The sequence below is a fragment of the Ptychodera flava genome, chromosome 3 (assembly GCF_041260155.1).
Source record: "Ptychodera flava strain L36383 chromosome 3, AS_Pfla_20210202, whole genome shotgun sequence".
In the NCBI taxonomy this organism is placed as follows: domain Eukaryota; kingdom Metazoa; phylum Hemichordata; class Enteropneusta; family Ptychoderidae; genus Ptychodera; species Ptychodera flava.
In genome coordinates this window covers 15,455,891-15,527,979 of record NC_091930.1, presented here as the reverse complement: position 1 = coordinate 15,527,979, position 72,089 = coordinate 15,455,891, and positions in this window count along the sequence as shown.

Below are 72,089 nucleotides of genomic sequence, written 5' to 3'. Positions count from 1 at the left end.
CTGGGACGGCAAAGCTCCAGTCTCAGAGTTGTAACAGTCAGTTGGATGAATGAACAGTCCTTTGGCTTGCAGGCTTGAAGCTGCACAAAGTCCACAGTATAATCCAGCGTTGACAGTGAAGGTCTTGAAAAGTCTTGAGAATGACTACTGCTGGAGTTTATAGTAACACACAAGAGACACGATCCCAAAAGTCTGACTGGAAGCTGTGCACGTCCCTTTTATAAAGGCATATAAGAACAATCTAGAACTTTTATTGACATGCTAATTACTGTTCTAAAATTATCTCCCTTACACAACTAATCAACTTTCCAGAACATTCCAAACATGACTAATTGAATTCAAGGTTGTGAGGTCATCAAGGGCAGTGACCTTGAGAATGTTCTAGACTAATTGAACTCAGGTCATGATGAGTGTGGGGGGAATGACCTACATAACACACCCCCTCTTCAAAAAAAAGAAAATTTTTCAAAGAAAAATCTTTCTTTTACAAATGTAATCTTGAAAAGGATTTAAGTACTCAAATTTTGTTTTACTCTAAAGTAAAGTTTCTTGAAAGTGAACAACAATAAAATTTCTTGAAAGTGAACAACAATAAACTCTAAATACGAGAGAGACAGTCTGCAATTAAATTGTTCTCTGCCTTTGATATGTCTAATGTCAAGATTAAACTCCTGTAACATTAAACTCCATCTTAGCAATCTCTGATTTTTGCCTTTAAATTTCTGCAGAAAAACAAGAGGTTGTGATCAATATGAACCACTATTGGCTGATTTGAAGAAGTAACATAAACTTCAAAATGCTGTAAAGCTAATATCAAAGATAAACACTCTTTTTCAATTGTAGAGTAGTTTCTCTGGATTTGTTAAATTTGCGTGAAAAATAGCAAACAGGATGATCTATACCATGACTATCCTCTTGCAATAAACAGCACCAGCAGCCGTATCACTAGCATCTACAGCTAATTTGAATGGCAAAGTGAAATCTGGTGCAGACAACACTGGGGCACTTTGCAGTATGGCTTTAAGTGTATCAAATGCCTGTTGGCATTGCTCTGACCAAACAAACTTTACTTTCTTTTTAAGTAAGTTAGTCAAAGGCTCAGTAATTGTGGAGAAATTTGGACAGAATTTTCTGTAGTAACCAGCCATACCGAGAAAGCGCATCAGTTGTCGTTTGCAGTTTGGTATGGGAAAACTTGAAATGGCACTGATTTTGGCATCAACAGGTTTTACCTCACCCTGTCCTACAGTATGTATGTCCGAGGTAAGTTACCTAGCCCAACCAAACTCAGATTTGGCAAGGTTGACAGTCAACATTGCTTCGCTCAGTCTCTCAAAGAACTTCCGCATGAGCTTGATGTGTTCCTCCCAGGTGTCACTATACAGGACTACGTCGTCAACGTAAGCTGCACACCCGTCTAGCCCGGATATGACGTCGTTGATCATCCGTTGGAACGTTGCCGGAGAGTTCTTCATTCCGAATGGCATCACCTTGTACTGGAACAATCCGTCTGGTGTAACAAAGGCGGATATTTCACGAGCACGATCCGTCAGAGGGACTTGCCAAAATCCCTTCAGTAGGTCAAATTTCGTCACATACTTGGCTTTTTTTCCCACTCGGTCGATGCAGTCATCAATCCTCGGGATTGGGAAAGTGTCTGTCTTTGTTAAAGTGTTGACCTTCCTAAAGTCCGTGCACATACGATAACTGTGATCTGATTTGGGAACAAGTATGCACGGCGAACTCCAGTTACTTTTACTGGGTTCAATAAAGTCATTGTCCAGCAGGTATTTGACTCTTCTTCCTGGAGATATTTCGCTTTTGTTGGATTCAGTCTGTATGGATGTTGTTTTACAGGCTTACTGTCCCCAACATCAACGTCGTGATAGATGACGTTTGTCCTCGTTGGAACATCTTGAAACAGGTGTTTATATTCGTGGAGCAGTTCTTTCACCTGTTGTTGTTGTTCTGGCTGGAGGTGTGCCAACTTTGTAGACTCCAGCTTCTCCAGGATTTCTGAGTTCTGAAGCTTGACCGAGCCCAGCTTTGAGTTTAGAGTATTTTCACTCAAGTCAGGTTTCAGTATCACTATCTTCATAATGGTTTGAACTGACTGCACTGACAGGCTGAGTTATAGTAGGATTATCCCTATCCACATATGGCTTAAGCATATTTATGTGACATAGCTGTTTTTGTTTTCGCCTGTCAGGTGTTATTATGATGTAATTTAAATCACTCAATTTCTTATCAATTAGGTATGCCCAAAGTAACGAGCATGGAGTGGTTTGCCAGGAATTGGAAGTAGAACAAGAACTTTTTGACCTGGTTCAAACTTCCGTTTTGAGGTGCTTTTATCATATTTGGTTTTCATTGACTGCTGAGATGACTCAAGATTTTCTCTGGCTAATTCACATGCTTTAGAGAGCTTTGTACGAAAATCTGACAATATTGCAAAATATTCAGACAATCATCATCGTCTGATAGGAATTTCTCTTTAACGAGCTTAAGTGGGCCACGGACTGTATGTCCAAATACAAGCTCAAATGGGCTAAAACCAAGAGACTCTTGAATTGACTCTCTAACAGCAAAGAGCAGAAATGAATTCCTTCATCCCACTGCTTCTCTGTGTCAAAACAGTAGGTCCTAATCATGTTTTATCAAAGTTTGATGAAATCGCTCAAGAGCACCCTGACTTTCTGGATGATAGGCGGATGACCTATACTGTTTAATGCCTAGCTGATCCATTACTTGTTGAAAAATACCAGACATAAAGTTGGAGCCTTGATCGGACTGGACACGTTTAGGGAGGCCAAATAAAGTAAAAATTTGACTAAAGCTTTCACTATAGTCTTTGTCTTTATATTTCTCAGTGGTATGGCTTCTGGGAACCGAGTTGATGTACACATTATTGTCAGCATGTACTCATTTCCTGATCTTGTTTTTGGTAGGGGCCCAACACAGTCTATTAGAATCCTACTAAATGGTTCTTGAAATGCAGGAATTGGCTGTAAAGGGGCCTTTGGAATGGTCTGATTTGGCTTTCCTACCATTTGACATGTGTGACAAGTTTTACAGAAATGTGCTACATCCTGCCTGAGATTAGGCCAATAAAAGTGACTGAGAATTTTATGATAAGTTTTCCTGACTCCTAAGTGACCAGCCCAGGGGGTTTCATGGGCCAGGCGCAATATTTCAGCACGGTAGGGCTTTGGAACCACAATTTGATGTTTTATAGCCCAATCGTCATCAACCAAGACATCTGGAGGTCTCCATTTACGCATGAGAATACCAGATTTTGTATAATAGGAAACAGAGCTATCTGAAGTTTTATCTTCATCATCTACCCTGTGAAACAAAGACAAAATATCTGGGTCTTTGTGTTGTTCTGCAATGAGATTTGATCTAGAAAATGTCTGACTTTGGTCAGCAGAAGTTTTACTGGAAGTTTCAAATCCACGAGGGATAACGGAATGATCCGTGTCAAACACCTGACTGAGAAAGGTGTCATTTAAGTCAACATCTGTGACATTATTCTTGAGAGTATTTTGATTCTCGGAAGTTTTCTTTGACATGGCTCGAGTAATTGCACACGAAGGAAATAAATCGGGTATCTCTTGTTCAATTGGCTCTGGATCCTGATCTAAACTAGGATTATCAGTCACAAGTGGATTAGTAATGACCTTGTCCCCAGCAAGGTCGTTTCCGAGAAGAAGGTGAATCCCTTCAAAAGGCAAAAAAGGCCTAATACCTAAAGTCACAGGTCCAGAAACAAAGTCCGAAGACAAATAGACATTATGGAGAGGAACAGGAATGTAGTCATTGCAATCTACCCCCTTAATAAGAACTTTAGACCTGAAAATGACTTTTCAGAAAACGGCAGGGTATCTGCCAACAAAAGAGACTGGGAAGCCCCGGTATCTCTTAGAATTTTGACAGGGGTAGCAGAAGAAAAATCACTAGAAAGTGATATAAAACCATCATGAATAAATGGTTCGAAAATACCCATAATGCTATCTTGAGAAGAATTGACCTTGACCTCATTAATTGGGGATAAGAGGGGTTTAACCTCAGAAAATGTGTTACACACATTATTAGACTCTAATTGAGTTGATGAAGAAATAAAGCCGGTGGGCTTAGATCCACTTTGACCACTTTGACCTTCACGTTTTCTTTTCAACTTGAAACACTCTGACATTAAATGGCCGTCTTTCTTACAATAATTACAAGAAAGTGTACCGAACTGTTTGTCAGAAGGAGATTGAGACTTGGGATCTGATGATGTGGGAGTGTTACTTGAATTCTGTGAACTGTTGTCATTTGATTTCCTACTCTCCTTTGAAAAATTCTTGGATGAAAAGGACGAGTTAAATTTACCTGCATTGTTTCTGTATGAAAAGGACTGGGATGGTTTGCTGAGAAATGAAGATTTGTGGGTCAATGAATAATCATCGGCCAAACGTGCAGCAACCTCTAATGTATCTGCCTTTTGTTCATTGATAAACATCTTGATGTCACTCCGGATGCACCTTTTAAATTCCTCAATCAAAACAAGTTGTCGTAATTTGTCATAATTCTGACTGACCTTTTCCGAAGAACAGCAACGATCAAACAGTTGTTCTTTTATTCGAGCAAATTCAACATAAGTTTGATCCTTCACCTTCTCACAATCCCTAAATTTCTGACAGTAAGCTTCAGGCACCAACTCATAGCCCTTGAGAATTAATTCCTTCACAGAATCATAATCTGAAGCCTGCTCTACTGACAACTGAATGTAAATTTTCTCTGGCTTTACCCACCAAAGCACTCTGCAAAAGCATAGACCAGGACTCCTTAGGCCAATTCAGACTCTGAGCAATTTTCTCAAAATGGAGAAAATATTTGTCAACATCCTTTTCTTGGAAAGGGGGAACTAACCTGAAATGCTTAGTGATGTCAAAATTGTCTGAAGGGAAGAATTTTCCTGACTTTCTAAGCTCTAAACGTCTCATTTCTAACTGCAGTTGGTGTTCTGCTAATTCTCTTTCCTTTTCTTTTTCCTCTCTTTCTTTCTCCCTTTGTCTTTCTTCCATTTGCAATTCTTTTTCTTTCATTTCCAATTCCCTCTCTTTCTGTCTTTCTTCCATTTGTAATTGCATTTGTATTTTTTCTTTTTCTAATGCCAATTTTTTAAGCTCCAAATCTGCCTGAATTTCTAATTCTAATTTTCTTAGTTCAAAGGTAGACTCGGGCTCATAATGTTTCAAGGTGGATTCCTCAAATTGGCCTAAATTAACTAAATGTTTTGCAATGTGGTACTGTATTTCCCGCTTGCGCATAGATCTTTTGACATCTACTTTAAGGAAATTGGCCAGTGCTATGAGGTTGTCTTTTCTGAGGGAATTAAATGCGTCCTGATCAAGGTCATCCATAAATTCGTCTGGCTTGAATTCCGCCATGATTGAATTTTGCTGAGTTCACAGTATACAGTAGTTTTGAAAAGGCAGACAAAATGTTGTCAAACGGCTCAAAATATTCGTCTCCCGGACGAGCCCCCAATTTTGTTACGTGCAGAGAAAACGAACAAAAGGGTGAACTCAGCAGTTAACGTTTAAACAAAATTTATTACAAAAATAAAACTAATTGCTAAGTCAGGGATAGAGTACAAGCTTTAAAAGTGTACAGACTACTTATCTCAGCTGGGACGGGCAAAGCTCCAGTCTCAGAGTTGTAACAGTCAGTTGGATGAATGAACAGTCCTTTGGCTTGCAGGCTTGAAGCTGCACAAAGTCCACAGTATAAATCCAGCGTTGACAGTGAAGGTCTTGAAAAGTCTTGAGAATGACTACTGCTGGAGTTTATAGTAACACACAAGAGACACGATCCCAAAAGTCTGACTGGAAGCTGTGCACGTCCCTTTTATAAAGGCATATAAGAACAATCTAGAACTTTTATTGACATGCTAATTACTGTTCTAAAATTATCTCCCTTACACAACTAATCAACTTTCCAGAACATTCCAAACATGACTAATTGAATTCAAGGTTGTGAGGTCATCAAGGGCAGTGACCTTGAGAATGTTCTAGACTTTGAACTCAGGTCATGATGAGTGTGGGGGAATGACCTACATAACAATATACTTTTATGAAGTGAAGTTATTAGATGTATAATCTGTGTAATATGGCCATGGAGGCCTTTTCCGTAGATATAACGTTTGAGATAACAAACGGAGCATTATTAACGGCAGAAGAGGCGGATCGGAGCAAAAAAAACTAACGGGCTGTTGGGAGGCCTATAGGAGCTTTAATAGGAAATTCTATAGGAATTTCAATTGCTTTAACTTTTTACTCAATGCAAATCGTACAGATAAATCACTCTGAACGAGGCAGAAAACGAACCTTTGACAAACCAGCAGTTTTTTTTCTAAAGTAAACAATGAAACAGCTTTGTTTCAATGCAAATACTTATTTACAGTTTGTGTCCGCGAAAACTAATAAACACCTATTACCTGGTCATTAGGGCTATAGCGGCCGTTTATTACCCAGAGGGACCGAGTGTTAGCAGAAACACATCGCTATTCCGCGAGGCTGTAAAGACCAGGTATAGGTTTTTATAACACGCCATACACTCATGTTGTATTATATTATGTTTTTTTTATGCATTTTGATATTATGCACCGGAACAATCCACTGTTACATGTTTACTTGGCGAAGTTCACAGCGCTAACAGTGGTACTACTTTCAGCCTATCACTATTCTAACCATACCTAAAAACATGCTTGGTTGCACTTGAATATTAATCGTCGATGAGCTGTTCAAGTTCCTAGGCTGTTGGAATGGAAAATGTTGCACTTTGAGAGACTAGCTCCTCGCTCATCCCTGGCGCAGATCACGTTCTTGGCACCCGCCATTGTTTCAAACAACACTACGATCACTTGGCCGGGCACTTTTCCAAATTTTGTAAAAAAAAAACCCAGTTTTTCAAAATGCCCTCTGACATCACTGTTGTCGATTCAGTGACATTTTCTCGACACATGACGTATTCTTGTTGATCGCGACACGATTTTAGCATGTGGCGTATTAAACTGATTATCGAAGTGCGGGAGCAAACGTTTGCTTGACAATTGACGGTTAAATGACAAAAGGGATTCGGTGTTCAAGCCTTTTGGATAAAATGTTTTCAAGCTCTTAGAATGATACATACGTACCAGAGCTTCCGCTACGATTTTAAAACCTGCGTAAGTCTTTACAAAAACGGTATTATTTGTGTAAATTGCATCAAAAAACGCTTACAACTACATGTATGTACCTATAAATTAGCTACAAATTCTTTGTCGAACGGTATTCATTTCTTTACTTTTAATATCTGCTACTTCCTAACGATTTTTTTGCCTCTTGAACCCAATCATCGCTGCTCTGAAGTCAAATTTGCCAAGTCTTGGCCCTTCCATTGTTATCACCATCATATCATTTATGACATCTCACCCAGAGACATCTTCACCAAGACAATTACGTTTCGAAGTTTTAATCCTGTTTTGGCTACTGAACGCATGTTCACAATGGACAGATAAGACTAGAATCTTGGCTGCATGGCAAATTTTGTGGCGATTGAAACATGGAAATACCACTTCTGCTCGATGGCTTGCTACTGTCGATGGTTTGCTTACTTGGCATCCGTTCTACTTCCATTTTTTTCTGATGATGCAAAGCAACTGTCGATGGTGTTATGTTTTGACATTACCTTGGAAGTACTGGATAAATATTAAACAGCAATTGGAAAAAACTACAGGACCACTCTGACCAAAGTGTAATTTTGTATGCATCGGGTGCAACCGTAAAAAGAACATTTTTAAATAGCGACTTAATTTGTTAAAAGCCTGGAAGGAAACAATCGACGCTTCGTAATTAACACGATGTAGAACAAAATGTTGCAAACCATGAACATTTTTATTTGCGAAAATTTCATGTTTAGTCCTGGATAAATTACGCATTGGATGAAAACCACGATTGCTGTATAGTCAAAAGTAGTTAAACAGTTTAAATTCACTCGGATGGAAATAAATACAGCAATGATCTAAAGTAATGTCATGCAAGTGCAAGCAATAGATCATTATGGGTTTTCTATGATTGTGTCATATGAATGATGAAGATATGACATCAGCAGGATTAGTTTATAACAATTAATATATAATATATATATATATATATATATTATATATATATATATAATATGATAAACATATAGAAAACAGGACTTAGGTGGTGCTCAGTTTCACGCTACATGTGTTCTCTGTAGCGATTATAAGACAAATGGTTCAACTAGATGGCCCAGTGCAAGACGGGCGTAAACCAAATTTTTCAACAAACTGATTTAGAGGGTAGGCATACTGTGATTGCTATGCAAAATGTCAAAATGAATGATATAATTATGATTATCATATACCTACATTCACGTGTCTGTGTAAAGCTATGGAAGAAAGCACCCTCAGATCCATGCATTATTTTACCGGCCCGGTGCCAAAATACGGGCAATCGTGTGCATTTCTGAACTAGCTCGATTCTGGTAACTACGCGCGTTGCTATCCGCAAACGTTCCATTCATACACAAAAGTCAGCGCGAGATTAGGAAAACGTCTGCTCGCTCAGATCGTAGTTGCACGTGGCGACAGCGGAGCGGCGTAGGTGACATCGGCTTTTATTTCTAAGTTCTAGTGAAATCCTGCACTTAGTACGTGCCTGTTCAGTATAAATTACAATGTAATAGTACGGATGTTGCTTTGCGCGCTCTAGAATTCTGAAGGTAAAAAAATGACGTCATTATGTATGTCAATCCTCGATGGGAAGTGGCCATCGTATTAATGAAAAACTGACACAAATGGCGATGAATATTTGATATTTTTTATATATTTTTATCTCCTAAACAATGTTGCATGTTATGTAAACTACATAATTATTCCATAAGTTAGTTCATGTGATCGTGGTAATAATTCCATCTCATTCTAGGTATAATATGCCCACCTCACGTTTTATTTATCAAATTTGTTGTCATGTGACGGTAATCGCCATATTGACTCCTTTTCAAAACAGCAGTTTCCAAAGACGGCACACTGTTACGTAAAAGAATTCAGAGTTCATTGAAATGAAGAATATAATCAATACGACGACCAAAAAACCTTTGTATGTTTTCATTTGCATTAGTTCTTCTACACGAATCCTCTAGTTTTCGTGGTTGGAAGCAATTTACATTACAGAATGATTTTAGTATGCAAAGTTACACAGAAATAAGGATTTCACGTTGAAATGTACTATCTCTTAACATAAATACCGATCAGTTGTTGCGAGATTACGTAACGGAAAATTGCCATTGAGAATCGAAACTGGGCGGTACTCCAACTTAGAGATTGCTGAGAGAAAATGTATTCTTTGTAATGATAATGCCGTTGAAGATGAGTTTCATTTTTTCTTTAACTGTAGTCTTTATGACGATTTTCGAACAAACTTTCCTTACACACCTTAACATTTTCCCTTCAAAGAGAAATTGAGCTATTATTCTCGAGTAAACATGTCAAAAATGTTCAAGGTTACTGTATGAAATGTTCTTTAGAAGGAGGTACACAGTAGCATTTATCTAATGCAAGTTTAGTAAATCCTAAACCGGATTATAGATTGTTGTTCGCACAGTGAACGGTATATAAAATACCTAAATTGACTCATAAGCTGAACACTTGGCAGGGGTTTCAAATTATTTAAGGTTAACAGAATTGTATTTTTCTCTTGGTGTGAAACCGTGTCACTATAATAAATTATCTATCTATCTATCTATCTATCAATCTATCAATCTATCAATCTATCAATCTATCTATCTATCTATCTATCTATCTATCTATCTATCTATCTATCTATCTATCTATCTATCTATCTATCTATCTATCTATCTATCTATCTATCTATCTAATCTATCTATCTATCTATCTATCTATCTATCTATCTATCTATCTATCTATCTATCTATCTATCTATCTATCTACAGACCAAAAATCACACCTTTAAATAGTTCAAACTCGGTTATTGATTAGTTTAATTTTTGTCCAGAAATTTGTTTCCTTTATCTTTGAGATAATGCTTCAGAATATATTTTTGATCCGACTGTATTATGGAAAGTTATGAATCCACGGATGTAAAAAATCATGTATAATGAATTCAAGTTCTTGAAGTCCAAATAGTCCTGTTTCATAAGTCAGGTCTATGACATATGTACCTACATCAGTGATTGGTTCATCTGGTAATTTAAGGTCCATTTGCGTTACGCTAATTGGTAGGACCTGATGTGTTAGGTCTCATTCTATGTTTTATTCATTTTACAGCTCCCTGATTGGTTAATGTGTAGGTCCGGTCGTCCAGTGTTCACTGCCTCATTATGCAATGTTCCACGTGCTTCCTGGCTACCGCTGAATGCCCCACAAACCTTCATGCGTTAAATTTCAATGTTTTTACTTACCCCTGTCCCTTTATGCATTACAGGCATGTTGAACCTCGTTGTTTTCCAATTGTTGGTTACGTACAAAGTTGACGCTTTTCATTTTCATTTTGATTTGACGGGAACATTGGCTGCATCGACAACAAGGGAGGCCTGTGAATGACAAGAGGAAACAATATAGCTTCAGTATATTCAGTAAGCCGTTTACCTTGTTCCTACGATCGAAAATCGTGATCGTGTGAGAATAGTTGTTCGTAGTCAACTGACTGCAGCTGGTGCCAGCCGTCATATATTCTTGTGGGTCAGTCGTTCCCGGTCGTAACCTACACATACCGATCTTTTGACAGACATGTATCAATATCTATCTCGCAAACTCTCGAGAAATGCAAAATGGACTTGATCAAGAAATTTATCAGAGCCATTTATCAGAGTTAACCTGCAAGAATCCACAAACACTCTCTAGAGATTATTCCACCTGGTATAAGATTATGTCCGTTTAGACTGTAGTTTATTCACTGATTTGCGTAATCCTAAAATTACTTATTTTCAAGACCTGAGACCTGCGAAAATTCGTATATATATATATATATATATATATATATATATATATATATATATATATATATATATATATATATATATATATATATATATATTTTAAATTTCTATTCATAATCTATATTCATTCCTAAATTCATACATATAAATGTATATTATATATATATATACATATAAATGTATATTATATATATATATATATATATATATATATATATATATATATATATAAATATATATTATATATATATATATATATATTATATATATATATATATATTATATATATATACATATATATATATATTATATATATATATATATATATATATATATATATATATATATATATATATATATATATATATATATATATATATATATATATACAAAAAATGTATACAATGTGCCCTCCCGGTTATCACCATAATGGCTTTATGGCAACCTCTGAACTTGGGCAGAGAGAGTACAGTTCAAGGAAACACAACACACACGCACACCACACACACACACACACCACACACACACACACACACACACACACACACACACACACACACACACATATATATATATATATATATATATATATATATATATATATATATATATATATATATATATATATAATATATATATATATATATATATATATATATATATATATATCGTTTAAATTTCTACCTCCTATAGTACTATACATCAAAATTCGTGGTTGGAAACAATTTTCATTACAGAATAATTTTAGTATGCAAAGTTACACAGAAATAAGGATTAAATGTTGAAATGTACTATACTAAAAAATTATTGACTATTGAAATATAAGACTGACATATGCAATAGTCATATGCGTAACAATTATTGTGCCTTTTTCTTCATATACTGGATTCGAGCTGCGACCACGTGCAGGCATCATCAAAAAGTATATGGGACATTGCATAATGAGGCAGTGAAGACTGGACGACCGACCATAATACATAACAATGAGACTTAACACATGAGGTTCCTCCAATGACTACTCCGAAAATGGACCTTAGAGAAGCGGATTAACCAATCAGAGCAAACAGTACATGTGTGTAGGACGTGTAATGTAGGTCATTTTGAAACAGGACTAATACAGCAAGGGTCGACGAAGTGACAGACATTTAGTGTGGGGAATCATTGGTCGCGATATTTGTGCTTGCCTTTGAATTTCTTTTGGCCAGCGTAATGTCAATGCTCTATCGATTTTTTCCTCCAAGTTCCACTATTATTCTGATGAATGGCAGGGGGGCTTATTCTTGATTCTAAAAGTCTCCTCACTTCCCTGATTTCACCGCTAGCCATTGTCCACATTTTGTGGTTTCTCAAACCTTCACCCACGCCAAAGCCTTGGAAGGCATGTGGATGCAAGCCGAGCGAACTTGAGAGGTCTTCACATCTTCAGACTTTATTTTAAATTCATCTTTGCGAGTTCATGTTGCGGAGGCATTTTGGCGATAAAGCTAAGGCGTAGATGTCACTTGTTCAACATATTTCAATTCTTCATCTTTTGAGTGAACGATCCCCTTCATCGATTCAACACTGCACATAACACCATAATGTGCCAAATATTTTAGGACGGTATAAAAACTAATATCACACCTAAGTTTACTGCTCAGAGGGCACTGCCGCTGATATGTGGCACTGGGAATGCACAAACCTGACGAAGTTATGACTTCGTGCTAGTGACAATACATGGACCCAAAATCATTATATGGCAGCGAATTTCGTTTGCTGCTGTACTTAATTCACTCTGACGATCGGTGGAATTACTATAATGTAATTTTCGTTGGAATTACTATATGTATTTTTCGTGGCATATCCAACGAATTGTTGCTCACGTTTTCATCTACAATTATATGGCAATTAAATATTGCAGTTCATACATGTAGAGTGGTGAGCGACTTTTATACAAATTGTATGGTGTCAAAAACAGAACACACACCTTCCGTGCTTTTAAAAAGGCAGCAAATGACAAATGATATATCAAACACAAAGTTTTCAACATATAAAAATTCTTAACAAGCGACAGTTTTACTTGTTAACTGCAACAAAAATATGAAAAAAAATATTCAAACAACAAATCTGCACAACAAACACGACAATGCAAAGACAAAATAAGGACAGGCAATAAAGCAATCAATGTAGAGGCATAAATTCAATAAAAGAAGGAAAATGCGTAAAATACTTACAAACCATCACAGTGGACATTATACAGTTAGTGCCATTATTCTTCGGTGGGGCAAGTTGGTAATTACCTACCAATTTAGCTAGGGATATTGCAATATACCAAGGGAACTTCCTAAGCCAAACTCTGTTTTCCTATCTGGAGCAGCAAGATGAAATCTAAACAAACACAGCGGGTAACAAATTTTACAGCCACCAATGGTGATCTGATACCAGGATGAACCAAAATGTACCCCACTGTCCGCTTTATGTTTCAGTAATTTAGCTGGTCAGAAGGAACTTTGGTAGTGATTTTGTATGTGTGGCTCAGTTCATCGTGTAGTATGTTGAACACTGTTCTGATTGCCCGCTGGTCTTTTAGAGTACAAGTATTCTAAAAAAGTATTTTGTCAATATTTTACTGGCTGCTATCATAGGTTTCTTCACCCACAAAAAATTAAGCAACTAGTTGTGCAGGTCATGTCAAACTGAGCGATATTTATCATAGTGTCAACTTCATGTAGCTTTGTACAATTTTGTCATCTTGTCTCGAATTTCGATGGAGCTTTCAAGACAGACTGTAAAGTTGACTTTTATGAGTCGCTGAGTGCTTTTGAATTAGACTCCTGTGAACGACACAGTAATGACCAGCTTTTGAAAGACATTGGGATGATCTCAAACTTTTTCACAAAATACCATCTTCTGTAACGATGTTACTTCATACAGCTTTTTCAAACCTAGTTATCATGACATTTCATAATTAAATTTAATACTGGGACTGAGCTTTCTGACTTGTGCATGGTCGTAGGGGCTTTTGCTCGCGTAGGTGTTGCTGTATACTAAACATAAAATAAAACACTGAAGCAAATGGTAAAATTAATGATATATCAAATTAATTATTACCAAGAAAAATGTGTTACAGTATCTCTTAGTTCAAGACATGAAACTTTCTCTATAAGCATACAATATTGTTCAACTCGACACACTTTTCAAAAGAAAATATCTAAACTGATAACAGGCATTTAGTGTGAGTCAACATCAAAAGACTACATAAACCTGTTGACAGAGTTCCAAGCAGATAATTCAACGATGCTATACAGTCATGAACAAACACAACAGGACTTGTATAGGTTTCCAACTGCTGGTACTCGATGGCTTTAATGTTCAGATACACGGCAATCTTCCTTTGAACTGACAGCAAACTGACTTCTAGGTATCAGCGACTAATATTACTGGATACAGTACTTGAACGAAAGTGTATACTCAGGTAATAAAGTCAACAGCAAGTGAAAGTCTGTTCTGGAAACACTCGACACAGATGTTTCTCAACTTTTTCTTATTTGCATAATGCACATGGCTGAGTTACTCGTTTCTTTGTGTTCGGCAACTTCTCAAAGCAACACAAAACAGAGAAAGTTACTCTCTTCCTAAACGTCTCACAATGTCAAAGACGGCAGCATAGCGTTCGAATTGACGGTATGTTACAAACTGCAACTGTGTTATATCAAGTTCACTTATATTTACCAGACTAAATGACACTTCTTCATGAGTTGCAACACAGCATGAACGGGCGTCAATAGCTCTGTATGGAACAGACTCATCGAAAACGTCCTATGGACCATAAATTGCCAAAACACTGACAAACTTGTTCCAAACTGAAGCATGAATTGCTTTAGTTACATATCTTCATGGCAGTACATCAATTAAGGCCGATGGCTTGGATTAGAGACTGGATGTCTCACTCACTCAGAGCGTACACTGTATGGTGTCACTGCATCTGCCATCTTGTTACTACACACACTGAATGAATACACAGACTAAGTATCAACCACTGGTGGCGCTGTACATGCTATAGAATTTACATGACAAAGGATGCATTACATCATGCTCTACATTATCAACATGACCTTTAGAGCACTGCATGAAGGAATGGTATAAACAGTAAATGATCGCAAATGGTGCATGCTGGCATATTAATTTTTATAAGTTTTGAACAATTTGCAATTAATTGACAATGGCACCGAAGCTGTGTTGTAAAATATGTCCTACAGGATATGAAACTGCTTAAGCTTACATCACTATTCAACATAAAACATCAAAACTCAATCATATATGCGTGTGTAATTATTATCATTATTATTTTATGTTTTAAAAGCGCACTACACTGTGTCGCGGTGCTCTTCACAAGGCTAACATGTATTTCTAAAAGATAAACATAAAAAATAAAATGTTTGTCTGGCAAATAAAAACAAAGTTGCACCTTGTAATATTCCTTTAAAAAGGTATGTCTTCATACTACGCCTACAATAATCGACAGTACAGTTTATTTTAGTATTAAAATGGAAATCATTTAATAAAATCGGTGCTGCGACTGGAAAAGCACGGCAGCCGTAATTTTATAGTTGTTTTGTTTGTGTAACGCCTCAGTAAAACGAATTAGTTCCATGAACGGAGGGAACGATTTGAAACACGGGCGTCCATCAGTGGACGGAGATAGTCTTGGCATTTTCCAGAGATATTTTTTGAATGTCATGTGAATGAGCTTAATTATAATTCTTTGCTAAATTGGTAGCTAATGGATCTTAGACAGGTGTCAATTTCCTAGTACCGGTGACAAGTCTAGCTGCAACTTTCTTTACAGATTGTAACTTTGTACTAGTTGGTAGCGACTGATTCCATTCAGCAAGCTGTTACAGTAGTCTAACCTCTATGTTACAACCGCGTGAACAACTTTCCCGATCGGTTGTCGCAGTGTCTATCAGAGAGCGAAATTTCCCCGTTATATCTAAGGCAAAATACGCCGATTTACATTATGTTGTTGATTTGACTCGTCATAAAACCGTCAGAGTATCTTCCTTGAAACGTGATGAAAAATGAATTACGTCTGTTTTATCATCATTCAGTCCCTGCGTGTTTGATTTCATCTGTCCACGTAAATCATAAAAAAAAATTGTTCTATATCTAATATAGTGTCATCAGGGGTGTTACAGACTGCGTATATTTCCGGAATCATCAGCGTATAAGGTGTAATCTAAATCATGAGATAAAATGATATCGTCGAGCGGTGCTGTATACAGTGTAATATATCATTAGTCCTAACACAGAACACTGTGGAACACCGAATCGAAGAATTTCTTCACATGATGTAGTGTTTCAAATGACAATGCGCCGCAGGCGGTTTGACAGATGTCAATGGATCCACTTAAGAGCTATAACTTGGACAACAAATCGCCGTTCTAATCTGTGTAGGAAAATTCAATGATCTAGAGTGTCAAATGCTGCTGACAAGTCGAGCATTACGAGAAGTTCATCCTTGCGTGAATTTAAAGCTAACATGATATATTTATGTACAGAAGCAAAGCAGTCTTCATGCTATGCCAATCACGATAGGCTGTTTGACATGTTGCATATAAGTGATGCTCCGATAGGTAGGATTTCAGTTGATCGGCTAATATTATTTCTAGACACTTTACAAGTGGTATAGCCACAAACCGATGACATCAAAGTCAACGTACGCAAACACAGACTCCCCGTAATTGCGGCACTGACTAACTAATAAGGTTAAAATAAAATAAATTTGTACTTTCTTCAAATTCCTGTCACAATTTCTGACTGCTTAGTTTTTCGGAACTCCACTTGCTTACGCTCGCTCCATTCCGACATTTTGGTCAACTAACGCAAATTCCTGGCTCCCACTGTACTTCACCGGACACAAAATCAAGCAAATGAAGACCATCACAGACTTTTTTGTTTGGGCTTAGTTAGTTCATGAGATGGCCATATTGACCACTTTTCAATACAGTAGTCGCCAAAGATGGCACACTGTTACGTAACAGAGTTCAGAGTTCATTAAATGCAGATTATAATCAATATGGCGACCAAAGAAACTTTGTATGTTTCATTTGCATTACTTCTAGAGACCAAAAATCGCATCTGTACATAAGTTCAAACTCTGTTATTGACTGGTTTAACTTTTGTCCAGGAATGTGTTTCCTTTATTATGCGATCATGCCTCTGTATAGATTTTTGGCCAGACTGTATTATGGAAATTTATGAATCAACGGATGTAAAAAAACGTCAATAATGAATTCGATTTCCTATTTTGACATGTTCTTGTAGCAATAAAACGGATTGTATACAAAGCATTGTCCGTTCTCATATGTCAACTACAATTTGGTAGAATTTTTAGACAGGCAGTGACAGTGATTTGCAATATATAGTGAGGGGTATTAGGTAAGTTTTGGTTACATTTTATAAAAAAAAACGTGGAAGATATTGACTATTACAATATGTCATCTGAAGGAAGAATAAAACTACTTTCCAATGTTACCCTATAAGCCATGTTCAGTTAAAAAATCAGCTCAGCAGATGACTTCCAAGAGGACACGTTTAACGAAAACGCATTCGATTTCGCAATACTGTGAATTTGCGGTACCCTTCAAAATATGACAAGTGGAGCACCTAAATATTTTTTCTCTCAAAAGTCTATTTCGTACGATTAACATGTCCCTGTATTAAATAAAACAAACATCATACAAAGCATTGCTTTTTGTATTATGCCAAGGTAAAACATTGGTAAAGTTTGAGATAAGCTATAATTTGTTGCTAACTTTTGGTATCGGGTAAGTTTTGGTCCCATTTCATAAAAAAATCTATGGAAGATATTGCATATCTCATATGTCATTTTAAGGAGGAATAAATTTCTATTCTAATGATACCCAACAAGTCAGGTTATGTTTAAAAAAACTTAGAAGATGACTTACAAGTACTACCAGAAAAATTGCACGAGAGTATGCATATGGTGATTTTGCGGTACTCTTCAAAATACGACCGTAACAGTTATTGCATCCCTTTATTTTTTCGTTAAAATTTATTACATATTCTAGGGATCCTAAGGCTTCTATCAATATACATTTGTTATACTAGAGGTGCACATAGACCCCTCCAACCCGATGCCTAACATTTCTTGACTGCTGACACAGTGCAATCCTTTTATAGGATCTAATACCGTGCATTTTATGCATAAGAATTGTGTTTTTGTCTGTATTCACTCGTTTAACAGGTCGGGCGATGAAGGAAAGTTGAACAATAATTGCAAACAACTCTTCCTATAATTTCTAATTGAAAATATGCAACCCCAAATTATTCAACGCATTCTGCAGCTGACATTTCCCAGGTGAGAAATACCATTTTGAAAAACGGCTGCAATGGCAATATTTCAGCAGATTTTCAGCGGCTCGGTATCTGAACTTGTTCAACTAATATTAAGACACATCTGAGCCAAGTTAGGTGCTTTTATCAAAATTGCACAAGGAATTTGCCATACCGCACCACTAGAGGGCAGAAGTGTATTATGAGCCCATGATGACATGATGTCTTAACTCATAGTAAGGTCAAATAATCGGGGATACAACACGCCCGGCTTTGTTTCCCTTGAAAACTCGGGGGTTGTCTGCAGCATCAGGATCGAGAGGGTGATGACCATTATCACCGACAGGCAGATTGGCTTTGTTGTTGAAAACGTAACTCATGGTGGACTCACTGAAGGTGTAAACTCTCATGACATATATACGCGGTTTTGCTGGACTGCAGAGAACATTCTTTGTGCGACCCCGGTAGGCGATGACTCCTTCGTCGATTGCCAGTTCACACTTCTGGCTTTGTTGCTTTCTGCTGATTCCATTCACTCGATCGACGACATTTCCTACTTTCAACATGCTATCCTATCTCTAAATTATTTTTTTTGGCTGTATACATGGCGGTGTGTCAAGCATTGTACGGCTGTGTGCTATAGCAAATATCGCATCAGTAGCTTGAAGTGATAATGAGAAAAAGTTCTCTTGACAAACTTATGACCAAAGCAAACATGGTTCGACCAAGACAGCTGGATTTCATGCTGCCAGCAAATTCCGAACAGCACAATCACTCCAATGAATGCTCTCATTTCGACAACCGCTGTCGGTGTCCAGGCCGATCTTTGACGTTCCTTGCATTTGCCCTTCTCATCAATTGATGCTTCTGGTAATGAACTTTATCAGATCCTGGTCGAATATTTACAAAAAGCTATTTTACCTGTAAAGCATCGTCTGGAAGCGGATTTATTAGCCTTACTCTTGACCAATGAACTCCGGTAAATGATTAAAATTACCAGTTCATTGGTCTGTAAATGGTCTGTTCACGGTACCACCGGCAATACTCGTTTCGCAGTATTCCCTCTATGCTCGTATCTTTTTGCATCGTGGCTTCTCACTGCCTCTTAATATAAAAGTGAGAGAAAGAGATGAGCTTTTCGAACGCATGTTTAACATCAGTGATAACATATGTCGTTCTAAAATTACTAAAGTTGGAGTACAGTGTAAACACTTTGATGTCAAAAGAATGGAGCGTGTTTACCAGGCAGAGAAACAGTAACACTGGCAAAATGCTGATTTGTCTTCTTGACATGCTGCAGTGAATTTACAAAGGAAAAATGAAATCGGAACACCGATAAGACTCCAATTGACCATATCAGTTTTCAAGCTGTTAGTTAACTTTACTTTTCATTTCCATCTTCAGAATGAAGATATACGTCATGTATACGTTACCAGTGCTGGCTGCCATGTTAGTTTCTGTTTTATCCAGTGACGCCTTTAACTTTGACAAGAAACCAAAGGAAGAAGACATCCGCGATTATGATAAATGTCGGGCAGAGGAGAGAGGTTAGTTACATCAGTTTATATCATACAGTATAAGTCGATAATTTGTCAAAGAGAAAAGGGATTCTTCATTTTGAAATAAAATTGTGTCGTTGAAATATTTGATATGTAAAACTATAAACAAAAATGTATAATTTTTTCAACTTCATTTTCATCAATCCAATTTGATGAAAATCTATTCCAAGTCTTTGCACGCCTTTTGTTGACTCACTATTTTAAAGTATGTAATAGGTTTTAGACTGCCTTTGTAAGCCGGAATTAAAGAGCAATTGCTCGATGTTCTCATCCAGCCTTGGATATGTTTCTATGAAGTTCACAAAAAATTAGGTGCTCAAAATTACAACCACTGAACATATGCCCAAAAATAAATTTTCAAAAATTTAGAAGATCTTACTTAAACAAAAATCCTGTCAGTGACACAGTACTCCGATTTGATGTTTCGTGTAAGTGTCCAGTGTGGTTACTATGTTCCCAGTTTTCATGATAGTTTTGGTTATTGATGCCTTTTAGCTCGCCTTATTGTCATTGTAATGTTCTATAGTGTTATCATAGTATTAAACCGGACACACACTAATAGGAACTAAAGGGAAGTATATTTCATCTCATTAACCGAAACGCAGGCCAACACTCAACACTGCTCAAGACGTACCACACAACAAAAAGTACAAAACGGCACCCTCCTGTGTCCAGGGTTGCCTAGTTCTATTTGTGCAGTAGTCCAATGCTCAAAGGTAACTCTCTTCACTCATCCCCATAGAATAGCAAAACAATGCATTTATGTACCGAACGCTATTGAAGTTCAAACAATGTAAACGGTGTTTTATGTTACAATGTTTTATGCCTTGAACATGAAAGCATGCCAAATAATAAATCAGTCACTCTCATTAGCCAGGAGTAGTCCTGGTGCCCCAGAAGAGTTTGCTGTGTGTGATGCGGTCTGTGACTTGTCTTTCTCTCTATCCAGCACTCTCCTCTGACACCCATGATGGTAACTCTGCCTGATGTAGCTAGTCAACATTGGTAATATTTTCCTCAGAGTCTGACAGCATACCAACTTGAACCGGTTCATCAACCTCCTAAGCACTTTCATTACTAGAATCAGAACTACTGTAACTCCCCATCAGATGAGAAGGTTTTGTCACAGTGTCTTTTCAATCGTCCAATTTTGACAATTTTTTGTCTTCCCTGCAAATGGAGTGGCTTGATGCTGTAGATTGTCTCTCCACCTGTACAGTTCCAGCATATGGTCCATGCCATTTGACTTTTAGTAGCTTTTGATGAACATCCACACTTTCTCTCCAACTGTAAAAAGACTTACAACGAACTTTTGACCCTTGTCATTTTTGCATGCCTCCCGTTCCTCCAGTATTTTTTTTTCCGGCAGACTCGTTGACTTCTCTCAGAGTTACAAGTCGCTTTAAGTAACCCTTAACATCTCTCCCTCCCCTAGTGTTACTTGTGGAAGAAAGCAAGTCTGTCTTATTCCCAATGAGGGGTTTCCAGAGTCACACTACTTTCAGCTGTTCGATTGGCTGCCAGACTCATAGCAAAACATTCAGCTGTTGTCTTGTTCATTCGTTCTGCTTTGCCATTTCCTTGGGGATTATATGGAGGACAATTTTATTACATATATCTGCTGTTGTTCTCGGCTATTCTTCTAGCAGTGCAAACGTCGCTACCCATTTGCTGATACAAACTGTCAGTGAAAAGATCAATTAGTTTCCTGTTGGCGTTATTAAGAGATGCCCAAAAAGTCCATATACCTATACATGAGATATTAACGATGAATTGAATGGGTAGCTCAGCATCTGAAGGAAAGTCACAATAGTGTGTGTGTTACACTGCAAGCATACCTCACAAGAATAGAACCATGTGTTGACATCTCTTTTCCATTGGAAACAGACATTCATTGAACCAACAGCGGCCTTTGTTTTAGCTGGCCCAATGTGGCCCATCTCATTATGAAAAACACCGTAAGGAATTATCCTGCTGGTGTCCTTGCAGTATCAATCTGCTGTATGTGTTTTTCTCCCTTTTTGTTGATGTCAGGACCAGCAATTTATCCACCAATTTCATTCAGTTAATTACCTTGTTTGGTGAGGAAGCTTTTCATATTTAGCCATTTTAGGTTTCCTGTGTCTGCTAGTCCACTAACGCATTATTCTAGCTTCTTTATCACAACACTGTAGATCTATCATTTCATCCTTTGACCATATCCCCGACAATGTGATTCAATTTATGGGGGTAGTCGTTCCAATGCATCTGCTACTACCGCAATTTTCCAGGCCTGAGGATGACGGTAAAGTCATAGTTGTACAATGCACAAGTCAACGTGCTAATTTTCCTTTGCTTTTGGCTCCTTTAAGTGTTGCTAATACGTCAGGTGGTTATGGTCTGTTCCGACAGTGAGAATGTGTCTCTTTCAAATACACCCCAATTTTCTCAAGTACCAATACAACAGCCAGGCATTCCTTTTCAGCAACCGAGCAGTTTTTTCCTTGTTTGTTTTTCGGCTCGAGTCAGTGCTCTTGATGCATGCTTAATGACATGGCTATTTTGAGATAGGATGGCACCATGTCCGGTGTCAGCTGCATCAGTTTAAACAATAAATTCTTCCTTGAAACAGGGATATTCAAGTACTGGGAGTGTTGTCAATCTTTCTTTCAGTTCATGAAATGCATGTCGGCAGGAATCAGTCCATTTGAAACTGAAACTGTTTTGAGTTAGTTCATTTAGTGATTATGCAATATGTGCAAATTTGTCTCTAAAACGTCGGCAATATGATTTAATACCCGCAAAACAATGCAACTTAGTGACTGATTTTGGGTTAGGATAGTGAAAATTGTGTTGACGTTACTTGGGTCTGGGTGGACACCGTCTTTACTAACTGTAAAGCCTAGACATTTCCATTGTGGCCGAGCGAACACACTCTTTCCAATGTTCAGCTTCAGATTTGCTTCATGTAGTTCACTGAAGACTATTTTCAAATGTTCCAAGGTATACCAGCAATATTTCCCATTTCAAATTACTTAATACGGGTGTCATTAATCTTTGAAATGTTGCAGGTGCTCCTATCAGTCTAAAGGGCATTATGTTGAATTCAATTAGGCCCTTATGACACGCAAATGATGTCTTGGCTCGATCGGATAAGTTAATTAGCACCTGCTAATAACATTTTGCCAGGTCCAGGGTGGTAAAGAAGGTCGCTTCACCTAGTACTACTAAACTGTCATCCATTGTTGGAATCCAAAATGAATCGCCAACAATTAGTTCATTAAATTACCTGAAATTTACACAAAATTTAGTAATCCATCAAATGTTTTACTAACAGTACTAAAGGTCTTAATGATGGGCTGTGGCTTGGTTTGATTACATCTGCTTAAAGGCCACCGTCAATAAATTCTCAACTTCATGCGACCTATTGAAGGGCACCCGTCGTGGCCCAAGAGCCAGTTGGAATTTCATGCTCTATCATATTTGTCAACCCAAGTTGTTCTTCTACTAAGAAAACATCACTTTTATAATGAATCAGTATATGGAGGTGGTATTAATCACCGCTCCTCAACTTAGTCTCATTTACAATTGATCTGGCCTTTTTATCCACACTCTTCACGCCCTGTTGGTTTCTGTTTTGTCTGCAGATTCTTGTTTCCTTGCATTTGTTACTGTCTGAAACGTTGGAACATTGCTTACATCCGAAGAGGATGTGCTGATCACAGATCCCCCCTATATAGTGCATGGTACCTCTTATGGGTTGATCATATGCATTAGGATTGTGTTATTGTCCCGGACCATACCAAGGACACGTCCACATCCAAATCCTACTTGTTTGCTTCCTTCAGATTAAACTGACTCAACATTGCCGACCCCCCCCCCCGGACTAGATGCATGCTCGAGTGTACCTTAACAAAACACATTTGCCATAGTCAGATGGTAACGGGGCATTTTTTTAATATTCGACAGATCCTAAGCTTCAGACTTGGATGAAATTCTGGTTTATTTTCTTATTTTCTCTCGCTGTTGTTAAACGGGAAGATACAGGACCGTGGGCGCACAATAGGGGGATTACTGTAATACAGCCTTTTGCATGCACTGGGCGAGAGCTTTTGAATTCCCATAGCATTGCTTTGACCGTACAAGAAATGTCAATAATCAAGATCGACACTTACGTCTGGTCGTGATATATTCAAAGAGGAGTCAATGGTCTCACAGGGAACATGTTTTGTAACATATGCGTCCCCACTCTCCCACAAAAAAACGCAATATTTTTTCAGTTTATCTTCAACTTAAGTTTAGTCGCTATATATTCACACACATCATGTGCAATATTAAATTACAATGAACGCCTGAAACATGTCAAAATCATGGGATTCTCGGACCAAACACGGCACATCTGATCAGTAGCGTGGCTTTTTGACATTTGCATAGATTTACGATAATCCTGCTTTTACAGGGAAGTGCCTGTTTAATTGTCATACCACTGAACCTGGATTCTGAGTCATAGTATACATTCTTCATAGTGGACAATGAAATTGGTACTAAAGGAAAAGATCAATTCCAATAAAAGCAGGACATGCGACGGATTCCCACTATCACTCATCTCAGTTTTCCACGTTTGTCGGTCGGCAGCTGTCAGCTTGAGCAGTTATAGCCTGAACTACCCTGAGTTGGCATATGATTATTACTGTGTTGATGAATGCACGGATCGTATAGCCTAGGGAGCCGTATATGAATGTAAAATACCTATTTACATAATAAAATCATATTTTATTATAAGTTTGTGGGATGACAGACCAGGAAAATCGACCGTTAGCTACTCAGACAAATTTTCATCACACCCTGACTCGATCTCTGCCAAAACAGGAACTGCTCTGGATGTGACCGTGTCTAGCGATCGTCTGATGCAATCATCGTAGTAACTTGATCTTCCCCAAATGCAAAATGCGTTAGACTCGATCTCTCACTTCACACACACATACACAAAAGTACATCGTACTCACCGATATTTTACGAGTGATTTTTTCATAATTCATATAAACCGTGTAATAAAGTGTTGCAATGCGGGTAAATGTTAAGTCTGTTTCTTGTCAAGTTTTGCTGTCCTCTGCCAAAGACATTCACACATTGTGCTCTCACCAGCACACTTATCTATACCATGGATGACACAATGGTAACTAGCAAGTGAGGCAAAAGTTGATTGTCTCATGGAAACGATTAGGACGAGTTCCATGGCCTACTACCCGTCCTAAACGTTGACACATCACATATCCACGTCTTCCATCCGGATTCAACCCTTTAGATGACCAACTCTTTCAACATTCGTAGGAATGAGACATGGTGCCTTCGGAGTAGTTGCTGTTGGGGACATTGCCATGATGAGAGATTACCTATCAGCTGTTTAACTTCTTGTGTGCAAAACATGGGCTGTCATCTGAATCTCGATCCACTTTGTCCGTATCAATGAAACTGATACCATGTTGTGGAAAGCGTTTACGAGTGCCTTGTCCAGCTCGTGATAAAACACAGCTCTATGCCACCGTGGTGATGATCAACCCAGCGTGTAGTAAGCCAGCTGTTGATCAGTCAAGTCCACACCTCTGAAGAACTGCTTGTACATTGCAGCAAAGTTTGGGCATATTACTGCATTTCGTTCAAAAGCACCATTTCTTTTATCTTTACATCAGCACCTTGGTAGCTGTCTGTTCGGTCTACGTGCACTGACTGCTCTACTCATAACAACAATAAACTGATGCTGTGTAATTTATTATTGTCCAACTTCACAAGCAGTGAGCAAGTCACATCAAGCACCAAGGTCTGTACCATTTGCCTATTGGGGATTATACTGTGGTGGTAAAACTGTTCCCTGAGTTTCACTTATTAGTGTATCACAACAACACTTATTCTGGCACCAGTGAATAGTTACGGGGTACAGTTTTCAAACAATATTCCCATCTATCGCTCAATACCACTTGGCATTGATCTTATTTCTTGGCTATTACTGTGACATACCACCTTGAATTTGATCGCAATTCAGCCTTGTTTTCTTTCACAATGACATTTAGGTGCACATTCAAAGAAGGTCCTTTTCAGTATGAAAAACTCTACTTGCCTGGCCAACCATAAAGCTAAGGTTAGTGATGCGTTTTAGACTTCCAACTCATCACTGAGGATGACTTTTCTGATCCTGGTAAAGAGTGCCGGAGCAACAAAAAATTGAAATAAAGTGTCCCCTATCCTCTCTTTATAGACTCTTGTCTCACCACATGCACTGGTGCATTTTCATTAATCTTGCAAATAACTTTGCTAGGATCTTCTTCCAATCTATCAGAAAACTTAGTCTTTCCACTGATATTGACATATCTCTCATATACTCTATTGCCTACTTCCAGAACTGCATCTCTTACCTTCTAGACGTCATTAGATCTGTTTTCTTAGAGTTCTCTTCTCGGACTATTTTGACACAGCATCATAAGCATATTCCATACACTTATGAAGAATATCAGCATACGCTGTGTGTATCTGGGGACAGTTCTCTCCAAGCTCTATCAGAGGTACGCGTCCTTTGATACTTCTTTTTGGCATCGCCCACACATCAAATAAGGAGAGAAACCTGCACTGTCATTTCTCGTGAAGCTATACACATGCACTAAAGGTGCTACATAAGACTTCCAGTTTTTCTTGCTCTCATTATCTAAGTGCTTTACAAATTAAGGAGACATCAGTTAGATCTCTCGCACTGACTAATACCCTATGTTGGTAAGGTGTAGTTATTGATTTAAGTATGTAAGTTAATGCAACAGAGTTCTCTAATAAGTCCAAATTTGGATTAACTACCTTCATCAGAATGCCACCTCTTGAGAAATCATTATATACCATGAGGCTTTCAAACAAAACCTTAGCATTTTTGCCGAACTGATTTCTGGTAGGAATGCACTGGGGGAAATCCTTGATATACAACAAATGCCACATATATTGATTCTGTCCATATGTCAAATACGTTAAATATGCACGTACGTATACTATGAAATGCGTAAGTACAATGTACACTCGGTGTGCAAAGATCTGCATTATGTATACTCTTGATCTCCACAGATATATGCTACGCATATCAACGTATTGAAATGTTCCATGTACAAAGATATACGTTATGTGTGCAATTGATGTTGTGTTCCATATACGTTAATATACATAAATATGCTAAGCGCCTATCAAGCATTTTGTCCAATGATGGCTGTGCCATGGCATATCTTGTGAAGTGGTCAGTGACTATCAGGAAATCCTTAATGCCACCTTTAGATTTTTCCATGCAGAGAATGTCCTTGCATGCAAGCTCCACGGATCGAGTTATTCTGATATTAACAAACAGCTCACAAGTTTTAGTACAAGACTCGTTATTGTCGTACTGCATCTATCACACGTCTTTCGTTTGTCACTGGCATCATTACTCATAAAGGCCAAGTAGAATTTTTCAAGCTAAATATTTAGCCAATGCCCTTACCCCAAATTACCTGCTATACCATGTGTACCTACTTGTGCTGCCTCTGTGTATTCCCAGCTCAAGATTCACCAAACATTCTCAGATTTTGGAAGGAATTCCAACTAGCGAATATACCGTACGCCTGAATCTCTACCAGAACAAACAGACATATGGACAGACTGTGAACAACTGCTTCTAGAAAACGTACTGCATGCACGTGAACGAGCACAAAACGGACTCTATAAGAATGCAGGTAGTCAGAATCTACTAATGTATCGTTCATTTGATGTGCAAGATTTGTCGAATCTGACATGTTCCAGTTCTGCGTTGAGCTGATGTCAAGCCACTAACAAGAAAAGGCATTCTATAGACACTTAGCTCATAATACGAGTCCATTGGTCTTTTGTGCCCACTTGTTCTGGGAGACAGACATATGCTGCAAGAACTATCCGAGGATGATGTCGACTTGGACGATCCATTTCTAGAAAAAAAAAACATGATAGGGTGGAAAGAAGGAGAATAGAACTACTTCTGTCAAACTTAAAGTTACCAAGATGTTACAAACTTACACTTTTGTAAATTTAAGAACGCAGAATTGCATTATCTCTCCAATGTCGGACACTATTTCAATGGTCAATGTAGTTACATGGACATAGTGAGAAATATGTAGGAAAAGGTAAAATACAACCGACTATTATGAGGATCGAGCTAATGAACAAATATCGAGTAGGGGTACCAAAATAATATTTCGCATTTAAAAGTGGCAAACTATGGTAATTTCGTCAATGGACAGACCAAGGCACTAGGTGCAGTGAAGCAAATATGAGTTTGGTGTAATGTTCTAAGCTGCGCAGTCAAAGAAAAATGTTAGAGATATTACATCCAAGGTACATAGATTTTAAATTATGCATACGTATAAGAAAATACGATTTGATTTGATTTGCCCATCAGTGTAGGCCAAATTTTAGTTCATTAGTCAGCTTTTTGTTTGCTTGATCATCCCCGAATGAACTATTATCTTACAAACTGGCAGTAACCTAGGCGTCCAACTTGCTGATATCAAGGAGTATGTTTCGTGTTCTATTTGCGAACGATGTTGTGTTTTAGTCGCACACTTCTTTGCTTACATCGTCTTTTTAATTTCTCAGTATTAAGCCATGAACCATGAAAATTGATGACGAATCTAGCAAAGAAGAAAAATGTGGCATTTATTGTTTTTGGGATTTTGCTAACGTAAAGGATTTGTAGTTGAATGGTTGTATTCAGGAACCTTTGATTTGTGTCGAAATAATGAATTGAAGATGAAAATCATTTATTATTGCATGACCTGCTTATAAGGAACAAGGGATGCATCTATTTGCGGCAGCTGAAAAACACTCTGGTAACAACATTATAATAATCGTCACTGACAGTACTCTTTATCACTTTTTTGCGATATTTATGCAGTATCTTCCTTAAGACGTTTTTCCTTGTATTTTCAGAGTGATATCAGAGACATTGTATTTTTTTTCTAAGTTGTTGTAACCCTCTGCCTCCCTGCCATAGTATGATGTGTGGTAAGAAAGTATTTATGCCGTGCAACAAATAAGTAACTTTTGGACAATATGGTGCCAAATTTTATCGCCCACAGCACAACGATGTCTTGAATATTGAAAATAACTCAAAATAGGAATTTAGGGAAATGCTTGATTTACAGCAATATATACACATATACTGATTCTGTACATGTGTCAAAAACGTCAAGCATACACGTACGTATACTAATAAAATGCAAACTACAGTGTACATTTGGTGTGTAAACATCAGCATTAGGCCTATGTATACTCTTGATCTGCATAGATATTCGCTATGCATATCAACGTATTGAAATGTTTCATATACAAGATATATGTTACGTATAAAAGTAATACTGTGTTCAATATACGTCAATATATGTCAATATAACGAACGCCTATCCAGCATTTTGTCCAGTGTATTATATGTTATTTACTGTTATTCAATCACGAGTAAGATCAAAATCTACAGGGGTTGCGTCTATGTAACGTAAACGATGTGTGGGACTGACAGAACTTGAACAAGTTTTGTTTTTCTCTAGATGGACAGTTCTTGGTTAAGGACTTGCATTACTGAATACATACCAAAAATGAAAGTCAGTCGCTTTACACTGACTGGTTTTATGATAGTTGATTACACTTCAGTCGAAAGGCTCCCCATTTCGGGCAATAATAGCGCCCCAACTTTCTTGCCATACACACCTCGAGTACGACGTAAAGAGAGTCAAATCCGCCTTCCGCGTAATGTTGGATATTTCGCCGAATTGCCTTGCTGCCAACTTAAATATTGATGAAAGTGTTGCAGAATTCATTACCCTTTGCATTATGCTATATCGGTAAGGATTTCACGAAGAAATACAAAAATTCCTAAAGCGATATTAGTCGTATGCAAGATAGGTGAAAACACAACTAATAGCACAAACGATCGTTAATGAATTAAAATAAGAGGGAAACTTAAAAAAAATAAAACGATAGAGTTTTAGTTAAGCCTCGTGAAATTCGTATTGTAAAATTTTATAAGAAATAACGGCGAAATGAAAACGTTAAACCAACGGTTATTTTCAGGTGTGATTCATTTTACGATGTGGTGAATAAGCTCGAGCTTCATTACAAAACAATGGCGTCTAATGTACAAAACAGATTGCACACTTCTCGCAGGTTCAAATTCCTCGATACCTAACCAATGACGGTCAAAATTTACACGGTGACCCATTGATTGACATACACAATCCCGATGATTTTAGGTTTTTGCATTGTTTTTATTCCGATCACTTAAATATACTTCTTCCCTCAATTAAATGGCTATTTGACGTATTTTAATCAGTAAGCGTCTCTTAAGTTGTACAGACCAAATAATTGTTAGGTTGTTGTAATTTTAATGAATATTAACTACGAAAATTGCAGTAAATTGAAAAACTTACAGAACGGACGCGAACGGGCGCAAAGTCTCCGCTGTAATCGTGTAGTGAACGACGTTATCTATCTTTCATCGTTCTTATATTGGAATTGATACGTTGTTGTTTTGATGACTCGCATATCGTTCTAGCTCACAATGGCGCCAAACTTGGGCAAAGTGCGCCAAAACATGCTGAAACAAAAAGTATCACCAACACTGTAGATAATGTCGTCGATTTCATTCCTGTAAAAATCAAAAGAATACGATGATTTTATTGTAGGTCAATATACAATTAGGAGTTATTATGAAAATATACATGACATGACCTGAACACTTGAGCCGCACGCGTGTAGATTTCGATCGAGATTCTATTGAAAATAAATTAATACAATGTCCGCTGTCGCCGCTGTCAGGAATGAAATTTGCTTTTTTTGCGAACACTTCCCCTCGGGCATCCTTTCGGACTGCAGTGTTAATTTTATACTTCTCTTATAATATGTTACAAAGAAGGGTTTTAAAATGTTTGCTGGTATTTTACATTTGGGAGAATTCATTTATTTACATTTAAACAGAAATAGTATTTCTAAGCTAAACAAAGATTGCGCAGAAAAATCCAGGAGAATTCACAGTGCCAAACAAACAGTGACTTCGATCGTGTTTGGTTACAGGGAGCGTGTTGGTCATTGGAACCGAATGGATTCCGAGCAAGACAAATCTCGAAGTTGCCTTGATTAGCAGAGAAATTGCTACAACATTTGCGAGTCAAAAATTCAAAGTTTATTGTGTCGTTTACAAAGCCTCGGCAGAGGACCAAACTGATGCGTTTAACAATGGAGTCACTCTGATCACCAAGATGAACAAGTGAGAGTCAGAAGAGGAATAACATATCATGAAAGTCTAATGTATACAGATTTCTATTATCCTAAAATTACAAAATTGGAGAATGTAAAGTTTATAATAGGTCACGCGGTCCAAATAAATGGAACTATCGACGAAGCAACCTATATTCGAGATAGATATTTTATAAATGCAGCCGTTCTTCCAATTTTCTTCTACGTACCAGAAGACGAAGACCTACCGCCTTCAGAGTTGGCAAAACAACAAAAACAAATGGAGGACTGTGCCAAATCAGCTGATCTTGTCCTATTACCTGGTACTAAATATTCGATTACTTTAAAAGCAAACTACGAGGATACCCATGTATTAATCTTCATCTCTATCTACCACACCCAAAGACAGATATAGTTGCACCACCTATAAAAGACTTGGAATTTCAAGCATTCTTCGAAATTTTAACTTTCCATGTAGACATGGAAATAACGGAAGACAATTTCAAAGTTTTGAAATGTCTGCAGAATCATTGGTGATCTATATCGAGGACTAAGTAAAAGGAAAATCAAATAAGATGGAAATTACTTGGCGTGTCAAATGAAATTAAAGATTCCTTTCGTGCATTTTTAAATAATAGAACAAACAACAAAAAGTGCGCATTATTAGTTACCCTCCAAGTTCCCTGAATGATATTCTTCACTATCTCAAACAATGTCATTTATTACTTTACACGGGGAAAATGCTTTTGGAATGCCTGCTCTTCTAGCAGCCAATATTGGCACTCCATTTATTACATCAGACGCAACAGGATTTGCCGAATTTTTAATAAAAGAATCTCATGCGTCATCTGTAAATTACATAGTCGAGAATGACAAGAAACATTTTGTAGAACAAATCCGTGATTTATTGAAGTCATATCCAGAAACACAAAAACTCAGCAAGAAAAACAAAGGTTATTCTGGAGAGCAGTGCTCAAAACGGGACCATTGCAAAGACAAAAAGGGATTGCTAACATTCTTATGTGCATTTTATAAGGACAATGCATGCAAACAATGTTGTCATTAGATCATGTGTATAAGCATATAGACAAGCTCGGATATCTGCATTTAGCTGACGCTCGGATATTTGCATTTAGCTGATGGATATTTAGAGGTTATTACCCAATGTCGCCTGTTCCTGTGTCGTATCAGCATGACTAGTGTCATTTGTGCTGCGTCAGACACGAGACGACGTCTGACGCAGAATAAATGACACGAATGCTGATACGACACAAGGAACATGCGATATTGGGTAAAAACCGATTTATCATATACCCATGCCCATAATTTTAGGGAATTTTTACTAATAGAACGAAAAACCTTAAATTTTGAGGCTTTACTTTATTACGCCTTGCGCATAAATATCAGAATGTTTATGTGAACAGGCTTCATTCATAAAGTATACGACGAAGATGTCAACAATCACGCGCGACATCGCTGCAAGTCGTCCATATCTCAATGAAACCCAAGAAGAAAGACACCGGGATACAAAAATCGTCATACAGCAGGAATATCTTGAGGTGCAATATGCTATTACAACTGTACCCGATCAAAAATGCTCAGCTTTTTTAATCTAATCCTGATTTCGATCGCGGGTCAAAGTATCAGCTTTTAAATCTATCCTGATTTCGATCGTCGTACGGCACGGAGCTCGCGCGGAGAGGACGCCATTTTGTTAGTTTACCCTTCGAGTTGCCATGTCAACAGTCGTCGCGCGCGCGACATCGCTGTCACGCCACGCGCTCACTACCTGTTCGGTGGAGACCGTGCACAGTGCCGGCGCCGTGCGAACGGCAGAATGTTTGCTAGAACTTGACCAAAATAATACCATGGGAAAAAATTTCGAGACTCAACGTGATATTCCCGTATTTTGCAACCAGAAATACTAGTGTTCCTCGAAGCCCTTCAAGTTTTTACGTCGGCGACATCGCTTCGCAGGCGGGGAGCGGCAGCCATTTTGTTGTTTACGTTGTTTACCAACAAACTGCTAATGTAGTTCGGGAAAGCTCTAAAACTGATGACGTTCATCGTGCATATCTCGACGTTTACCGTGAAATATCACGGCTGATATTTTACGGCGAACGTCACTAGGATGTAGCAATATGGGCTTGGGTATATGATAATATTCTAAAGAATGACTAGTCAAAGCTACTGATATGATCCGCCATGCAAGTAATTGGTCAAATAAAATAATCCTACAATACGTTTATCCTGCTGTGTGTTTTTTTCGTTTTTTAAAATCATCGATGTAAATAAGTAAAATTGAATGGTAACAGTTTAAAAACAAATGAAAGGGAAACCTAATTTCAGCGAATTTCACCTTTTATCCCTTCTAAAATCACCCTTAATAAATTGCAGCTAAAATTTGCAACATAATTGTACGCGCTGACGACTACGGCGCGACGAAAAGAAAAGTTGAAGTAAACGACATTAATGATAATGAGTTCGGATTCCCTGGGCGCAAAAGGGCTGGTGGGAGGAGCCTGTGTGACGTCATCAGCGATAGAGAGCTTGCAGCTTAGAGGAGTACTGTTCAGCGCGTTCGTAAGACGACATTTTCTAGAGTCCGGACAGCGATATTTGAAATTGAGTATTACTTTTCCCCCGACTGAAATCAAACCATACCAATTTGAGCAAGGATATGTAATAATGGGAAAAATCTCCACACATCGTTCATTTCTTGGTTGTTTGCGTTTTGTGTATGATTCCGTGTAGGGAGTCACTGTGCTTGTATAGACCCCAAACTGGATTGGAGACACCAAGTAACTCTGCGATCCTTCAACGCTACGTTTCTAAAACAGAGTTTTCTTCATCAGTCGCTTAAAATTAATTTTTGGTTTGTGAATGATACGGAATGATTGACTGATTTTATGTGTTACCATGTAAGTCGAGCTTGGCCAGATCTTTGAGGCTGCGAAATCTCCGATATAATATATCGGAAAATATTTATCCGCGATTTGACAAATCTATAGTCTCGTCTATTTTTCGAAGTTGGGGTCGAACTGAGAAAGTCGGGCTTACTCAGATCTGTTAAGTGATGAAATCTCCGATATATTGGATATTTGCCAGCGATTTGAAAAATCTAGTATCGTCTATTGTTGTAAAGAATGTATTTCGTACAAGACCAGCCAAAACTCCCGATGATGTCCGATCGATCCTCTGTCCAAGTCCCGATCGTCAAGTAAAAATGTATTACATGTAGTAAAGAATGTATTTCGTGCAAGGCCTTCCCAAACTCCTGATGATATCCGATCGGCCCTCTCGACGAAGTCCCGATAGCCGTGTGTATGAAAGTTTTGTGTGGACATTTAATGAAAAAAATGCTTTAAATGTAAAAACTGTATTTCGTGCATGAATAAATCTAATAATGTAAAACATGCAGGATTCTTGACTACCGGCCATGGATGCTATTTTTGAACTAAGAGTCGGACAGAGGTGGTCAGATCTGTTAGGTGGTGAAATCTCCGATATACATCGGATATTTACCCACGATTTGACAAAGTATCGTCCAGTATCAGAGTTAAAGTCCGAAATCGCCGATATTTATCGGGTTAATATCGGTGATTTCGCAGACCTGGCGTGCCGACACACAGTGCAAGTAAATCTAGTATCGTCTGGTATCGATATTAGAGTCCCGCAATCATTGCCGATATTTATCGGGTAATGAATATCGGCGATTTCTCAGACCCGGCGTGGCGAGACACAATAGGCAAGAAGTCATTCTAGTATCTTGTAGTATCAATATTACCAAGTATAGTCCTGAAATTGCCTATATTTATCGGGTATATATCGGTGATTTCGCAGACCCAGGCTGTCAAGATAAGAGAGCCTTTGTGCGTAGTTTCGTCTTCGGATATTAGAGTCCCAAAATCGCCAATATTAATATTTATCTGGTTAAAACCGGCGATAGTAGGCTGACTCAGCATGTCAAGATAGGAATACATTGTGTACTATCGTCTTGTAGTGTCTTAGAGTCCCGAAATCCCTTATAAAACAATCATTTTCGAAAGGTGCCGAGCATAACTTTGTATATTTGACAATTTTGGAAAACAGTAAAAAACTAACTCCGTTTATGTTCTTCCTTGAGTCATTTTTGCATCCAACTGCACAACAGTTAATCATTTTTCATGCTACTGAGCATTAAAATGCTGTATCGTGCAAAAATGCACTACTACAGTCATAGACTACAATGCATTGGTAAGCTATCACACACGTTCGTGGATCGCCTATGACGTCATGCACGTTCCTCGCATTAGCCCTTTCGCGCCCATAGGATTTCGAGCTCATTTTCATAAATGTCGTCTACTTCAACGTCTCTTCGTCACGCCGTAGTCGTCTGTTGCGTGCGATTATGTTGCAAATTTTAGCTGCATTTTATTCAAGGGTGATTTAAGAAGGGATAAAAGGTGAAATTATGTTTCCCTTTAAGGTAATATTTAGCTACTTTCCCGTTTAAATCATAATGCGATAAGAATCATTTCGTTGAAAGGGATTGGCATCTTCTTTGCCGTTGGTGTGCAGTACTTTAATCTTCTAGTGGACAGTGAACAATTGCTAGAGATATTTTGTTTTATTTCAACTTTCACGTAAATGACAAAACATGACTAAATTAAATTCAACACAACTGAAACTAATTTTGGATAATTGGAAAGTGAAGTAATGTCGGTTTAATCTGCAAATGTAAGCATATCTACCTTTATTTTTAAGTTATACACTTGCTTTTATATGTAATTTGTAATATTGGAACATTCAGCCATAAGCCACCTAACACTTTTGAGAATTTTGAACAATATGATGATCGAATTCTCTCAAATTAATTCCAATCGCGTTATTCATTTATTGCTTTTTGGCTGGTTTCTTTTGTGCATTGCAGGGCCATTATACAATTCATATTTACATGACGACAGATTATAACAATTCACTATGCTGATGAGTAGTGTAATAAACACACAGGATGTGCAGTCCGATACGTTGGTGTACAACTTTGTTGTGCGAAAGATAGACGTCATCAAATTACCCATGTTAAGGAAAGACACTTACAGAGCAGAATTGTGGAGAAAATCTTATATCCCACACCTTTTCCCATTCTCCTTATCTTCAATAAGCATCTCTATCCATTAAAAACGAAATTATTATTATCAGTAGAATGAACTTCGGCCTTTGTTTGAGAAAAAAACTTCAAATAAGCCCCTAAATATTCGTCCATGTGTTTGAGCTGGTAATTAGAGGTTATTACCCAATATCGCCTGTTCCTGTGTCGTATCAGCATGAGTGTCATTTGTGCTGCGTCAGACACGAGACGAAGTCGAGTGTCTGACGCAGCACAAATGACACGAATGCTGATACGACACAAGGAACAGGCGATATTGGGTAATAACCGATTTATCATATACCCATGCCCATAATTTTAGGGAATTTTTACTAATAGAACGAAAAACCTTTAATTTTGAGGCTTTACTTTATTACGCCTTGCGCATAAATATCAGAATGTTTATGTGAACAGGCTTCATTCATAAAGTATACGACGAAGATGTCAACATCACGCACGACATCGCTGCAAGTCGTCCATATCTCAATGAAACCCAAGAAGAAAGACACCGGGATACAAAAATCGTCATACAGAAGGAACATTTTGAGGTGCAATATGCTATTACAACTGTAACCGATCAAAAACTGCTCAGCTTTAAATCTATCCTGATTTCGATCGTCGTACGGCACGGAGCTCGCGCGGAGAGGGGACGCCATTTTGTTAGTTTACCTTTAGAGTTGCCATGTCAACAGTGTCGTCGCACGCGCGACATCGCTGTCACGCCACGCGCTCACTACCTGTTCGGTGGAGACCGTGCACAGTGCCGGCGCCGTGCGAACGGCAGAATGTTTGCTAGAACTTGACCAAAAAAATACCATGGGAAAACATTTCAAGACTCAACGTGATATTTCCGTATTTTGCAACCAGAAATACCCGTGTTCCTCGAAGCCCTTCAAGTTTTTACGTCGGCGACATCGCTTCGCAGGCGGGGAGCGGCAGCCATTTTGTTGTTTACGTTGTTTACCAACAAACTGCTAATGTAGTTCGGGAAACTCTAAAACTGATGACGTTCATCGTGCATATCTCGACGTTTACCGTGAAATATCACGGCTGATATTTTACGTTGAACGTCACTAGGATGTAGCAATATGGGCATGGGTATATGATAAAGCCCGTATATTTAAACAAATACCTGAATATTTTGAGAAGCAACTAACTCGCAGATGGTTGCTAAAAGTAGGTTTGAGTGTCAGGCCCGGCTGGTTGAACAGATGTTTTAGGGCCCTCGCCATCCCGAGCCAGTTGATTTTCGGTCCGACATAAAGACATGAATACCATTCCTAATTTAGACTCTTAATTGCATGATCCTTTGCTTACGTTTACTATATCAGTGACAGAGGTTAAGTCCGAACTATTTGCCCTGAATGAATATAAAGCTATGGGTGTTTGCTTTGGATAGTTATAAAATGTGCTGATTCTCTTTACAATCTTCAAACTTTTATATTTTATCGGTCCGTCCATGACAGAGTTTTCCGTGAAAGTGAAAGAACACTTCAGTTGTACCTGTACACAAGAATTGTACCAAAAGACAGATTAAACGTTATCGCCCAGTGTCCCTCTTATCAATTGTTTCAAAATTGTGTAAGGAATTATATCTAAGCGAGTTTTTAACCTTGTAAAGTGTGTTTTATTTGAAGAACAAGATCATCTATGTAGGAATAGATAAAGTTCGAATGGCATGAGTAGAAATAGATGGGGATGGCACTAGACACCAAGTTATCTATCGAACTACTTTTTTCAATTACCAAGAATGCTCTACTTGACATGCTAATAGGTTTTGGAAAATATTGCTGGTGGATTCCCTGATCATGGTTTACAAACGTTCGTCAGAACTAAAATAAATATGCCTTGGTTGTTTGAATTTTATTCACCGTTGTTTTGTTAAATTTTGTCTTATGTTGTAAGGGAGCCGTCATTATTTACGGCCTGGGGGGTCGGAGGAATTGCTTTAGAAACTCCAAATTACGAGTAACGCCCCTGCCAACAATGACGTGTTTGAGTAACCCACCTCTCTGCTACAGAAATTTAGAGTGACCCCCCTAAAAAAATTGGGAAAGTTAAATATCTATACAGTCGGAACGCAAGTGGCGTCGTTGAGGGCGTCGATCAGGAGACATGACGTCACTATTTTCAAAATGGCTGCTGAATTTCAAAGGTTGCCGAGTCTGATCGAAAATGCGTCAATTTTCTGATTTAATTGACATTTATATTCAAACATCGCTGGTGTTGACAAGGATATACCCTACCCGCCATCTCAGTGGAATGCCATGTCTGTTGTTGGATCAGATGACATTGTAGACATTTTTCCACGCATCGACCTTTGCATAAACAACGGAGGATAATCGCGATTTTCAAGATTAGTGACGGTTTTTTTTCACGAAGTACCGAAGGTAGCAAGAGAAGTCAATCTTATCTGTGAAGGTAATTTATTTGAGCATATGGTAGCGAAGTATGAACACTGTTGGACTGTTTATATCAAAATGCTGCAGTTTACTGTGAACCATACTGAAGCCAGTTTTACAATGCATAGGCTATGGCACATAGCTACATGTACAATAGACTGGCCATAGAATGAGGCAAAACTAACTTGAAGTGTTATTGAACATTGCAATGCTTGGGAAATAAATACTTGAATTTCATCTTACTGGGTATGAACTCTCTTTTGTAGCAGTAATGATCGTGAAACACTATAGGCTGTTTGTTGATGTATAGCAGCTTGTGTATACTGTAGAGGATAAAAGTAGTAATCAATTTGGAAATATGTTAATGAAAAAATGATGTCAGGAAAGTTGTACTTTGACTGCAGAAATGGTAGGATGTGCAATCAAACACAGAGTGTTGTATCATTACTTTCATCAGATTCATCAGATTGGCAACCATGATCAATGTCTAAATCAGATTCAACCATATTATCAATTGCATGTAAGGCCTCCATGTCTTCAATAAGAGATTCAGTGTCCTCATCAATACAGACTTCCTCACTATTTATTAGGTATTCCTCGTGATTGTTATAATCCTCTTCTGCCTCATCCAAAACAGTCAAATATTCAGGTGATTGCATATTGGCAGTATTTGCCTGCTGTGGTATATTAACACATTGTAGGCACTGACAACCAGGACCACAAACATTTCCCAGCTTTAGGCATTTACAACATTTGTTAGCACATTTTGATTTTTTGCACTTGCACCCCTTTGTCCAAAATTCAACTGTTTTCTTGACTTTTTCAAAGTTTTCATGGGAATCCCGGATGACATTTATCAGTCTATTCTGTACCTTCCAACCAAATACATCTATTTGCGGTACACTTGCATCAGCATTTTTAGCATTAGTCCACAGACCAGTTACCCAACATGTTCTGTACCAGTGGAATTTCAAGGCATCATTTGATGGTAAAAAGCCAACTTCACTGTCAATTCTATCCCATATTTTATTTCTTATGTCATCAAGCCATATCTGGTGTATCTTGAGGCTTGGTATGGATGTTTCATTGATGAAAGACTGAAAATGTTCTTTTGGGCCTTGATATTCTGGGAAAGCCGACGAGTGTTTATGATAGTATACACAGCCTATCAATCGGTAAAATGCCAAAAGGCCTTTTTCTTTATCATCTCCACCAGTGTTTTCCAACATACCAGTAATATGCTCATTTTCTGTTCCAGTTATAAATTTAGCATTTATGAAAAATGTGAAATGTTTTTTTACCACAACCAGGAAATATGAAATGTAGTCACATCCACTGCAGATGAACAAGGTTTGAAAGATTTTGCCAATTTTGGTTGGCAATATATAGGTCAAATCAAGGTCATGTTTTATGCAATCTAAGAGAGAAGACATAGAGAGGTACACATTATCAAATGGAGCTGCTCGCAACTGTACTAAGACTGTCTTATCACTTCCCTCTAAGAGGGGCAATCCAATATGATATATATCTGTGTCAGGTGAATAGATGAGGACATTCTTAAGATTTGTTTGCAGAGAATGGTACCACACCCTTGAATCACTCTCTTCATGGTTTGAAGTATACTTTGGGATGATAGATATGGCACCATGTGCATTAACTTGCCTGGCTTTGTCAATGTATTCATCATCAAACCCACCTGCGGTAACAAATATCTGATTTTCTGATAGATATTGTTTGGATAGGGTCAATAGGGCATTGCACAGCAAGTTGACAAATAATCTTTTATGCATACGTACACCTAAAAACGTTCTCCAATTTGTAGGCAGGCCCTGATGTAGTGTAAGTTTGTCAAAGAGTACATCTTCTGACTTCCCAACATCCCGCCGTGCCCTTTCAATGTCCTTAGGACTTGCACCATGTCGTTGTGGGTGATCAAATACAACATGAACCTCACTAGCATAAATTTACAGAAATATGGCTTAATCCATCTTCTACACAGAAAAGATATGTAATCCTCAATGTTTTATGGTATGAGAGAGGTGTGGTATTAATTATAAAACATACCCTCAAGTATCATACATTCTGGATCAAAAGTTTGTGGAAGTTTTGAATAAAAGACAGATGTATATCTGCTTTTAGTATTTTACCAACACTTGATTTGTTTCCCTTTTCAGGTAGTCCATCAACAGTTGCCCTTGGAAGTTCAATAAACTGACTTAGATCATCTATAGGGATACCTGTTGTCTTTGAATATGCTATTTTTTTTCTTAAAATGGAATTCACTAATTTTTGGTCTTTTGCTTGCAGCTTTTGTTTGACAGCAATTGGTTGTTTTGTTGAGAATGTTTTCAGGTTTTTCATACGACGCGGAGGTAATTTGAATTGTGATTGAAAAGTATTATGCATGATATGTAATCTTGCATTGACTTTTCTCCCACTGATCTGAATGTTAACAAATCCTCCACATCTTTACCTTCGAGAGTCTTATTGGAAAACAGATGACTGAGACTGTCAGATGCCCCACATGTATTATCAAATAGTACACTAGATGTTGACAACTTCTCCATGTATAATCTGACATTCATTTCAACATGTTTGTTTTCAGAGTTTGACATGTAAAGAGATGATTGGCCACCCTCATCCAATAATTGTTTCCTAATATTTTTGTGCAGCAAAGCTCGGTGTGGGAGATAAAATGTGAGCCTAGATAGTGCTTCTTTTGTAGTAGAATGCATGGCTTCCTTTACATCTTTGTTGATGCACATTTCATGGCATTCATCCAAAGCCACACATTTCCATTTTCTACCTGAAAGACTTGCTGCAAAGCCTCCATTATGGAGATGATTGACAACAGAAACAGGAAAGCATTTTAAATCTGCTAGGTGCTGTGGTATAAGCCTCAAATACTTTAATCTGTCAAAACGTGTGAAATAATGGTGTCCTTTCCTTCAAAGCTGCATTTCTCATTTGAAATTTCTGTTCCTTATAGATATATGAAGTGCAATATATGCCATCATATCTCTGTGTCTAAAGTCATGCCAAATTTTCCAGGTACTGTTTTTGGTCATCATTTTCTCTATAAATTGGCAAAACTCTGTCTATAAACCATTTATATTTTCTCTTAATTTTTTCTTATTTCAGTGAAACATGTTGTGCTGTCAAGTAGGTCAAAGTGGTCTGGCTCACTCTGCATACTGCTGATACATGTCTCATATAGTTCTTTCTCAGACATTGAGCATGATACTTCTCGTCCTTCACAGTCAACAGACCTGTTTTCATGAATTTGTCTATTTCTAGTCTATATAGTGATTCCCATACTTGGATCAAGAATCTGTGAGTTCTATCAAAATTGGTTGCGAGCATCACTGACGAACCTGTTTTTTCAAAGTGAAATAAGTTGACAAGGTCTTTTAGTCCTGCATCGAGATAGATTTTCATAAAGACTGCTTGAAAATTTTTCAAAATATGCCAGTCTCCAGGATAAGGTAAAAGCTATGCCAACTCAAGACCATACAGTTTTTTTTTAACTTGAGGAGGTAATCATACGTCTTACCATCTCCGACAACAACTAAATAAATTAATGTATTTACCAACCCCAAACTGTATATATATTTTATTTAGCACAGCTTTCATTGTTTCGATGTTGTCAGCAGGCATGTCAAGAACATAAAGATAAACTACATTTGAATCTTCTGTTTCATCACTGGCAAACATTGACAATCTATCCTTCAAAGTGGGTATATAGATTTCTATATTTTCATCTTTAAGGAGGTACGCTACCATTCCAAAAAATGTTGGGACATTCTTGAAGTTGACTTTTCTGAAATAATCTTTATGTGTACATTGCAAAGATATGAAAAAAATATGGGGTACCCATGCAAAATTTTTGAAAAAACACATGCCAAAATTGACAGAAAACCACTAAATCTCCCATTTTGCGAAATTTGCACTTACCAGCAGAATCTTTATTTTATCGCAAACGATTAACAGATCCCAGTGTGCATACCACATTTTTGCATTGCCAGGACAGCTGAATTAGGACAATCAACAAAAATTTGTGATGTCTTGTCTTAAAAATTAAATATTAGACCCTAAATTTATCATTTAACTGTAAAATTAGTCTTTTTTAAAAATAAAAACTGCATGTAAATGCACAAAATAATATTCAAAATGTTAAAAAGTACAGCAATATCTATCAAACAGACAGTGTTCTTTGATTTATAAGCAAAAAAAGTTGGGGTCACCACGCAAATTTTCTTACTAAACAGCAAAAAGTGACGAAAAAAGGTGAATTTTGTTAGACCTGAGATTTGACCCTCTAGCTTACTGATATTATGTCAGAGCTACAATTGTTAATTATTCTCTACTGATCTTTCAAAATAAAATAACTGTCGATTTTTCAGTGCAAAAATATAATTTCGGTTGTTTTGATTCATAAAACTTCTGAAAGAAATATTATAAGGTCACTAGTATGATTTTTGGCCATTTTGTCCAGTTATTAACGCTCACCAGGTTAGGTAGTCTAAAAGGAACATGTACATCTTCTGGACAAAAGAGGGCGCTCTCCTATATAGAATGGTAGCGTACTACCTTAAGGGCCTTTTTTTCCAGGATGAACAGAAATCAATCAGAATGTAGTTTAATCTTCTCTATTCTCTCTTCAGGAGATATTTGAAAATCTGTCAAAGCAATGTTTGAAACATTTATGTGATGGCCACTTTCATCATACATACCTGACAATACACTGTAGTAGTTTTCAATCAAAATTGGTGCAATGGTGCGATTAGATGATTTTACTACATGTTTGTTTCTTTTCAATGTAAATGATGGGCAAAGAATCTCTTGAAAGGAGACATCACTTTCAACAGAAAGGTTCATCTCAGTGTTTGTCATCATAGTATAAACTTTCATTTAATAATAGTCCATACACCTCTGCTCCATCCTGTTGCAGTACTAACAGATTTACTATATTAGCATCTGAATAAGCCTCAGACCAATATGTACACACTTCAACATATTGATCATTTACCTTGTTATATATTACAACAGGTAAGGCTATGCAGTAAGACAGGGCTAACAATTCTCAGATCTGGCACACCACAACTAGCACCATTTCTGATTTCATCACATCTACGATCAAAGTCCAGGTACTTATCTTGAGAGTTGTCTTTGAGTAAGAAATATTCATACGCACAAGTGTCAAGCTGCTCAACAATTTCTTTATTTTGTTCTAGGCAGTCAGCTATTTCATTCCTTATTTTCAGCATTAACTTGTTTTCAAGAGTTTGTAGCTGCAGGGATGTTGGTTTGCCTGACTCATCATGGATACAGTGCCTTAAGGAGTATGTGGTATGTGTTGCTATGGCTCGGCAAAGTGAATTGTCATGGCTGATGGAAACAGGTTTCAGATATTCTCCTTTGGTTGTTTTTAGTGACTGTCTGCAAAAGGGGGCTAGGTCTTGCTCTGTGAGAGTGAGTGAAGGTTTACTCTCAACAGCTTGGACTGAAGTCCCATTAAATCCCCTTCCGAGTTGACTTGATTTAACTGTCGCGTATGAACTTAGTTTATCTACATTGTCAATGGATACAATGCTAAAACACTGATTGCTGACCTTGGGCCCTTCTTGCATGGTTTTCTCACAAATTCCAGCTTTATACCGCTGAAGACTGTCCTTGGATGAAACCGCACCAAATTTGTGAATGATTTTTAAACACTCAGATGACGAGTTGGAAATTTTGTCCACAACATCAGCTAAAGTAATGTGCAAGGGGAAATTAGACTCTGAATTGTATTAATTAACAATACATGACACAATGAACAATCTCCTCATAAGACGGGCAAAATGATATTTTTGTGTTTTGTCTTTTGTATTTTCCATATAACATTCCTGTCATTCAAAAGTGTCAATTTCTTTCTGTTTAAAATCAGCCTGTTCATTATTTGTCATTGTGAATTTTACAATGAAATTCCAGACATAGCAATCAATTTTCTGTGAAATAAATTCACTGTAATTAATATTAGTAAGATCTACCCCATCTGGTTCTTGCATAAATGACTTTGCCATATTGATCACTTTTGATTTCAAAAATTCACTTGTTAATCGCAGATGTGAGTAAATATCATGGCTTGACATTGAAGCAACTAATGAGTCGAGTTGTTCAGTGTATTTAGAGATTTCACTTGTTTTTCACTCTCTTTCAGCTTATTATCAGAAGCATACAGGGTGAAAAGTAAACAGTCTTCAAGGGATGATCCACATCTCCTCAATAGTGTCCCAAGTTTTTTGTACACAGGGTTAGTGTACGATACCAGACAATTTGCAAATACACTCTGAAGTTTTACCATCAGCCATTTCTGATTTTTTTTCGTTTCCATGAAAGGTTTATCAGACCTTTCATATTTTGCAGAGTCCTTTCTTAGGGTATCCAAATAAACCTGATACACAGATGAAAGCAATACCCCCTGTCTTCTTCAAATTCCTTACAAAGGAATAAAATTGCAGCAGCGGTAGCATGATCCTCAACTGAGTTAACATTAATGCAAGTGACATCCCTGTAGTGTTGACACAGAGATCTCATGTATTCTTTGGAAGCCACTTATCATTGCTGACATCAAACTCTGATCTAACAAACTTTGAAAATGCTATGTTGCAAGACCCACAGACACTGCTTTCTTTGTCAAAGCGGTCAGTTTCTATTTTCATATGATTGATGTATTTTGTAGCTAGCTCTGTATCTGTTATTTTGTATTATAACTTTCTTTGTTCAGCGGATATTGTCAGTGAACAAATACCACATACTACAGAAATGTTGCTTTCACAAAATTATTTAATTCGCAATAATGTTGGTGACATAAAGGCATACTTTCTGGTAGCCCATCAAAAGTAGAAGCCCTTTTAATGTACAAAAATAATTGTTCATATGTTGCTATATTACAACCACTGTGGTCTGCTGCAGCTCTGCATAAATTGTAATTTGACAGAACACACAAAGTTGACGGACACTGCTTTTTGTGTTTTGGTTCAGATTGGTTATCTGTACATGTGAATCGTCTTTTAATTTTCCTATCACAACTGCTACAAATGCAGTCAGTTGCAGATATTATGTCGCCATCTTTTGTTTTAAAATTCTCTGTAATATACTTGGCCACTGCTTCATTGTCTTGACGGCATAAGTGATAATATCTAGTTTTTGATACTCCTCCACAAATAATACATGGACCACATGACTTTTCAGGATGTACCATATCAGATTACTTTTACCTCGAGCTCCACCACGTCCACTCACATTTAGGGTTATGTTAGTGTGTAAACTGTGGTCTATAGTGGACATATTCTGAGGTTTACCACTATGCATCAATTTATATTCACTTTGTGGAATGTTCATCATTTCATAAAGAAATTTATGGATATCGTCAGGACTAACTAACTTATAGGAGAGTCATACATTAGAGTTGACTGATCAGGCAAAGTAATGGAAAATTGATACATTTGTGGGAGATGGATATATGGCAGACTGGCCAAGTAGACTGATGTCACATAAGTCAGGAAGATATTGCCAAACGAAAGCTTTATGCTTTCATTACATGGTTTGTCTCTATATGTTGCGATCTTGGAATACTTCTTATCATGTTGTATAAACTGGTCAACTGTATTGTTGTACAGATCAATAAGATGTGAATTTTTCATGCCAAATGAAAGTCCCCTACAACAAGCTCTCCTACAAAAATAATAGACATAATCTGTTTACGAATATTGCCATTTGTCTGTGCAGTACACCATTTTGATAATTTGACTCAAATTTCTTGTCGATATGCACAGACAGCTTTTTAATTTTGGCATGCAGTCTCTTTTGCCAACGAAACAAGCCAACAACATCACACTTAAAATTGTGCTTTCTAAGGCCACATGACTTCTCATGATCAAATTCATCGAAAATGTCAGATCTCTGTGGAACAAATAAAATACGTGTTTCCCACACCAGACAATTGATAATTGAAATGCTGACAACATAGACCTCAATCCATGACGACAACTCCAAACTGTAGCTCTGACTGACAACGTGACTAATGATAGCAGACTGAAATTTAACAGGATGACAAATAAAGTAAGAATTCTAAAGGCCAATTACCAAACAGAATAACTGAAGGCTGATCAACACAGTGTCATATTCTCCAACAGCACTGTTAACACTATTGTTGGATGTCACACTCTGAGTTGTTTTCTTTTTGCTGGCAACACTTGATCCGACTTTACTTATCAATTCCAACACCATAACCAAATAAAATGGAATATACAGAAAGGTTAAAGAAGTGAGAATAGGAACTATAGTAAAAATAACAATACAACTTGCTAATTGATATGGTAGAGAATACACCAAAGCAACATTGACTGGGATTCTGTATGGATCTGCATGCTCATCATCATTCAGTAAATTTACCCCCAGTTTATGACAAAAGTCATTGTCTTCATCAATCCCAATTTCACTACACAAACAATGGACAACATCAATTGATCTGAACAACTTGTACTGTAATTTCACTGAAACCAGGTGCGCTGATATGCTTTCTGGGTGGAAATCATACCCGATTGTACCGTACTGAATATATTGATGAGCTGGTAGAAGACTTTCAGTTACAGGGGGCATTGTTGTTCCAATCAAAACAAATGCACTTATGAAAAGTACAGTCTGCCCAAAGAGGTGAATGTTACTACTACTACAAGTCTTCCCCATTTTTCTACCTGCCATGCCTGTATGCTGGCTTGACATATTTCATATAAAACTACAGTTAATGCTATGATACTGAAGTGGAAAGAAATCAAAGAATACGCCTCACAACGGCAGTTTGAAATCTTAAAACTTCAAATATCCTCTGCCCAGATGTTCAAGGTCAGTGACCTCTGGAAGATCCAGACACTGGGACCAGAAAACGCAACCCCCAGAATTCTGAATAAAATCGCCAAACCAAACAATAAACAAGAAGATATACCAACAATATCTGGCACAGAAACCAGAAACAAGGACACTGCCAATTCCGACGGCCAAACTCAATGACTAGACAAAGTGACACCGCCCGTGTAAATTACAGCAAAGGCTGGTGCTGAAGTCGTCACCGCACCGGTCAGTAGCCGCCACAAATGAGACCCGGAAAACGCCAGTGTGAAAATAAGAACCAGTAACTAACGATCAGAAGAGAAGTATAGAAATTGCGTGATAATGAAACACAAACAGTTTGCGAATTCTACAGGGAAAATCCACTCATAATTCTAGTGCTAGTAGCGGAGCTACGCACAGATTCTGCCAACGCCAATACGTCTAGCGCGTAAATGACGAGGTTTCGCAAATTGCGAAACAGAGGCGCTTTTCGCAAAGACCTCTGGGGGTAGCAGAACGAAAGTTTCTGAATTAAAAATTCAGGTATTAAAATGTACGATCGTGACTTCAAAATAAAAAATAAGTTTTCTATAAATCTGCTGCAGTTATGAAAATGGCAAAAAAATGAGTTTTCTCCTTTACTACTGATCATTCTCGTCTGAAAATCACAATAACGTGTAATGAGATTTTAGTTTCAACTTGAAACCACCAGTATTATGATATATATATATATATATATATATATATATATATATATATATATATATATATATATATATATATATATATATATATATATATATATATAATATATATATATATATATATATATATATATATATATATATATATATATATATATATATATATATATATATATTATATGTGTGTGTACATATACCGGGTATGAACAGACATATCTCAAGCATACATATTGCTGTTTTTTACTATTATTGTTGTATTTGTTCATGACTTCACTTAATGCTTCAGTACATATCAACAAAATTGAGTAGCCCCCCTCTTGTTCTCCACGTTTGAGCAACCCCCTTGTAGCTTTCGATTTTTTGAGTAACCCCCTCAAATTCCTCCGACCCCCCCCCCACGCCATAAATAATGACGGCTCCCTAAAATTAAGATTTGATGATTATTCATATAATAATCATTGTGTTCGACTTGTTTTACAATGCTGTTTCAAGGGCACACATGTTTTGACCTTGTTTACAAAAATCATTACTGCCCTTCTTCATTAGCAACCTATTTTAAATTTACACATTCTAGGGCAAATGTGTAGAAAATGGCATTTCATGAACGTGGTGAAAGAGTGAGATTTACCAGTAATGCAATTTAAATCTGATTCCAAGGCTATATAAAGGATTTAACCAATGCCTGCAAAATTAAATGTTTCTGCTTTGAATTTTTATAGAAAAGCTAAAAGCCTTAAGGTTTTATTTTTAGTTTGTCCTAATTGTGCTTCATTTGTTTTAACTAGCTTTCTTTTCAAATGACGCACAACAAGGACAATTTCTAATTTTATTGGAAAAGCTAAAAGATTTAAGTTTTTATTTTTATTTTTTGTCCTAGTTGTGTGTCATTTTTTTTACCTAGCTTTCTTGTTATGTAACCCACATTTTATATTTACGAAAATTCTCCTGTTAGTGTGGATGGTTTTAAACCCTATCGTGTCGGTGTTGGAACGCGAAATAAATCTATGAATGCATAAACCGTGATGTAAGGCTGCACCCTTGGTGACCACATCAATGGCGCATCAGTAGCCCTGCGCTCGGATCCTAATTTCACCGTATTTGCTAATCGCCAAGTAGGCAACGGCATTAAAGAACATATGACGTCATTTTCTTTCATAATTTTATTAATTATACAATGCGTACATTTTAAGAGAATTTTCGCCAGTTTCCTTTTGCATTAGTGCAACCCAACTCATCTCTTCTGTATCGCATACCATTTGTCTTGAATGGCGTTCCTGATTTCAGCTTTAGCCTAGTATTTTATCGTTTTGTCAAGTTTATTGTCAAGTAGGCAGTCGCTTTTAACAGTGTGTGGGGGATTTTATTTATCATCTTACATATTATTAACGCTGTGTGTATTTCATTCGGTACGTGATCACTGTTCAGGTTACCGCTGTTAAACAAAGAACGCCGTTTGCTGATTTTGGTTGAAACAACTTTTTCATGGAGGTCAATGTGCATGATGTTAATATAGTTGAAACCGTAATTGTAAAAATATTTCTAATATCCAAGATAAGACAAGAGAGCAAATTTAGTGTTTTAAAGAGACACAAGAACATTTTATTAGTGTCATAAAATCAGAACATCCCCTTCCTCAATTGTTAAATATGGCAAAGGAAAAATGCAATGTGGGCGTGTCCCTGAACTCTATCCAGTCGACTTTTTCGTCATTCTAATGTTTGCCCAATACCTTATCTTATAACGGGAAGTAAGTATTTCACACCTTTGTAAGCTTGCCACGGGGAGTAACTTCTAGGCTTTCCGCATACATAATTAGCATCATACTAAGGGTTCAGGTTAACGCTCGCAACGCTCTAAAAAGGATAAAAAGTTGAATGTGGCATAAAATTGTATTAAAACGATTCACCATGCTTGCGAGTAATGTCTGTTTAACAAGCCAAAGCTGCAAGTTTTGCCGATTGATCAAAGCGAGCAACACTTCCTGGTTCAAACAGAGGCAATCAGAAAGCAATGCCCATCAGAGTGTGTATTGGCTACAGTCACATGTGGTTCCATACATGGCCGCTGCTGTGTGGTATGCATTATGTATACCACAAAGCAGCCATCGTGCATTGTATTACAAGTGACTGTGGTAGTGACGCATTGCATGTGTTCACTTTGTATATTTCCACATGGGCATGAACTTCTCGGGATAGAATTCGAAGTCCACAATGAATTTACACCAGGACAAATCCCCAAGTTTAATAAAGGAGACGGCGCTTGCAGCATTGGGTCGAACAATATCCTCCAAGGGGACTAGCGCTAGCGGAAGAGTCTACTGGTGAGAAATGGAAGGCTAACATGCGTAGGTTGCACTGATCACGGGGTTTACTTTGTTGTGTTAGCAGATACTAGGTAGAGATAAGGTGGCGTGGGACCGCTATTTGATGTAAAATGAAGAGCATTGTGATGTCACAATGCAGTGACAATGACCCAGCTGAGGGCGTGGCCTAAGTGTCACAAAATGAACCTGATAGAAACAGTACATAGAATATCAAGAAAGTTAATACTCGCGCATGCATACTTTTATGTTGCCATTCTGTTACAAGAGTAAGAATATTTCACCCTGGAATCCATTTAGTCTACAGAACCGGTTTGATTTCGTCTGGCCTTCGATTGCTAATAGCAGATGAAGCTCTAAATTAGGGATTCTATGGTAGACTTCGCATTTTTTTTAGCTCAGCCAGGAACATATTCATGACATAATAATCAGGGCAATACATTATAGGGTTTGGAAGCATACTATGATCAACTTAATGTTACTGGAGCGTCAGCCTACAAAGACATGTAGTCTCCTTCATAAGATGCAAGGGTGGAATGAACAAAACTGATGCCGAAAGCCAAAAAAAATTCAGAGAGAAAAATGTTCAGGAGCATGTGTAGATTCAAACAAATTATGGAAAAGAAGGTGTAAAAATGAACAAAGTCAGGTCAAGAGTTTAAGTATAAAAACACAATGAATGACAATCGGTGTACTGAAAGCCGACAGTCATTTGTAATGTAAAAAAACCGTATGTAGTCCCAAGTCTCATGTTAACACAGTCAAGAGATGGTCAATGATATATTGAAAAGCGCTATTCTGATCACGAGAAAATTCTAAACTTTCCGTCGGTAGTCTAATTACAGTTCTACAATCTATCTTCACTTGTAGTAAACATGATCTTCCAGAATGATCTAGACTGTACTCGACTAGTTAGATTGGTCCTGGGAAAAATTACATACATAAGAGTATTAATGTATTTCTGGACTTCAACATCCTCGATATAAGCATCCTTTGATGCGATAATTCTGGTCATTTCCAATCCATTAGGACACTAACAATAGTGGTGCCACGAAAATACCATTACGGGATCAACGGCATGATGTAACTCATTAAAGCAGATAAAGCCATCCAGTAACTATTTAGCATTATATTACAATCATCCATCACAGTGAGCTGTTTAATATAGTTACTCCTTGCTATCCCTGCGCCTTCATAAGGGTATGTTATTATAAAACATTCCAGATACAAGCCTCCGTTGATGAGTCAAAGGCGTGAAGGAGTGGAAGAAGTGCTAAATTGTCAGGATGTTCAGTTGGCCTACTCTCCTTTCATCAATTTTTTCCTCGCCATTTGCAACAAACGTGCTTAAGTAATACAGAGAGAAATAAGTTTGAGAAGAAAGGTGGATTAACTGTGGGTTACAAGTGCAATTAAAATGTCGATTAGAAAAACATAGGCTTCTTCAGAATTGGAAAAAAAATCCAACGAGCAAACATTCGTATATTACAAAAGAAATATCAATATCCTGACGAGTGTTCTGAGAAAGGCCGAAAAGACGTACTATGCAGATTTACTTGCAGAATGTAAAAACTGTCAAAATGTAAAAATGATTAAAATTCTTGGAGAAACAACAGAAAACGTTAAAATAAATCTCGCACCAACGGTTACTGATAAATGGTGACCCTTCCAATACATTATTAATAGTGCTTTAAAAAAGCTGAGTCTTTAAATCGCAATTGAAACTATCAAGAGAGCTAACATTTCGGATTTCAGGAGGCAATGAGTTCCATAGAGAAGGTGGGCCGACAAAGAAAGCTCTCTGCCAAAATGCCTTGTCGAACACTCCACGCGGCGGCACTAAACGTAATGATTTGCTCGATCTGAGATTTCTGGAAGGGGTTTACATCCGATCAGATCCGTAAGATAAAGTGGAGCAACACGATGAACTATTTTTAAAGGTCGTTAACAAGATTTTGAATTCAATTCAAGCTTTAACGGCAGCCAGTGTAGATAAATGACTGCAGGTGTGACACGATCGAATTTTCGAGTCCGCAAGATAAGGCGAGCTGCAGTATTCTGAAATGATGAAGGCGTCCGAGCTGAAACTTCCCAACACCGTACAAAATACTGTTGCAGTAATCCAGCAAGAAGTGACAAATGCATGGACCATCCTTTCTGCGGTGGGTCTGTCAAGCAATTGACGGATCTTGCCAATTCAACGAAGTGCATAAAATCCATTCTTACAAATGTGATTGATATGGTTTGACATCGAGGTGTCCTGAGTAAGTTTCACACCGAGATTGCGAACTGTAGCAGAAGGGGCACTATCCGACTCGCCAATCCTTAGACTTGAGAGTTTCAGTCTGCATCGGATCTCAGGAAGGACGAAAAATGAACAACCTCTTTCTTCTTATCATCAAGGATAAGCATATTTGATTTCAGCCAGCTGCAGATTTCGTTGGCGCATACCTTGACAGAAACTCCAGAAACTTCATCGGGTCTCCTACATACAACATAAATCTGTGTATTATCCGCATATATCATAGGATTAAAACTGTGCTGGACGATGATATCTTCGATTTTTGCTGTATACAGAGTAAAAAGAATCCAGCCCAGAACCGAGCCCCGAGGAACACAATACTTCATGTGTGTACTTAACTAATTTTGTAGAGCCAACTTTGACACACTGATTGCGATGGTTGAGATGAGACTTGTACCACAATTGCGCCGGATAACACGGCCAGTGCTATCTCTAATAGTACACTGGAAAATTCGGAACAAGAGTTGGCTCAATTTGTAAGTGATTTTCCTCGTTCACAGTTCTATGTCTGTGGGGATTTTAACGCCCGTTCAGCGAACGAGGCGGACTGTACAAATGATAGTGTGATAAAATATGTGTGCTACGGCGATTCAGAAATCGCTATTCCAGAACGTATTAATAGTGACAAAGTGTGTAATTATCGCTGGAAGGAATTTCTTGATTTCTGTAAAACAACAGATTTACGCATTGTAAATGGTCGGCTATGTAAAAAAAACGGGCAGTTGAGCTTTTGCTTTTATTAGTAATATTGGATCCAGTGTTATTGATTATCTCCTTACCCATTCACGTAATTTTCCGAGTATTGTCCAGTTTTATATCGATGCTAGAATACAGTCTGATCATCAATCCTTAGTATTCGATGTTAGTTTACAACTTCCCAAAAAACTACAAGAAATGTTAATTTTAGAATTATTGGAAATGAGATGTGTACAAGTGAACGTGACATGTCTTTTGTCAAGTATGTATGGGACAATGATGAACAGATTGGTTTTCTGAATTATTGGGATTCTCCTGAATGCACAGAACACGCGGAGGAATTTCAAGCTTTCGTCGATAATTTGAATGTTGATCAAGCTGCAGACTACGTTTTGAATATGTTAACATCTGCTGCCTGTCGAATGAAACACACTTGTACACTTGATCCAGTGTCTGGATACAGACTGCGTTGCGTTGAAAACTCTTAGTAAGATAATGAATGTAAAAAATCAAACGTATTGTAAATTTGAAGCTAAACAGATACAGAAACAATAGAACCCGTCAAAATTTAGAAGAGTTAAAAGAATGTAAACGTGAATATAAAGAGTTGTTGACATACAAAAAGAAAGAGAAGCGTACTCACAATTTAGACAAGTTGGTTTTTGCCGCCAACCAACGTAACTGAAGGTACTTTTGGTCGCTTCTAAAAGGAATGTCATTCCTTTATCTTCTAACATAGTTAGAGATCAGTGGTTTAATTACTTTTGTAACCTTTTGAATACACCAGGTCTTGAAAATGTGGATTTTTTTATACTTTTATGTTGAAATCAAAGACTTTTTCAAAACTTTTCTAATAGAAGGTAATAATGGAGCAACTGATACCGACTCTTTGAACGCAGCGATTACCTTAGAGGATATAGACAAGTGTATGAATAAACTCAAGGCTGGTAAATCTCCCGGAATAGATGGGATTTCTCCAGATTTCTATAAAAAGTGCCCACCAATAGTTCGAGAAATGATTTGTAAACATTTCAATCTGGTTTTAAATACGGGGAATTTCCCTTCTGAATGGACACAGGGTGTAATTTATAAAAAAGGGTGACACAGAATTTGTCAATAACTATAGAGGAATCACTTTGTTGCCAATTATTGGCAAGATATTTTGTAGCATTCTAGACAACAGATTGCATAGTTGGTTGGATAATAACCATCCGATTGTGGACGAACAGGCAGGCTTCCGAAGGTCATATTGTACTTCAGATAATCTCTTTATACTGCAAACAATTATTTCTAAATATCTAGCACACAAAAAGGTGAGGTTATATGTAGCTTTCATCGATTTCGAAAAAGCGTTGGATAGAATTGATCACTTGTCTATGTTTTATATATTGCTTAAATCAGGTGTAAACGTTAATATGTACAAGGTAATTTTTTAATGTACCAACATGTTAAAGCCAGTGTACGAACACCGAATGGAATTACAGACTTTTTTCTTGTAAATTTTGTGTCCAACAAGGATCTGTATTGTCTCCGCTATTGTTCACTATGTTCGTGAGCGATGTAGGAGAAACCTTGGGAAACACTCGGCATTTTTCTGGCGTTGACATCGGTTTCCTTAAAATCATTTATTTACTGTTTGCAAATGACCTGACCCTTATTAGTAGCACGAGAATCGGTTTGCAACGCTTGTTAAATCAACTTTATGAATATTGTAGTCAGTGGAAGTTAAATGTAATATTAGTAAAACGGAAATCATTGTATTAAAAAAAGGTGGTACTTTGAAAAAACTATGAAAAATGGTTTTCCAAATCGGCAACGTTGATGGTAACTTCCTTCCAAAAGTATTTAGGCGTGGTTTTCTCCTGGACTGGGAAATGGTTTCATTCCCAGAAGTGTTTTAGAGAACAGTCTAATAGAGCCCTTTTCAGTTTGAAGAGCTGCTTGCTTAAATTTGGCATTCTTCTGTTAAAATTGCTTTGGATATTTTTGTCTCCGCTATTGTTCACTATGTTCGTAAGCGATGTAGGAGAAACCTTGGAAAAACCTTGATTGTAAAATTCTTCCAATCCTTCTTTATGGTGCAGAAATTTGGGATTGCATCCTGCTAAGGATACAGAAAAAATTCATCACAACATGTTACGTTTTCTTTTAAAGCTATATTCTAACACTCCAGTTATAGCCATGAGAGGTGAATTGGATAGAGTATCTCTAGAGATGCCACGGCATTGTAAAACTTTAAAATATTGGCTAGGAATTTTGAAAATGGAAAAAATAGATTTAACATACAAATGTTACGAATACCAGGTCAACAACATTAATCTAAGTAAGTATGATATGTGGGCTTAGAGCGTTAGATACTTACTTGGTTTTGGTAAAGTGTGGGACCATCAAGGGGATGGAGATGAAGCAGTATTTTTAAAAATATTTAAACAAAGATGTATTGATATCGGTATGCAGTTATGGTCTGATGATATCAGTGAATCACGGAAACTAGATACTTATGCTTCATTTAAAAAATATCTTATTTTAGAACAATTATTTACTTTGTATAGAAAAGCCTGTTTTTATATTAGCTCTTTGTAAATTTAGAACTTCTGCACATACTTTAAAGGTCAAAATTGGCCGTTGGAATAATGTTTCAAGAGCTGACAGACAATACGAAATATGCAATCTGAATGTTGTTGAAGATGAATGTCATTTTCTCCTTGTTTGCCCAACGAAGAGACCTGCGATGTAAATTTTATTTTATTTTTTTTTATTAAACCTCGTTTAACGAGGGTAGCCTGGTAAAGCTCAATAAAGATGCTTATCTTCCCTAGGGCCCTTTATTGCTCCCTATTATTATAATTCACCGCTTTTATACAAATTTAAGATGCTTCTATCTTCCATAAATGCCACAACTTTAAGAAAACTAGGAAATTACATTTTGTCTGCCACTCAGCTCCGTGATGGTATTTTAAATAACCAAAGATACAACTTGTAAATCTTGTTTGCTTATCATATATGGACTGTAAAACTACTTTGTGAATTGCTAGCGATCCGTATTTTATATACTGCTCTTGATTTTGTACTTTTTGGCCGGACGCCAGTAGTACTGAAATAAATCTATCTATCTAACTGGATTACATGTTGTGCGCTGAAGATTATTGCACATGTTTTCCAATGAACAAATGTACTGCTATTTGTTTCACACTCAAGAGGTGGGTACTATCTTGATCTATGCATAGACCCTCGAGAAAAACGGGACAGGCAACTGCTGAGGTTTCTTTGTGCGATCAATCTTGGAATACATTAAAGTTTATTTGCAAAGCGGTCCCCGACAACAATACTTCGTACTTAACTCTGAATCTCATTAACGATCAAACTGACGTTCTGAATATGTACACTTTGCTCCTGCATGGCACGTTCCGAGTAATGACACAGAGAATTTTGAGGGGTTTTTTGATACTAGTCATGGTAAATGTTCTGGTAACGATGAAGATTACATTTTGGATTCTAGCCGAAGCCAACGGGAAAAACCAGACGATAAAAACAGTGTACATTTAGCCATAGACGCTACAGAAAGCTCTTGCTAGGTATCGACATCTTAGGTTTACATTCCCTACTATAAAAATCTCCGATAACAACAAACATTTACAAGTTAGACAGGTCTACACTTCCCCAGTCCTGCGAAACGAAAATCTGACCTTTATTTCATCTGTCACGCAACATTTGACGAAAATCAGGGTACACAAAAAATGACTACTCCATCGGAGCTCAAATACACGACCTCTAACATTTTGGTACTGTTTTAGCCTAAAGAAACACCAAAGTTCGGATAAGCTACACATGTCTACATCCGCAAAGTACTAGAAAATACATTTGTAACACTGACTTTCGCTGTCAGGAGAAACTTTGCGATAAATCGGGACTCTCCAACGGTTGGTGGAGTCAGAAGCGGTAAGGTAGACATGCATTTACACAAAGCTGAACGCTGTCCTCGCAAATTTGGCCGTTCACAGTTTTCAAAAAACAACATTTCAGTAGTTAACATACATACTTTACCGAATCATGGAGCACTCCTAGCTCCCACAGAAAATATTCCGACCATAGGGTTAAAAAACTGCAAAAACAAGGGAAGATTCGGAGATACACAGACGATTGCGGAATGTAAACAACTCTGTGATGTCAACTGCTGTCAAGTCTGGAACTGCAGCGGTAAGTGTTTCGGATTTCTATTCGAAACTTTGTCACTTTACAGCAACATACTAACTCCCTGCAGACTTTTAGTTGCATCGAATCTCGCTACCAATATATAAAAGTACCTTAAAACCATTTTGACGAATTCTTCTCAAAATAGTTGTAACACTTTTCTTTCTAAAAATGGACTTGCGGGTAATCCGAAATAACTGGTAATCCGAAAACATTATTACCGTATACCCGCACGCACGTGTCTATGAACCGGACGTTGTGCAGTCAATCGGGCCCAGCTTCATTCCGTCCCCGACCCATTAACACCTCTTAATTATTCCAAGTAGGATCGCATGCTGCTGATCCCATAGACCATTTGTTCTCTATCGCAGTTGCCTGTCCCATTTTTCTCGAGGGTCTATGATTTATGTAACTTAGCTACACCACATAAAGATGACTTTATTATTATTATTATCTTTATTAATCCTCGTTGGGAAATTGGATTGCTCGCCACATAAATAAAACAGAAGCAAGTCACCACAAATGAAAACCACTTAGAAACATAGCACTAAAAATACAGACAGAAAGAAAGACAGGTAGACATAAAAGCATGCACATATATACATCTCTGCATGTTAAAAAGATGTGCGAATGGTCATGTGCGCGGTCCTTAGTTTCTATGAAAAAATTCTGAATTATAGACCGAAATTGCTCTCGGAACAAAAGACATTTTGTAACGCTTTGTGTTTGTTCGTGGTATTCTCAGTCGTCCACTCCTGTCAATACGTTCATTGTCAAAGTCATTGTACAAGGGATGAGTCGTGTCAGATAATATCTGTCTCACTTTATCAGTAAGTCGTCTGCTATACAGGTCTTGAATGGATGCCTGGTTTTCCCCTATAATTCTACTGGCTTTCTTAACGATTTTCTCCAACCTGCCCTTGTCATGAACAGAAATCACATCACCCCAGCAGACAATGCCAAAAGACAGAATACTCAAAACTGAAGCATTGTAAAACATGGAAAGGAGTTTTCGATTAACATCAAATGATCTTAATTTACGAAGGCAGTACATGCGACTATTAGTTTTCTTTATGATAAAATCCACGTTATCACAAAACTTCAGTTTGTCATCTAGTCTTGTACCAAGATATGTATATGTACTAGTTCTCTCAACCTCGGCCCCGTCTATTAAAATGGGGTCAGGTTTTTTCGCATTTCTTCTAAAGTCAATGTGCATTTCCTTGGTCTTCTTTACATTAAGATGCAGGTAATTTTCTTTACAATACTGTACAAAGCGACCAATTTCATCAATATACTGAGAATGATTGTCCTGGCTAATTTTGCCTACCAAACTTGTGTCATCTGCAAACTTGACAAGTGGACAGGTCTCAGAGCAACTACGACAGTCAGTCTGCCGTGTATAAGGTAAAAAGAAATGGGGCTAGAACAGTACCTTGGGGTGCACCTGTGTTAGAACTAATGATGTTTGATTTGATGTCTCCTAATCGAACATATTGTGACCTGTTTGTGAGATAATTAAAGATCCAGGCGATCATGTTTGTGGGGACCTTCATTCTCCGTAATTTGTGAACTAAAAGATGTGGCTGAATGGTATTGAATGCACTTGAGAAATCAAAGAACATAACACGAACAGATTTACCGGCCTGATCAAGGTGTAAAAAATATTGTAAAGAACCAATAAAATTGCATCATCAGTACTCCTGTTCTGCCTGTACGCAAATTGATATGGATCAATAAATTCTTTAACAAGAGTATTAAGTTGGGTAAGAACAATAATAATAATAATAATATTTATTTCTTATAGAGCGCATTACATTTTAAAAATCTCAATGCGCTTTACACAACACTAAAAAAAAGGTAAAATTATAAATAAAAATTACGAGAAAACACCAATAAAATGCAAGGAGATAAAATTTTAAAAAATGTCTAGGAATAAAATGAGCTAAAAAGATAAGTTTTAACTGACTTCTAAAATTGTAACAAGAATTAGCAAGCCTTATCACAAATGGTAAAGCATTTCACAAATGGGGAGCACATACAGAAAAGGCTCTATTGCCATAAAAGCCGTGTTGCAACAGGCTGATGCAAAATGATCGCACCACTAGACTGGGACCTAAGTGTACGACCAGTATGACGTACTGTAAGCATTTCTGCTAGATAGTCAGGGGCTTGGCCTGTAAGAATTTTATAAGTGAAACAAAGAATTTTAAAATCAATTCGTTTCTGGACTGGAAGCCAATGTAAATTTTGCAGTACTGGTGTTATGTGGTCCCTTTTCTTCTTTCTGCTAACAAGCCGAGCGGCTGAATTTTGAATAGCCTGAAGTTTACGTATTTCAAAGTTCGGAAGACCAAAAAGAAGACTGTTGCAATAATCTAAACGTGATGTAATGAAGGCATGAACAAGTTTCTCCGTGGTACGTTGGTCAGAAGATCACGAATCTTTCCTAACCTCCAAATCGCATGTGATGCTGATCTACAAAATTTTGTAACATGGTCTGACATGGTGCAGGCAGAGTCCATTGTAACACCTAGATTGCGAACTGATTCAGATGGATATACACTGACATCACCAATCCGAAAATTACAACGAGGGACAGTTCCCACAATCCCAAATTTCGAGGAAAAATGTACAACCTCTGTCTTACCGTCATTGAGTGCAAGCATATTGACCCTCATCCATCCCCGAATCTCGTCTAAACATGACTCGATCGTGGCAATGGGAACCTGGTTACCATCGCACGTAATATAGGATTGGGTGTCGTCAGCATACATCATGGAATCCAAACCATATTTGTTAATAATGTCCTCCAGGGGTGCCACATAGAGACTAAAGATGCGCTCGCAAACTTTCATAAGCGCTGACGTCAGAGGAACAGGACGAAGGTCATTCATAGTTGAAACAACCGATTTCTTAGGCACTGGAATTATACATGACCGTTTCCATATTTCAGGAAGAGAATTACTTTTGAAACAGATATTGAAAATGATGGAAAATATGTTGGCAAGTTGATTTGCACATATTTTAAGTACTCGTGGATATATTCTATCGGGACTGGATGCTTTTGTGGTGTTCACATTATTAAATAATTTGTTCACCTCCTCCTCATTTGTCGAGAAGAACTGACCATCATCATTGCAGCCAAGGTGGTTTCGTATTTGTATGTGTTCACTGGAAAAATCATGACAGTCGAACCTATTATAGAATAAATTGAGTTTGCTTGCATAAGTATTGTTATTCTGTGGACACAGATTGGTACTGTTGTTCGCATTGTTATTTCCACTCATAAGTGTAAGACCATGCCAAGTACGTTTCATATTGCCAATACAGTTCTCTTCAATTTTTTTCCTTGTATGCTCGTTTTTCCTTTGGATGATATTTTTCAGTTTCTTTTGAACTACTTTGAGTTTATCTCTATTTTTCCTGGCATGGAGTAGTCGCTTTCTGTTGACCAAACACTTTACGTCTTTCGAGATCCACGGTTTATAGAGTCCACGCAGAAATTAATGTAATCGCCGACTGTCACTACTAAGTTGTCTATGGATGTTGAAGAATCTAAAAATACGTTCCAGTTTGTACATTCCAGGGAGGCCTTCAATCAATCGATAGATTCTGGAGACCAACGCTTCACTGTGATAGTTTCTGGCGGTTCTCTTTGAACTACAGGACGGTATTTGGGCAAGAAATAAACAAGATTGTGGTCGGATCTACCTAGCGGGGGAAGCTGTACAGACGAATAGGCATCCTGCACCTTTGAGTAGCAAAGGTCAATTATTCTGTCATTCCGGGTAAAGCACGACACATGTTGTTCATAGCTGGTACTAGTTTCTACAACGAGCAATGGTTGAAATCACCGTTGACAATATGACGTGCATCTGGAGCTGCGGTGTCAATGGCGTGTATTGTGCTACACAGTTCATCAGCAGCTGCCTTAGCATTAGCACTTGGTGGAATGTAAACCATTGTAATTATCACATGCGAAAATTCGCGTGGTAGATAGTAAGGTTTGAGATTGACAACTGAAGTTTCTAAGGTTGGAGTACACGACCGCGATTTCACAGTTACATTGTTCGATGACAGCATATTTCCTTCACATAAACACAAACTCCACCTCCTCTCTTTTTCCCCAAATCCCGTGTCCGGTCACCTCTAGCCAGCTAAAATCCATCAATCTGGACGTGATCATCTGATATTTCGTCATCCAGCCATGTTTCTGTAGACATTTTGGTATTTCACGCATGAGCTTGCCCATCTTGTTTTTTAGAGATTGACCATTTTAAATGATAAGAGAGGGAATAAACTGTTTATACTGCCTCTTTTTGTTACTAAATTTCATACATCCCGTTTTACCTCTTTTCCGTCGTTTCATTTTTTTCGGAACATCATTCACAAATTCCAATCTCGATAAATCGGTACAGCTGGTCAGTCCTGCACGAATAGCAAGTAGTTCAGTCGTGCTGTATTGAATGCGTTCGCTGAGTGACCTTGAAAAATCTTCAAAAGCAACGACTAGTTGCGATGAAAGTAGTGATGCGACGAGCTGAACACTAACCAGTAACTTGACGAAGGTCATGATGTACATATTCTCTTTCAAATATGCTACGTAAATAAGTCTAAACCCATCAGGCTTATTGAATGGCGCATGAGGTTTATATGTTTAATTTTGTCATTCACACTTTACATTCAATTTCAAAGATACGTTGATGTTTTAATTATCTCCCTGAAACCGATTACTTCTCTTCAAAGAAGTAATAACATTCACGTTACTTTATGTATGCAATAGGTTGCCTGAAATTCAAATATCCAAGGAAATACCCACAGTGGACAAGATCGGCAGGTAAGTTAATAATTTACTGAAAATTATTGTTTTACCTCTGGTTGTTTTTGCACGAAGAAACTGAATTACAAGTAACGCAGTTGTATCATTGTAACTTATTGGAAATTTATATTGAAAGTATAATGGTCTCTGAATTACATAATGTTAAAAAATAAAGTGTATCCCATTATCATATGAAACAAGTTATGCGCTTTGCATAGCAACCAAATGACCATACTGGGTCACATTTTTGTTTCAAGGCGAAATTAGAATTCAAGTGGATGTGCACAATATTCAGTATGTCGACGAGGTTCAGCTAGATGAACTTGACCTATGCGATGTCTTCCTGAGTGTGGATTCTTTTGATGACATTCAAAATGTTGTGACCTATCTTATGAATGACATAAGGGAATTACGTACAAGCAAATGGTTAAGGAGTGTTTGGTATTACTGGTTACCATTGAACTCACATCAAAGGAAGCTGTAAATAAAATGTGGGATGCTTATACAAATGGACTACTACGTAAACTATTCCAAGATGATATAGTCACATCAAGTACGACAAAGAGACTCAATGCGAAGTCAATAGAACTTGACGTCACAATACCAACATGGCAATTTAAGAGGTGTATCTTAGAATTTAAAATGAAAGATTTAATACAGGGTGAGTATCCGTGTAAAAAAGGGGTTTAAATTATATTTTGTCTACATCTCAGTGAATATGCAAGATTGCATTGTCAACTCTTGGAAGTTCAACAAACTGTAAGAATAAAGGAACCAGAAAGACACATTGACCGAACAGAAAACAACTTAATCACCTTTGGCAGGAGAAATATCTCTAAAGACAGATAAAAAATTAACTTGAATATTGTCTGAACGAAGATGTTTATTTTTCTTTCTGACCATACCAACTCTCAAAATCAACAATCTTTATTTAAAGTTCGAACAAATTAAGACTTCGTCCTGAGGGTGGCCTGTGTATGATTTCCTTTATAGGGATAAATTCAGGAGTGATCTATACAATTTTTTGGAAAGGGAACTTAACTTTGATATACCTTGACAACAGCAATCTTTCTCACCTAATGAGTACTAATCCTTTATTTCATATGATAGAAATTTGTAAGTCTTAAAGTGCCAATGACAAATGAACAAAGAAGTAAATATTGATGTATAAAATGGACTTGCATAATCCTATATTTTTACAATCATGGGATAGTAAAGCAACCAGTGTTACTGTCATGGACCATTGGCATTGTTTGTTTTAAGCAATTATCAACAGGAGTCAAATTATTTCCTTGAAATCTTCTCATATAACAATGGCGTGAGGGGAAAAATGAAGCCTTTTATGGTTTAATTCATCATTGGTCGATCCAACGAGCAAACATTTCATACTTTAAAGATGCACCCACAAAACTACAGAGAACAGAATGTGCTATGGTCTGATATTGTTTGTGGAAGGTGTGCAATCTATATACAATGTATTTTTGATAGTGCCATATTTTCAAAAGGTATCATTGGTGTGCAGGTTGTGTTCAGTTCGTTACACCACAATGAAGATGTTTGAAATGTTTCAGAAAGGTATTGATACTTTAAAGTGTTTCTTTATTGCTCGCATTTTCAGACGGTGCTTCACATGCTAGATCGAATAAAGTACTATTCACTGAGAGTGGAGATGAAGATATAATACATTCGTTAATGGCTGTAGGAACCATTATCTTCACGTTTTCTTTGATCGGCATGTCATTGGTAGGTATCTTTTGTTTCTTCTGTTGCCAAGGCGCGTTTTAAGATGTTTAATATGCAGCACAAGAGGTTAGAAAAGCATGTAAATGACTATTTAATATCAACAACTCCAAGGTCGCTACATAATGTTATCGGTGCATATGTTAAAATATACTGAGGATGAGCTGCACAGAGTCAAGCTAATAACAAAACACTTATTAATACTAAAAATAGCGTCAATGACACTAGGATCACATTTGATTCGATGTGGCAGGCCAGGGTGACTGTACATACAACATTTAATATCCATTGCATGGTTTGTAACAATTTGAACATACTCAACAACGTTTACCGCTGGGAACATGCATGTCAAGTTTCAAAGGAATCTGGCAAGCAATTTCAGAGAAAACAATTTCTCGACCAAACATGGGGAAAATTGCCAAATATACAAATATTAAATCACCACAATTAAAGACACTCGACTAAAATGTTGTCCCGGGTTAATGCATACAAAGTTTCAAAGCAATTAGAAAAAAATAATTATAAGAAATGATTTTTTGATCTAAAATGTGAAACATTGCTCCCAAAATACAAATATGAACATTTTTCGAATATTTTGCCATATCTGATAGACGTCAGCCCTACATGGCAGTTTTACCCGACACAGATTTAGACGTGGTGGGTATGGCCGATTAGGGCTGCAGAACAATGCAGGTAACGGCTACGAGCCATATAAAAGCAACGAGTCTGGATCGAGACAGATTCCCAGTACATGTATATGGAACCAATAATCAGTCTCACAAGCATGAAGAAATTTGTTGACGTCCTTAAGGTGAAGTACTACGAATTACGTCAAAATTAAGTTGTGGTGTCATTTTCTTGAAACTTTGCACAAATATTCTTGGAAGTTGTGCAAGTGCAAAATGAAATAAAAATGGGGGTCACCACGCTTGTTTCCATGGAAACGGACATTAAAATGGCGTCGTTAGAAATAAATAAAAATGATATAATTCACTTAAACTAAAGAAAGCAATTATAAAACGCTTAGCAAATGAGTTAATTTTAATAAATACCAAGACTTAAGATCCATATTTATTGAATGTATAGTTTTCATGATGTTTGTGAAGAAATTTTAACATAAGTATCGATTACAAAACGACAATATCGAAATTATGTCACTATATAATTTTCGAACTTTTCTTCCTGTCGCTTTGAATGGTGTCATTTTGACCAAACTTGGCGAATAAACTCCTGACATAATACCATTTAGTTTACACTTTTAATAAAAGGGTGTCACCACGCTACTTTTACAATATCTCCAGGTGAATGGGTAATTTGCGCCATATAAATGGGAGAGAAATGTTAATTTTTCGCTCATATTGAATAAAAAACCAGCTTCCAAGGGGGTCAAAATATGACAAGGTTATAGGTCACATGTATTTCTAAGACACTGGGTCAAAAATTTAGGTAAAAGCGCAATTTCAACAATGACAGGTGATGTTAAAAACATGCGCTACAAATTAACCCATTTGCGGCAGGCTGGAGTTAAATCTGCGCAGAAACGTTCTAAAGCGTGTGGGCGTCCGAATTCGTCGCCCTTCACCTTAAGTAAGGTCTTAGGATGTTTCAATTTTCTAGGTTAGATAGATAATATGCATCCTCAAGTTTTTCATGTGCAATATCATGTATTATAATCCTTGCATCCCCCGCATGCAATTTAAAAAAACAAAAGCTTGTGGTTTTTTTCTCATGTCCGACGATCTTTCTGTCAATATTATTTTGGAGAAGGAAGTCGTAAGTTGATCGCTAATACCAAATATTGAAGTCTGTATTCATTACAAATTTATATATAGAAATTGCACATGAACATCTCATCTACATCTAAAAGCAGAAGAAATTGATATTTCATCTGACTTTAAAGTGACAAAGTCGTCCATTTTTTTTATTAATTTCATAGTTTCATATGAGACACTATTTATATTGTTTGACATGTTGAAATATACTTAATGAATAGGTGACCATGCATATATTCGACACATGTTTTAGACACGATAAATATATCCATCGTGAGAAGCAATAAATAGTCATGACCATTAATTCGCCTTTTCACTGCTGTGAGTACCCGCATGTGAAAAAACACAGACACTGACACATCATGCATATAACTATATGGTTCCAGATATGGAACGCAGTTTTTGAGATTCCCCTACTATCGATGCTGATATCTGCAGTTACACTTTGATTGTCAGCTTTGCCGGCAGAACTTGATGACAATCCTGTTCTTCGATATACTGTCCTTTGCTGCAAAAAAAGCACAATTTTCGAAAGGGAATTCCAAATGCCTACAAGCTGCAACAATCGCGGAGCCGTTTGCCGACGACAGTACCTATTCAGATTCTCTCGCACTAGTGACGTTTGCCTAAATGACGAACGTTTTCGTGTCTCACAACTCCATGTAGACTAGCTCATGGACTGTGGCATAGAAATATCAAAACGGAGTAAAATGACTGAATAAGACTTCAGCAGACTGTCACGTTAGTGTTAAGGAGATCATGAGATTGAAGCAATATACTTTCAGATGTAGCGCTAGGATTTCAAAGTTGTTAGTCACAGATTCCTTGGGTAGCGAATTAGTCATACATTTTGTTAGCCACACACAACTTTCTTTAGCGACACAAAACTTTTGCACAATGAAATCAAAACAAAAATATTTAAGGTTCCATTGTTTTTAAAGTGCCATGCACATCCAATCCCCCCTACCCCCCCCCCCCCCCTCCAGCCAAGGATTTTGGACCCAACTGCTCACATGTTACACTTTTTATACTGGTGCAGTTCACTTTCTGCGATAAGAAATCCTAAAAACCCATATGATTCAAGTACAACCAGGGAGGTAACTATTGTGCAACGCATACACACGATTACAGAGCGTCGTGTCTCCATTGTTTGAAGTGCAACTACGTTTAGAATGAAATTGAAGAGTTGGAGACAAAAACAGTTTACTACTTTTTATCGATTAAATTTGGTGTTCGGACCAACTGATTTGATTCATGTACGTACAGCATATGCTTTCGATAACTCGCCCTGATTCATCGTGCCTCGTAGACGTACGAGCGCTAAACTGTTTTCAAAGTTGGATCACGTATTTTGACAAGCACACCACAAAATTGGTCTTTTAAGTAGAACGAAACCACAAAGTATTGAGAGAAACGTTTCATGCCCTGATTATTTTAGTTACAATATGCAGCGTTTTCCATGGATTTCGAAATCAAAATATACGGTTTCCAGTAATCTTGCGGAGATTCAACAGACACAGGTCGTGCATAGGAAATGTGTCACCAGGTCAGCAGTACAAACACGTCAGTTTGTAAATAAACTTGGTCGACCGTCATGGCGGTCTTGCTACGGCTGAAGGAAGGCCACGGTATCGAGAGTTTACATTAGTTTATCGATTGTAAGTCACTTGGATTTCAACAAAGTACACTTCAGTTTAACAAAAATCTTACAAATTTCTTCATCATGCATATTGTTGGCTAAGAAAAACTCAACAATGGGCTCCATCTTGAGCGTTCAGCATCAAACAATGCGGCCATAGTCCAACGCTACGTTCAATCGCAACATACCTTCCTGATAGCAATCAACTTGGTTGGTAAATCACTCCTTTATTCCATAAAACATTCCAAAAAGTGGTAAATCTGCCAAATCTATCACTCAGAAAGCAATAGCTGCACACGATATAACCGTCTTCTGTGTCCGAGTCGCGGACAAGCTTTCACAAGGTAAGGTCTGGGGCCGCAGACCTGATTAAATATTTATGTAAACCGCAGACCCCTTCTCTGAAAGTTCGCATAAATTACTGGAACTTTTTATTGTTAGGCTTGATGATGTCATTATTGTAGTCCTAATAATAATAATAGTAATAATAATAATAGTAATAGTAATAATAATAATAATAATAATAATAATAATAATAATAATCATTATTATTATTATTATTATTATTATTATTATTATTATTATTATTATTATCATTATTTATTTATTTACCAATTTTTTGTGACCATCTGGTCAAATGGGAATGGTTTACATAACTAAGAATACTTATAAAAATTTCATTTACAAAGAATTGAAAAAAGGGTCGATTGGCAATAAAAATAACCCCGCCCTTAAAACACTTAAAATCCCTTAAAACACAAATGTAATGTTAAAAGACATGACCGGACCAAGAAACAAACTCTAAAAAGTAGACACTAGCACCCCTATACCAGAGATTAACACTGTACACAATGGGACTGTTGTCCTTACGCTTTGTTCTGCTTTTGAAAGTTACCCTCTGAGTACGACGTGTTTGGTATTTGTGACAAGGATATCAGAAATAAAAATGCAGTCTGTGATTCGACTTTAGAAAGTTTGAAGCAAAGTTTTGCATAAATGCTGACGTCTGGTATCCAAAGTATTTAGGTTTAACAAATCAAGTGCCTCACTGTAGGGAATAAAAGAGTATATGATTCCAAATGCTCTTTTCTGCACGTTTTTAATTACAGACCTGAGTTCATCATTTAGACTCCCTGCCAAACAATGCATGAATATTAATGCAGGATCGTACTTGGGTGACGTAAATGATCTTTAACTCGTCTTTACTAGCTCCATACCTACTCAAAATTTGCAGAATATTATCATAGTTTGTATGTGCGATGTGTGATAGTGAGAGTGCGAGCGTGAGTGCTTCACGAACTCTACAACGTGTGGAGCGGTCTCAGTCAGAAAATGTAACAACTTAACCGGCTATTGAACCACTCTTTTTGAGAGTGGAGATTTAGCTGAGCGGTTCTCTCTGTTGCCTCTCCGCTAGACGACTGGTGCCGTATGTTGTGGGTTCGAACCGATTGAAAACTAGCCGAATTATAGACGTTTTGAGGCTTTACTGATAATGTCATTAATGTAAACATCCCATTTCAACTGATCATTCATGTTTAGGCCCATATACTTATAAATATTGGTGATCTCAAGAGTCGTTTGCCAATCACAAGGGTTAGAGATTAACAGCTGATTTCGAAAAAACAGAGTCTCATTTCTCTTCATTTACAGGGATAAAACTTCATATTGTTTGTGCAGATCAAGTATAAATCTTTACAAGATCTAAATGTAAGCTATATTTACTGGTGTCATTACATTCAAAGGACTCAGAAAGTATTGCATCATCCAGGAATACAAAGTGTGAATTATTGATACAGTCGTTGATATCATTGATCATTATAATGAATAGAAGTGGACCTTATTGTGCATCTTGGGGTACACCTGCTTTTACCTGTTCCCAAACAGAAACAGAATCGTTTAAAACAACACTTTCCATTCTATCTGAAAGAAATCGACCCATTTCACTATTGCAAGATTGATTTCCCAATTCAACGTTCTAGACATGGGAACTTTGTGGTCAATTTTATCGAAGGCTTTACTAACATCCAGAAAATAGACTCTGATCATGTTAATTTGATGATCAAGTTGGTTTAACCATATTTGGATCATATCCACCAATGCAAAAGTAGAAGTATGTCTCGCCGTATTAAAACAGTATAGTACGGCGTATTTACCCAGTCATGACCAGAAGATTGACGGGGTTCAAAGGGTAAGGTAAAGCTTTATCTATTGGGGTTTTTTTTGTATTGCTTGGGGTACCGCGCTTTACCCTTTCCGAAACAGAAACAGACTCGTTTAAACAACCCCTTTGCATTCTATCTGAAAGGAATGGGTGACCCATTTCACTATTGTAGGATTGATTTCCAAATTCAACATTTAGACATGGGAACTTTGTGGTCAGGTGGTGGTGTGGCTGTCGTATCAAGATCTAATCTTCAAGTTGTTGAAAAGCAGTCCTGCGCATACCAGTCATTTGAATCATTAATAATAACTCTCCGTTCATCCAGTCAACTCCTGAACATTATTACTATCTATCGTCCACCAAAATCATCGAAGAATACCGCAACTATAAATCAATTTATCTCCGAATTTTCAACTCTGCTTGAAAGCGCCGTAACTCTACCAGGTCATCTTGTTATTGCCGGCGATTTTAACTTTCACTTTGAGGACATCACTTCACCGGACACTATCAAACTCTTCAATCTACTTCAGTCGATGGGATTGCAGCAGCATGTGCATGGTTCAACACACATCAAAGGACACACTCTCGACTTACTTATCACAAGATCAGCTGACCAGTTTTTACATTCTATCAGAATCGACAATTCTCTCATCTCCGATCACAGCCTTGTCCATTTCAGCATGAAAGTACAGCGTCCACCGAACTCCAAAGTCACTACTTCTCGTCGGAACTATCGGAAGACGGATATCAATGATTTTCAAGTCAAGCTGGCAGCCAAATTCTCTGATTACCCGTTCGACTCCAATCCTGAAATATTATCAAATTTTTTCACGCGACTGCTACGGACGTGTTAGATGATGTTGTTCCTGTTACTACCAAAGTTATAATCAATAAAGTCCGTGCACCTTGGTACACCGAGGAACTCCTACTACACAGGAAAAATCTACGGCGTCTAGAAATGAAATGGCGAAATACACAGCTTGAGATAGATCGACAAATTTTCATCTCCGTGCGATCTGAATACTTTCGTCGCTGTGATGACGTGAAATCCAGGTACCATCGACGTCGTATCCAAGAGGCGGACTCTAGGAAACTATTTAGAATAGTTGGCGAACTTTCAAACGCGAATGCAAGTAACACCAATGCATTGCCAAACAACATACCTCTCACGGACTTGCCATCCGAATTTCTCACCTACTTCGAATCCAAGGTAGCGAAGCTCCGAAACGGACTTTTAGTTCAACAGGTCGACTCCCATGATATCCTACCACCCCATGTATTCACTGACTTCCATCCGGTTACAGCCGATCAGGTACAGACAGTCATAAAACGATCCTCCACGAAGTCTTGTGACCTTGATGTCTTACCATCGGACATTATCAAGAAATCTGTCAACACCCTCGCACCTTTCTTAGTTGACTTTTTTAATTGCTCGCTCCGGACAGGCATTGTCCCAACTCACTTCAAATCCGCCATTATTCGGCCACTCCTGAAAAAACCGGACCTGGACAAAAACATGCTGAAGAGCTATAGACCGGTGTCTAATCTTACATTTCTTTCAAAAGTTCTTGAAAGAATTGTTGCACAGCAACTACATAGCCATCTTACCAGGTTTGATCTGTTCTCAAAGCGCCAAAGTGCATACCGTCCTAACCACAGCACCGAAACAGCTCTATTGCGGGTCCATAATGACATCATGCGCGCCCTAAACGATAAAATGGACGTCATTCTCATCATGTTGGATTTGTCGGCTGCGTTCGATACGATCGATCATGACATTCTATTACACAGACTGCAATCGAGATTTGGCATAACTGGCACCGTGCTGTCCTGGTTCCGATCATATCTGTCAGATCGCAATCAGTGTGTCAAAGTCGGCAATGTAACATCGTCCAGTTCGACAATGAAGTATGGTGTGCCACAGGGATCGGTACTCGGGCCAATCCTTTTCACACTATATACATCACCTTTAGAGGATATCATCGAAGGCCATGGTCTGGATTGTATGATGTACGCAGACGACACCCAAGTCTATGTTATTTGTAGGCAACCGGATGACGTACTCGCCTCTCTTCAGGAATGTATCGACGATGTACGTAGCTGGATGAAGTCAAATTTACTCATTCTGAACGATGACAAAACTGAAGTGGTCCATTTCTCGTCACGCTTGAAATCTGACGCGACGGG